Raw genomic sequence first — 72,089 nt, forward strand, 5'->3', positions numbered from 1 at the left:
GGACAGAAACTTGGAATCATACAACTTGGTTGCGTGATGAATGAGAAACTTCATATTTTGGAAATTAGACTAATTCTTTGGCAAAGTGTCAAGAGAAGGACCAGGAGATCGAGTACACTAGGTTGTGCGTTGATCAAGTCCACCACAAGAGTGATAAAGATATTCGTCATGATTTACTAAAGGTTAGTAAATATGATTATACTTATAAGATTAAGTATAATTCTGAGTTGATTGAAAGAGTTTAAATCAATAGCAAAACGAATAAGAAGAATCAAGTAGGCAGAAAGATAAAAGTTTCTCTAAGAAGAAGGGAGAGTACCTTTTATTGTGTTTTATGATAAGTCTTAATGATTAAGAACCATATCTCAATTGATCCTTTAAGTGAGTCTTAGTGCAATTGCATGTCTAAGAAGAGGAATCAAGAATTGTAGAAATGGTTAAATCAAGAAGTCAATCATACTTCGTTCCAATATCAAGTCTTAGAGTCAAGATTCTGACATGAGTGACAAGTCTTAAATAGGTTTATAACACTCGACAGATGTGGAATTTAAAAAGTTTTCTTATTCTTGCACATTTGAAATTGGTAAGTTGTGATGTCTTGGATAAGACAAAGACCAACCAGGACCAATTGTGTGAAGTGTTGAACTTGACAAAAGGCTACACTAACTCTTGAATATTTGTTTGTCAAGAAATGGTTCTTGACAAGAGAATCTTATATGTCAAGGAGTCAGTGGGAGTCTTAATGGTCTTGAAAAGTTTCAAGAACAAATCAAGAGTAAACCTAGTTGATCATCACTAGCACACGACTTGAGGTTTAAAGCCTATCGTGGATGACATACTCTTTTTCTGTACCATTCCAATTGAGTTAATTATGCGTGTGAGTTCTATGAGTTCTCATTTGAATGCATAAAGACAAAGCACCTCGATCAATGGAAAGTACATTGATATGAAAGGGTGAGTTGCTTGGAAGATATGGTGGGCATTCATGTTACCATGAGGCAAGAAATCAAGATTGAACAAGTTCAGTCCATATGTTTTTGGATTTGTCGCAAACTTTCGTTTTGACAAATTCACATGGATAGGAACACATACATCATAAAATCTAAGTGTCATAAAGTTTTCCTCCTTCATGAAAATGATTGTGAGGAAATGCTTTCACTAAGAGAGATTTTAAGAAGATAGCAATTGTGAAAATTGTATTCTCAAATTCGATTATGATTACGGCATCCCTTTTCATAGTTCGAATTGTGAGATTTGGCAATTGATCTGAACATTTGGGACTTAGTAACATAAATTCTGAATTGTTTAGACACACATGTGAGCTATCTAAGGCAAAGGTGTATGAGCTTAAAAAGCTTAGAAAAAGGCTTATCAAAGCATTAGGTATGAGAAATATGAACTTAAGGAATTCAATAAGCATTGTTTTCTAGAAGTCCAATTGTTTTCTGAATACATGTCAAAGCTAGTGGGAGCATAAGTGTTATGCTGGTAAGAAAATAATCATCATGTTAGTGGGAGCATGATTATTATGGTAAGTATTGCAAGTTAGCAATATTAATTATAGAAAACAAAGATTCACTTTGCAAAGTTGCAAGGGTTGAAAAGTTGTTTTGCTATAATTAAGGGAGAGAATATTATACTTCATTTCAAAATTCTAAAGCTAGTCAAGGATAAATAGTGCATTCTCAAAATTCGATTATGATTACGGCATCCCTCTTCATAGTTCGAATTGCGGGAACATGGCACATAAAGTATTATGGCAGAAGGCTAATAAAGTATCACGTCTTTATATGAGACATTATGCATCGTGTCTAATACGCTTCGGGTATGGGACCGATTGCATATGTTATAATATTTGACCATTCTAAATTTTCCAAATGCCTAGGGCATTAAGAGGGAAAAAGGACTAGAATCGGTTTTGACTAAAATAATTAAACAACTATCAAAGGACGGTCTGAGGTTCACTGAGGATTTGTCGCTTGTGAGTAGTTGGAAGTATAGTACTGGATGGACTATATTGACATTATTATGAATAGATAAGATTCTATTAAGAATAAGTTGTCATATAGAAAATATGGAAATGTTTCCATTAATGAGAGTTGGATATTAAGACTCTATGTAGATTAGAAACTTTTATGCAAAAGGATGTTCAAAGGAATGTACTTTGAGTGAGAGACATCACATCTATAAAATTGTTTTGTAACAATTTCTAATAGAGAACTTAGTAATTTCATTAGCCGGGTCTTGGTGACTTTTGTGCTATGACATTACGAAAGAATCATTGCATAAAGTGTTAGAATCTGACATATTCTAAAAGTGGCAAGAATTTGGTATTCTTATACTAATAATAAAAAAAAATTGGGGATTGTGAAATGAGTTTCATTGGAAAGTTTTTCAATTGATCTATTTCACAGAGTATGGACCATAGGAAACCAAAGTGTGCATGCTTGGAGCATGGGACAATTGTGGTTATAATTCGAGTAATAAGTTAATTGTCTGAAACAGTAAACAATGAATAATGAGTAATCAATATGGTGTTTAAATAAAAGTGTTTTTTATTTACGCTCAAAAGTTTTGGGGCCATATAGGATTAATATTATTATTGCGTTTCACTTTGCATGTTTTGACTTCCAGAATAACTAGGTTATTCAAACATCCACAGTCGGTCATACGTTGGAAGTAGGTATGAAGGAAGACTGTCATGAATCTGTCTGTAGATTGTCTAAAGTGTTTAGACATAGCACAAGTTTGCTGCAGAGTTCATGAGTGATTTGATAAGATTAGAGTATTGGATTAAACCCACGCTCATTTGAATCACTTCATGGTTTTATCACGAGTGATTGGTGAGACGATAACATTGTATATTCTTGAAACCGAGACGTGTGAGTTGTTATTTGCTGGTCGGTTGCACATTGACAATAAGTAAACGTACCAGTAACTTGGTGTTATAAAACTTATTGTTGTGTGTGATTCGATTAGTAGGTGCAAGCGAGCATTTGAGTCGAAGTTTATCCATTCCTTTTACCCAAGGTGGGATAAAAGCGATATCTGTGGGCCCCTCGATGATTTAGTGATGACAAAGGAAAGTGCTCGGCCGGGCCAGGACTGATTTGATTTGTTCAATTAGTCAGTCGTTATAAATCGGAAATCGGGAAACGACACATAGACTGAGAGAATGATTTCAATCCATGTCTCATGTCTATACGATATCTTGTAGAATGGAGGAATATATGATCCCTTATCTAAAGGACACGCGTATCTGATAAGATCAGAGTTGACAACGCTTTTGGAAGCTACGATTGCTTATCAGGTTCTGAAGTCATACGCAGAATAGTTATTAGACTTATCCAAGTGGGAGACTGTTGGATTAGTGTCTAAGTCCATAACTATTTTGGTATTTACTTGACCCGATTGTGAGCATGGTCCTTTTGGGTTGCCTTCACACTGGTGACTAGACAGGATGACAGTTGAGGAGAGAGGTTGATTAGGGCATAAATATGATTTATTTATTATATTATATGATTAATATAATAATTTGGAATCGTATTATTAATTAGTATTTAATCAGAAATTAATTAGGAATTAATTTTGGGATTAAAGGAATTAATTAAAAGTACAGGGGCTGTTTTGTAATTATTTGATAGTTGAGACTTTGGGCTATTGGATCACCTTTATTAAGGCTTGAACGAAATTCCTAGAAGGATCTAGGAGTTTTCGTCCAAGGGCTTAAGGAAAGGAGTCCATGGACTTGCTTAGGCCCTAAGCTAAGGGATTAGGGTTTCCACCTTGAAACCCTAGCTAGCCTCAAGTATAAATAGCACCCTAAGGCACTAGAGTTCGTCCAAGCCTTGGGAAACCCTAAAAAGGACGAATTTTAGGGCAAGATACCCTTCTCTCCTCTCTCCCATATTCATCCTTTCACCTAGTGTGTTTGTGAGCCATTAGAGGTACTACACTTGTGGTACTTGCTTTCAAGAGCTAAGGAAATTCAAGGAACTAGTTGTTATTACTACATAACAACAAAAGGTATGTATTCTATGTCAATTTCGAAAATAGTAGATGCATGCTAGGGTTCTTTTGTGTTCATAAAGTTGTATAACTAATAGTGAAAACATAGATCCAACTCTAGGGTTGCATGCACACATAGGATTGTTTGTATAAAACCCATCACTGGGTACCATCAACTACGAGTTCAAGAGGAGGATATTCCCAAGACAGCTTTCAGGACGCGCTATGGTCACTACGAATTTGTAGTGATGCCTTTCAGCTTAACCAATGCACCCGCAGCGTTTATGGATCTAATGAACCGAGTGTGTCGACCTTACTTAGACAAGTTCGTGATTGTTTTCATCGATGATATACTAGTCTACTCCCGAAGTAAGGAAGAACACAGCCAGCATTTACGTCAAGTCCTGGAGACGCTGAGAGCGGAGAAACTGTACGCAAAGTTTTCAAAGTGTGAATTCTGGATTCGAGAGGTGAATTTCCTCGGGCATGTAGTCAGCCAGGAAGGAATCCATGTGGACCCTTCAAAGATCAAGGCGATTGAAAGTTGGGCAGCACCAAGAACACCCACGGAGATCCGACAATTTTTAGGGCTCGCCGGTTACTACCGGAGGTTCATTCAGAACTTCTCAAAAATCATAAAACCACTCACTACCTTGACCCAAAAAGGAGTGACTTTCATCTGGGGTGATAACCAAGAGGCTGCGTTTCAAGCACTAAAACGAACTCTGTGCAGTGCTCCGATCTTGTCCTTACCAGATGGATCTGAAGACTTTGTGGTTTATTTCGATGCGTCAAACCAAGGTTTAGGATGTGTGTTAATGCAACGAGGAAAGGTCATTGCCTACGCCTCAAGACAACTGAAGACACACGAGGTGAACTACACGACGCACGACCTTGAATTAGGAGCAGTAGTTTTCGCCCTAAAAATCTAGAGGCATTACCTTTACGGCACTAAGTGCACCATCTTCACCGATCATAAAAGCCTCCAGCACATCCTCAATCAGAAGGAACTCAACATGAGACAAAGGTGATGGGTGGAATTACTAAACGATTACGAATGCGAGATTCGTTACCACCCCGGAAAGGCCAACGTGGTTGCAGACGCTTTAAGCAGAAAGGAGTACTCGGGCCGCCGAGTAAAGGCATTAACCATGACCATCCACTCACACCTGTCCGCACAAATCAAGGAAGCTCAGGAAGAAGCCTTGAAGCCAGAGAACGTGACAGGTGAAGCATTGAGAGGAATGGACAAAAATCTTGAAGTCAGAGATGACGGAGTTCGTTGTATCATGAACCGGATCTGGACACCAAAATTTGGTGGATTCAGAGACGTTGTCATGAACGAAGCTCATAAAACTCGCTACTCCGTACATCCCGGCTCAGACAAGATGTACTTAGACCTCAAGAAGTTATATTGGTGGCCGAACATGAAAGCCGAAATAGCTACCTTTGTGGGCAAGTGCCTGACTTGCGCCAAGGTTAAGGTAGAATATCAAAAGCCCTCGGGACTACTACAACAGCCAGAGATACCCGAGTGGAAGTGGGAGCAGATTACGATGGATTTCATTACCAAGTTACCTAAGACCACGGGTGGACTTGACACCATTTGGGTAATCGTCGACAGATTGACCAAATCCGCACACTTCCTACCAATAAAGGAAACAGACAAAATGGAGAAGCTGACAAGGATCTACATTAGAGAAATAGTGCGCCTTCACGGAGTACTGATATCCATTATCTCCGACAGAGATAGTAGGTTCACGTCACGATTCTGGCAGTCACTACAGAAAGCTATGGGAACTAGGCTGGACATGAGTACAGCTTACCACCCACAGACTGACGGTCAGAGTGAAAGAACCATTCAGACATTAGAGGACATGCTAAGAGCTTGTGTGATAGACTTTGGAAAAGCTTGGGATACTCATCTGCCTCTTATTGAGTTTTCCTACAATAATAGCTATCATACTAGCATCAAAGTTGCTCCGTTCGAAGCCCTCTACGGCCGTAAGTGCAGGTCACCCCTGTATTGGGCTGAGGTGGGAGATACGCAACTAGCAAAAGGGCAAGTCCCTAACAGCGCACTCACTGGTCCGGAGATCATCAGGGAAACAACCGAAAAGATCGTCCAGATTCGAGAACGAATGAAGGCTTCGCAAGATCGACAAAAGAGCTACGCGGACAAGAGACGGAAACCATTGGAGTTTCAAGTTAGAGATCGTGTACTTCTTAAGGTATCACCTTAGAAGGGGCTCATACGTTTCGGAAAACGTGGAAAACTAAACCCAAGGTACATCGGACCATTCGAAATCCTCGCCAGGATTGGCCCGGTGGCATACAGACTACGATTACCACAGGAACTCAATCACGTTCATCCTACCTTTCATGTGTCAAACCTGAAGAAATGTTTGTCTGATGAGACCCTTGTCGTTCCCTTGGAAGAAATTGAGATCAACGAGAACCTCCACTTCGTAGAGGAACCTGTTGAAATCATGGACCGAGAAGTGAAGTCGACGAAACAAAGTCGCATACCCATTGTGAAGGTCCGCTGGAACGCCAGGCGAGGATCTGAATACACCTGGGAACGTGAAGATCAGATGAAACAGAAGTACCCGCATCTTTTTCCTAATCCATAAACTCCGTCTTAGATCAAATTTCGGGACGAAATTCCCTCTAACGGGGGGATGATGTGACAACCCGATATTTTTTTTCAGTGTAACATACAAAAAGTCAAATGTAATAGACAGTTTAGAATCAATGAAAATAGCGTCAAAAATGAAGTATTCTAAAATCTAAATTGGGATGCATAAAGTGTTAGATATCGTGTCAAGGTTTCCAAAAATATAAAGAACACTCAAATCCGAGTTATAACGAAGAAGTTATGACCTATCAAAGATTCTCGACAAACCGATAAAACGCTGATAAGCGTGAAAAATGAAACTTCGATCAAACACTTTTTAGCCTTAAGTATCTAAACGAAAGTCGTAGGTTACGTTAAACCGTGAACATACATAAAAAGAACGCCCAAATCTGACTTCGTATGAGGAAGTTATGATTTTTCTAAGTTTCGGAACAGCGGTAGACAGCTAAAAACTCGAAATAAAGATCGAGCGATTTTTAGCCGACGCAACCTAAACGAGAGTGGAAGGCCTCTACAATAGTAGTTCAATGGTAAAAAGACAAACGAAAACGGACATCGGATATAGAAGTTACGGATTTTTAACGGTTTTATCGTGTCCCGGCCTAATAAATAAAATATAGATAAAAATAAAGTCAAAACTAGCCGACAAAGTCTAAATGAAAGTTGTAGAGTATTTTCTCACCTTCACGTGGATATAAAGAACGTCGAAAACGGAGCTCGTATGCGAAAGTTACGCATTTTTGAAGTTTTTGGCACACACTTCGAGGCTTATCCGAAGGAGTACGCCCAGCGTACTTCGGAGTATGCCCAGCGTACTCGGATGCTAGGCCCCGGATCGTCCACGTCGACCAAACGCTTCGTCCGAGGATGCGGTAAGCAGTGATGCAAGCGAACGCCCAGCGTAACCTCGGAGTACGCCCAGCGTACGAGGTACGCCCCGCGTAAGTCCGAAGTACGCCCAGCGTACGAAGCCTCTCACACCCCTATAGATAGGATGCGAGGGTGCCGGCCATCCTTGCTCATTTTCTCCATTTCTCTCACATTTCCACCTCGTTTTGCGTGCCGACAATATCCCGACTTCCCGATTTCATACCTCAGCCCCGACGAAGGTCCGAAGCCCCGAGATTCCCGAAAATCTCACCACTTTCCGGTCGAGGTGCCGCCCGAGAAAATCTCGTTTTCTTCAAATCACGCACTTTCTCCGGTGAGTTTCATACCCCTACATTTTACGTTTTCTTTATTTTTCAGGGGGGGGATACAAGTTCAAAATACTAAAACTATCTAACACATGTTTAAGAGTTTTTCCTGCACCTTGTAACATGTTGAGCAAGGTGTGTATACGATTTATACTTATCATTTCAAATGTCGATTTTTGGAAATACAATGACTCGCATAAAAAGGTTTCATCCAAACACATACATTACTTTTTGATAAACTATAATAGGTATAGTTTGAGCACTTCGTTAAACAAAGAAACAGTTACTCAATCGACTTACAAACACATATATTTCATTGTACACTACGTGATCTTGTATTTTTACTCGCGAGACATTCTCCTTCGGGGTACTCCTAAGTACCACAGAAAAGTCCTGTAGTTATAATCAGAATCTCGTGGATCGAGAACGTGATAGTTGTGTATAGATCTATACTGGGTCTGACAACCCGCACCTAAGCTGCTTGCAACAGCTAGACCGGCAGGTCTGGGGTGACAAGTGTCATAACTTTCCGACGCCTGAAGAACGTCGTATTCCAGGCCATCTAGTCTCTAGTATGATTATAACATCTCGCATGGAACATTTACACAGCATACAAATCACGGAAATTCTAAGGTTGTATACAAAGAAGTTTTATTTAAATATAAAACACACGTATAAGTATGACGACTTACTTACACATACTAGGCCTTGTTTCAATTCAGTTTACAACAAATCTTTTAGAAAGTATTGGATTTTCTGGAAACAAATGTGTAACAAACAACATTCATCTTGACAAAATACTTATGAACTCACCAGCTTTATGCTGATACTCGCTTTCAAAATAACTTGTATTCTCAGGTAATCAGTAATACAGGTAACCACAAGAATTCTGAAGTCAAGACGCTAAGGCGTATATTCTTTTGCTACATTTTATCATCATATGTAATTTAATTGGAAACATGTATTTTTGAACATGTATTTTGGAAAAAATGTAATCCTTTAAATTATATCTATGATGGTTGTGTTTTACTTTCTTCACTATGGTTATGATACTGAGCATGACGTCATCCGCCCCCGAACGTTTCCGCCATTCTGGTTTGGGGGTGTGACACCGGAGCTCTGGATTCCCCACTCGTGGTAGAGATTGCAGATGACCGCACCGTTAGTGTTGCGAGGGTGTATCGGGACTGTGTCCTGAATGTGCTTGGAGAGAGGTTTTGTGTCGACCTAGTCCCAATACCGTTGCGAGGACTGAATGTGATTGATGGGATGGATTGGTTGGGGGCCAACAGGGCCATGATCGATTGTGAGCATCAGTTGGTGAGGGTTCGAAACCCAAGTGGGGGAAAACTGGTTATTCATGGTGAGAGGGCCTCGCAGGGACCAACCCTCTGTTCGGCTGCGAGGGCCTCCGGAGAGGCAAGTGGAGTTTCGCATTGACCTGGTGTCGGGTGTCGCCCCGATAGCAAAAGCAACATATCGGTTGGCACCACCGGAGATGCAGGAGTTATCTGTGCAGCTTCAGAAGCTGATGGACCGGGGATTCATTCGTTCGAGCAGTTCCCCGTGGGGTGCACCGATCCTTTTCGTGAAAAAGAAGGATGGATCGCACAGAATGTGCATCGATTATAGGGAGCTGAACAAACTAACGGTGAAGAACCGTTATCCGTTGCCGAGGATCGACGATTTATTTGATCAGCTTCAGGGTGCATCTTGGTTTTCCAAGATTGACCTTCGGTCTGGATATCATCAGATGAGGATTCGGGATGAGGATATACCGAAGACGGCTTTCAGGACTCGGTATGGGCACTATAAGTTTGTGGTGATGCCGTTTGGGCTCACCAATGCCCCAGCAACGTTCATGGACCTCATGAACAGAGTGTGTAGGCCGATGCTGGATCGGTCGGTGATTGTTTTTATCGATGATATTCTGGTCTACTCTAAGACCAGGGAGCAGCACGAGCAGCATTTGAGGGAGGTATTAGAAACCCTGAGGGCGGAGAAACTCTATGTGAAGTTCTCTAAGTGTGATTTTTGGATGCATGAAGTACAGTTTTTGGGGCATATTATTAATCAGGAGGGTATTTCAGTTGATCCAGCCAAGGTTGAGGCTGTAATGCGGTGGGAAGTATCGAGGAATGCATCAGAGATTCGTAGCTTCTTAGGCTTAGCGGGCTACTATCGGAGATTTATCCAGGATTTCTCCAAGATTGTTGTGCCATTGACCCGCTTGACCAAGAAAATGTGACTTTTCGGTGGGGTGCGGATCATCAGATGGCTTTTGAGACCCTGAGGCACAGGTTATGTGAGGCTCCAATTATAGTTCTACCTGAGGGGTTAGATGATTTGGTGGTGTACTGCGACGCGTCGATCTCAGGGTTAGGCGTGGTACTGATGCAGAGGGGGCATGTGATAGCTTATGCCTCGAGACAGTTAAAGCCTCATGAGGCAAATTACCCCACTCATGATCTGGAATTGGGGGCAGTGGTGTTTGCCCCCAAGATTTAGAGGCACTATTTATATGGAGTGTGGTTCTCTGTATGTACCGATCACAAGAGTCTGAAGTACCTGATGGATCAACAGAACCTCAACATGCGACAGAGGAGGTGGTTAGATGTGCTGAAGGATTATGATTGTGAGATTTTATACCACCCTGGGAAGGCCAACGTGGTGGCCGATGCATTGAGCCGCAAGACGGCGGGGTCCCCGATTAAGAACATTTGTATGAGGATGACCGTGATTTCGCCTTTGTTGGATATGATCAGGGAGGCCCAGGCCGAGGGGACGAAGAAGGAGAACTGGAAGATAGAGAAAATTCGGGGACAATATCCTTTGTTTGTCAAAGATAGTCGCGGCCTTTTGAATCAGTGTGGCCGAGTATGGGTACCAGTGACAGGGGGAGTGAGACAAAGGTTATTAGAGGAAGCGCACAAGTCCAGGTTCTCTATACACCCCGGAGCTACGAAAATGTATAGGGACTTGAGGCTGAGTTATTGGTGGCCCTGCATGAAGCGGGAGGTCGCCTGGTTCGTGGAGCGGTGCTTGACCTGTAGGAAGGTTAAGGTCGAGCATCAACGGCCTCATGGCAAGGTTCAGCCAATACCCATTCCCATGTGGAAGTGGGAAGAAATCACCGTGGACTTCATCACGAAGCTACCCAGGACGGCGAGGGGTGTTGACGCCATATGGGTGATCGTAGATAGATTGACGAAGAGTGCCCACTTCATTCCGATTTTCGAAAGTATATCCATGGAAAAGTTGGCAGATATATATGTACGAGAGGTGGTGGCTAGGCACGGGGTGCCGGTGTCGGTGGTCTCCGACAGGGATGTCCGGTTCACTTCCAGATTTTGGAAGAAATTCCATGAAGAGCTGGGCACTCAGTTACATTTCAGCACAGCGTACCACCCTCAGACCGATGGCCAGAGTGAGAGGACAATCCAGACGCTGGAGGACATGCTTAGAGCATGCATGCTAGATTTTGGAGGGAGTTGGGATACATACCTCCCACCAGCAGAGTTCTCGTACAACAACAGTTATCATGCCAGTATCGACCGGGTTCCATTCGAGATGCTATATGGACAGAGGTGCAGGACCTCGGTGTGTTGGGACGAGGTGGGGCATCGGGTCATGGGGAGCACTGAGGTAGTGCTCAAGACTACCGGACTGATTCAGCAGGTGCGTGACCGGTTGCGAGTCGTGCAGATCCATCAGAAAAGTTATGCTGGCCGGTGGCGTTCGGACCTCGAGTTTCAGGTAGGAGATTTTGTACTGCTAAACGTGTCGCCCTGGAAAGGGGTTATCAGGTTTCAGAAGATGGGTAAGTTGGGACCCCAGTTTATAGGCCCTTTCAGGATCATGGCCCGAGTGAGCAAGGTGGCATATCGTTTAGAGCTTCCAGAGGAGCTTAGTCAGATTCACAACACCTTCCATGTGTCCCAGCTTCGGAGGTGTGTTGCTGACGAGTCCGCAGTTGTTTCCTTGGATGACATTCAGGTGGATGGGAGCATAAATTATATCGAGAAGTTGGTCGCCATTTTAGATAGGAAGACGAAGGCTCTTCGGAACAAGGAAGTGAAGTTGGTAAAGGTGCAATGGCAGCACCGAAAAGGCTCCGGATGGACTTGGGATTCAGAGGAGGAGATGCGGGAGCATTATCCCGATCTATTCGCAGCTATGGACTTCGAGGACGAAGTCTAGTTCAAGTGGGGCAGAGTTGTAACACTCCAAATCATGTATGACCTTGTAGCCCTTGAAGTATTAATAATATGTCACAAGAGACCCTTAAGTACGCTGGGCGTACTTATAAGTATGCTTAGCGTACTTAGCAAGGAGGATCGCCGAGGGACAGCACGTACGATGGGCGTATGTTCCAGGATGTTCAAACCCTAATGTTCGGACTTGAGACCTATATAAACTCCCTTAACTCCTTTGAGCCTCACCCTTAACAGCCTCCCTCACCTTCAAACGCTTCTGAAAACCCTAATATCCATTGTGAGCACATTTTGAGCCTTGAGAGTGAAATTGTGGTCCTTTTAGTGTTCATCCAAGAAGAAGGAAGTGGTCAAGGAAGCTTGGAGTGTCTTTGGCTTAATCTGGCTGTACGTTGGGCGTAACCTGGTGTACGCCACACGTAGTCCCAAATCCCAGTACGTCGCGCGTACCAGGATGGTACGTCGAGCGTACGCAGTGCAGATGGGCCAAATCTGTTTTGGGCCTTTGAGCTATTTGGGCCTCATGGGATTATTAGGCATAGTGTATTCTGTGAAATATGGACTATTTTATTTATTATGGGCCATGAGTTTATTGGTTGGGCCTTATTGGGCCAAGAGGCCCATTAGTAATTTTAGACTTGGATTTTGGGCCCAATAGCAAGGGAAGGATGATTGGGCCTCATGGATGGGTTTGGAGTTTAGCTTTTCCTTTGACCAATCTAAGGTCCTAACATTGATTAATATTATTATTCAGTTCGGGAGGTTTTGGACTGTTAGGAGAGCAGCTTTCGTATTCGGCAGACAGAGGTGAGTCTTCTCACCATACCAATGGGTCTAAGGCACCAAGGCCGGCCCATTATGTGACCATGATATATGTGTTATTTATTCTGTGTTTGATATGCTATATGATTGTGTGTTTTGTATGAAAGACCATGGGAGAGCCGATGGCACTTGGATGTAAGACCATGAGGAGAGCCCATGGCTTTCCTATCAAAGACCATGGGAGAGCCCATGGCACTTAGGTGTAAGACCATGTGGGGAGCCCATGGCATCCTGGAGTAAGACCCTGCGGACGAGCCTGCGGCATCCTTATCTGTTGTATGCATGGTTTACGTGATATGTGTGTAGCTTTAATTAACTAACAAGATATGAGTATGTGTTTTGTGTGTGGTATGATCTGGGGAACTCACTAAGCATTTCGTTTACAGGTTGTTGATTTGTTTCAGGTACATCCGAGCCCAAGGGCAAGGGCAAGGGCAAGGCATGATGACGCGGCGTGTACTCTATCTCTCTCTTTCACCGTTAGGGTTTGGGGACACTCTGATGATTTGAATAAGTTGTAATGAATCGTTGATTTGAAAACAAGTATGTCAGGAACTCATGGTTTATGCAATTATGTTTTATTAATTAAAAGTGAAAAAATTTCTTTGAAAATTTGGGTCGTTACAGAAATAGTCTCCATTTACCGGTTGAAAGATACCGAATGGGAAATTAGCTCCCGGCTACCGGTTGAAAGATACCAAAGGGGAGGTTAGCTCCCGGTTACTGGTTAGAATATACCGAAGGGGAGGTTAGCTCCCGGTTACCGGTTGAAAGATACCGAAGGGGGGCCCAACTCCCAGTCATGCCAGCCAGATACCGGTTGAAAGATACCGAGGGACAGGCCTTATGTGGTATGTGGTATGATGGGGGAACTTACTAAGCTTCGTGCTTACAGTTTTCAGTTTTGTTTCAGGTATCTCTTTAGAGAAGGGGAAGGAGTCGGCGCGGTAGCTTCACATCACACACACACACAGGATTTCCGCACATGACATTCTTGGGATTGTACTCTGATGTTATTATTGTTTTGATGATATGACTTTGAGACATGTGACTATGGTTTTGATGAAATGACTTGACTTGATGATATTTTCTTATAAACGATTTTCTAAATTGTTATATCAAAAATGAAATTTTTGGTCTTGAAAATTTAAGATGTTACAAGTCGGTATCAAAGCCTTGGTTTGAGGGATCTGGACACACCTTCGGGGGTATCTGGACTCAAATCGAGGGTCTGAAAGATTTTTTTCACAAGAAAATGGTTTTCCTAAAAGTTAAAGTAAAAAGTTTTGAGAAAGAACAAGGTGTGTGATGTGCGCGACCGGCTGAGCTCAAGTAATTTTTCCCCAAGATACCCATACATTTATGTTATGATATGATATGATTATGAGAATTGCATGCTAGATTATAGCTAAGGATCTAGGAAGGATGCCTTTTATGTCTACTATATGTGTATGAGAACTGCATGCTAGATTAGGGCGAAGGATCTAGGAAGATACCTGATATGCCTGTTGTATGTGCTTATTGAGCTGCATGATAGTACTGATTAGTCAGTGATATGATAGCTTGGATAGGATATGTATGTTTTAGGTTACTCGATGCCCGAATGTTGCTTGCTTCGTGCTATTAGGAGTTCTAGTTATCTTTAATTAACTAGTAAACGAATACGTTAAGTTACATATTATGAGGACTAAATAATTTCAGAAGGTTAGGTTTAGCCCTATTTCGCAGCACTCGTCTGAGTCTAACCGTTGTAGGGAGAGACCTCTCATTCAAAGAATTATCTGGTCTTAGTAATATGTAATAGTATTCGCGAGCTAGTTAGGGAGAGATGGCATGGACTTCTTATGTAGCTGATTGCGGAGAGTGGGTTGGAGGGTTACCCTAGGGTAAGCCTAGGATGAGATTAGAGCAGTGAGCTGTGAGCTGTAGCAGTAGAAGGGACTTGGTGAAGTCGAAGCAATCTTTGAGGAAAGTACGGATAGATGTGGAAGGTAGTATGGGCCCATACTACTGAAAGCATAGGATTCATACTCAAAGGAGGGCCGAGATAGAACCAGGGAACTTGTAGAGTGTGTGAGACCTCTCGAGATTTTGTATGACCCTAATAATTGTATGTTTTATTTCAGAATGGTGATGATTACGCGTCATAGAGCAGGAGGGTCGGGATCAGGATCAGGTTCAGGTTTGGGATCCGAACCAGTTGATGAGAGACTGCGTAAGTTCATCGCGTCAGAGATCATGAGAGGCGTCCTTGAGGCGACCCTGGTGATTTTCGGGTTGTAACGCCCGTAGATCCGGGCTAGTCAATTTAGAGACAATAAGCGTCAAAAATGACTTTTTCATAGAAGATTGTTTAGAATAAATAATCATAACCAAGTTGTAGTATATGTCACAAGGTTTCCGTGCATATAAAGAATGCCGAAATCCGAGTTATAACGAAGAAGTTATGACCTGTCGAAGTTTCGCGACAGAACCAGCACGACACAGCGTGACATAAATAGTGAATTTACGTTAGAGCGATATTTGGCCTTAGCGATCTAAATGAAAGTCGTAGAATACGTTAAACCGAGAGCGTGCATAAAAAGAACGTCCAAATCTGACTTCGTATGAGGAAGTTATGATTTTTCTAAGTTTCAGCTTAGCAGTATGCAGCCCAAAGTTCGAATATGAGATCGAAGGATTTCTAGCCGAAACAATCTAAATGAGAATCGAAGATCTCGTCGATAGTAGTTCAACGGTAAAAAGACAGACGAAAATGGACGTCGGATGAAGAAGTTATGAGTTTATAACGGAGTTTTCCTGTCCCGGCCTACTAAAAATAATATAATAAAAATTAAAGTCAAAATTAGCCGACGAAGTCTAAACGAAAGTTGTAGATCTTGTTTTTACCTACGCGTGGAAAAAAAAGAACATCAAAAACGGAGCTCGTATGCAAAAGTTATGAATTTCTGAAGTTCGGGGCGCGAACCCCAACATTGTGTCAGAGTTCACGACGTGAACACAGTGTTCACGACGTGAACTCAATATTTATGACTTCTGGAGCCTGACAGACGCAACTTGTGATGACGCATGCAGTGACGATCAAGCCCACGGCGTGAAAATACTTTTCACGACGTGAAAATCGAGAAATCAGCCCTATAAATAGATTTGAAGGAGCAGCCGACCAAGGTTGCTAATTCACCCTTCTCTCACCCATATTACCTTGATTTACGTGCAAAGAAGTACCCCCAAAGCCCCGATATCATCCCGAGACCCGAAGTGAGTCCCGACGCTCCGAAGATCCCGAGAAGAAAAGATTTTTCTAGCCGAAACTCTGCCCGTGAGAAGTCCGGTGTGTGAAGATATCTCGGTTTCACCGAAGAGTTTCTACTTGAAGAGCCGTAGTGCTGTCCGAGCATCGTCTAACCAAGTGAGTGTGTAGTTACTTTCTTCTAACACATAGATATGAAATATTTTCTATGAAATACGTGTTATGTGTTTATATATTGTTTGTTTATTTGAGATGGATGTTTTATACAGGTTTGTATATGATTTAAACTATATATGTAATTTATATCTACAAATATGTTGGGTAGAACATGGGTAGATGAAATAGTTGGTGTGTGATGAAAGATTAGTTTGAGGATGAGACGAAAGATGATATAGATCATGAGATGAGAGTGACAGGTGAAAAATGAGTGAAACCTTAACCCAAACGATGGCCCCGTCATTCAGCAGAGTATGGATGACAACCACGGACTATTCTAGACAGTCCAGTGGAACACTAGCAAGCTCGCAACTTGTAGGTGTTGTGGACTTGATGTTCACCGGTGTACTCTAAAAACCCTGGCAGCTATAGATTTAGTGCCTCATAATAAAACGATGGTAGCTATGGATTTAGTACAGTGTAGATGAACTTTGGTAGCTATGGATTTAGTACTATGTAAATGAACGATGGTAGCTATGGATTTAGTACTATGTAGATGAACCTTGGTAGCTATGGATTTAGTACTGTGTAGATGAACCTCAGGCCGCAATGGACTTTGTGTCAATTCCTTAGGTCAATCCTTAGGAACGAATAAAGGAAGGATAGTCGATTCTTAGGGTAAAACCTTAAGAAATAAAGAAGATGATGGGGATGGGTACTTGGGTTGATTTGTTTGATGATTGAATATAATAATTATATTATTGTGGGTTGAAAACCCTATATGCTCACCAGGCTCCCAAGCCTGACCCACTCAGTTTTCTTTGCATTACAGGTAATGGCACAAGAGTAAAAGTTGGTGGACTTGACGAGAGATTTTGGATTATTGATCAGTAGTTATAAATAATTGTTGTAAGGTCTATTTTATACTGTTTATGCTTTTGGTCTGTACCAGAACATGACATCCCGATATTTTGTTATTTAATGAAAAATACATTTCTTTAAAGAAATGCTTTGATAGATTCTTATCACATTTTGTTTGGGAACAAATTCCGCAGCAGTTTTATGTAAACGATTACTCTGATTTTAAAACAAAGCATAAACAAATCGGTCTTTTATGGCCGTGAAAATGGGGATGTCACACGGGTCGATCAAAGAGGGAATTGTCGAGTTGATGGTGGATCGCCTTCGGGCGTTCAGGAGCGATATGGCATCTGGTCAGGCAGAGACACGCATACTCTCCTTCAAGGACTTCAGGGGATGTGGTGCGCCAGACTTTCATGGGGTGAAGGACCCCTTGTTGCCAGGAGATGGATTGCAGACATGGAGTCTGCCCAGTTGACGAGCTTCTGCCCCGAGGGGTCGAAGGTCCGGTATGTTGCGGGATGTTTGAGAGACAGAGCCAAATATTGGTGTTGGGAGCCTCAGTCATTGAGGCTATGACTTGGTCAGACGTTGTGGCCCAGTTTAGGGCAGAGTTCGCGCCGGCTGTGGAGCTCCAGCAGCTGGCCAGGGAGTTCCTCGACATGAGACAGACGACAGAGACAGTGGCAGAGATTACCGCCAAGTTCCGTGAGAGGGCCTTGTTGGTGCCTCAGTGTTCAGGAGACGAGGAGACACGAAAGACCCGTTATCATGACATGTTGAGAGCCGATATTCGGGAGCATGTCAGCTACTCGGCATGCCCGACTCTGGATTCTATGATTGCCAGGACGAGGGAGAAGGAGATTGACTTGGAGCACATCAGGAAGAGGAAGGCGGAAGAGGGGCAGGTGACAGGGGTTTCAGGGAAGAAAGCCAAGGGATTCGACTCTAGGTCGAAGGGTCAGCAGGGCCGGAGCCGCTATGGGAAATGTGGCAGGTCACATGAGGGAGTTTGCCGCACTGGGACGGGATCAAGCTGTTACAAGTACGGAAAGACTGGGCACTTTGGCAGGGATTGTACTGCCCCTACCCCCACCATTCAGGAATCAGACCTGATTTACTTCCATTGCAATCAGAAGGGCCATAAAAAGGACAACTGCCCTAGATTGGCAGCAGTAGCAGCTCCAGCGACCCTGCGGATTACTGATGGCCGGCAGGGCAAGACAGAGGATCCAATGGTGAGAGCTGAGCTTTCCATCTGACTACCGAGGAGGCACGCGCCACACTCACTGTGGTGACGGGTATGATTCCTTCTCCCTAGTTCTTCTTATATGTCGTTTATGATATTTATGTGCCATGTTATGTGTTTTGTTTAGGATCGTTCCATGTGAACTGTATTCCGATTCAGGTGTTATTTGATTCGGAGGCTACCCGATCATTTGTCTCTCTTGCCCTTAGCAAGAGGTTTCCTGAGTCCTCGGGCATGTTGGATTGCCCTCTAGAGTTCGAGATTGCCAACGACCGATCAGTGCGAGCATCAGAGGTTTTAGAGATTGTGTTCTGAGGCTGTATGAGGAGTGCTACCTTGTAGACTTGGTTCCCATTCCGTTGCATGGAAACAAGTTTATTATAGGCATGGATTGGTTGAGCCCCAATGGGGCAGTGATCGATTGCGCGCAGCAGTTGGTCCGGGTCAGGACCCCAATTGGGGGAGAGCTGGTGATTCAGGGTGAGAGGCCACAACGTGGACCAGCTTTATGTTCAGCAGCGAGAGCTAGGCGCTACCTCCAACAGGGTTACGCAGGGTGTGTCGCCTATGTCATGGATACCCGTAAGGTGGGTAAGGCGACGGTGAGTGATGTACCAGTGGTGCAAGAGTACGCGGATGTATTCCCAGAGGAGCTGTCTGGGATACCTTCGGAGAGACAGGTAGAGTTCTGGATCGACCTGGTCCCTGGTGCGGCTCCGATAGCCAAGGCACCATATCGGTTGGCTCCTCCTGAGATGCAGGAGTTGTCTACACAGCTGCAGGAGCTGTTAGACAAGGGGTTCATTAGACCGAGCAGTTCACCCTGGGGAGCCCCGATCCTATTTGTGAAGAAGAAGGACTGGTCGCATCGGATGTGTATAGATTACCGGGAGCTGAACAAGGTAATGGTGAAGAATCGTTACCCACTCCCGAGGATTGATGATCTCTTCGACCAGCTACATGGGGCATCTTGGTTATCCAAAATAGATTTGCGGTCAGGCTACCATCAGATGAGGGTCAGAGACGAGGATATACAGAAGACAACGTTTTGGACTCGCTATGGCCACTACGAGTTCGTGGTGATGCCCTTCAGGGTCACCAATGCTCCTGCCGTGTTCATGGACCTCATGAACCGCGTATGCAGACCGATGATGGATCGGTCTATGATAGTTTTCATTGATGATATCTTGGTTTACTCTAAGATGCAGGAGCAGCATGAGGAGCACTTGCAAGAGGTTTTGGATACTCTGAGGAGGGAGAGCTTGTACGCCAAGTTCTCCAAGTGTGAGTTCTGGTTGCGCGAGGTGCAGTTTCTTGGGCACCTTGTCAACCAGAGCGGTATTCTGGTCAACCCTGCCAAAGTAGAGGCCGTGATGAGATGGGAGGTTTCGAAGTCTCCATCTGAGATTTGGAGTTTCCTGGGATTGGCGGGCTATTACCAGAGATTCATTTAGGACTTCTCCAAGATAGTCGTACCCTTGACCCGGTTGACGAAGAAAGTCGTGGTCTTTCGTTGGGGGCCAGAGCAACAGGCAGCATTCGAGACATTAAGGAAGAGGCTATGCGAGGCGCCGATCCTCGCCCTGCCAGAGGGCATGGAGGATTGTGTGGTGTACTGCGACGCATCCATCTCAGGGTTGGGTGCGATATTGATGCAGAGAGGGTATGTTATCGCCTATGCCTCGAGGCAGCTGAAGCCTCACGAGGCGAACTACCCGACGCATGATTTGGATCTGGGGGCGGTTGTCTTCGCCCTTAAGATTTGGTGACACTACCTCTATGGGGTCCGATGTACAATTTACACGGACCACAAGAGTTTGAGGTACCTCATGGATCAACCGAATCTGACACATGAGGCAGCGTCGGTGGCTAGACGTGGTGAAGGATTACGATTGTGAGATCCTCTACCACCTGGGGAAGGCCAACGATGTGGTCGATGCGCTTAGTCGTAAGACAGCCCTGATCAGAGACATTTGCTTGAGGATGACGGTAGTGATTCCGCTGTTGGAGTAGATCCGAGAGGCACAGGTCGAGGGTTTGGAGGAGGAGTGCCGAAAGTGCAAACAGATCATAGGCCAGGTGGCTTCGTTTGACTATGACAATCGCGGGTTGTTGACCTTGCACGGGAGGGTCTGGGTGTCGTACTGGGGCGGAGTGCGGCAGATTTTGATGGATGAGGCCCATAAATCCAGGTTTTCTATCCATCCTGGGGCGACGAATATATACAGAGATCTTCGTCCTGATTACTGGTGGCCCTTCATGAAGTGGGATGTAGCCTGGTACGTTGAGAGGTGCCTGGCCTGCAGGAAGGTCAAGGCGGAGCACCAGCGGCCTCACGGCAAGACACAGCCGTTGGACATCCCCATGTGGAAATGGGAAGATATTACTATGGAGTTCATCACAAAGCTTCCCAGGACCGCGCGGGAAGTGGATTCGATTTGGGTCATCGTGGATCGATTGACCAAGAGCGCCCATTTCATTCCGATCCAGGAGAGCATTTCGGCCGAGAAGTTGGCTGACATTTACATTCGAGAGGTAGTAGCACGACATGGAGTGCCAATCTCCGTGATTTCTGAAAGAGACGTGCGGTTCACTTCCAGATTCTCGAAGAAGTTTTACGACGATTTGGGGACTCGTCTGCACTTTAGCACCGCTTTTCACCCGCAGACGGATGGTCAGATCGAGCGGACCATCCAGACATTGGAGGATATGCTACGGGCATATGTTTTAGACTTCGGTGGTAGTTGGGATACCTACCTTCCCTTGGCATAGTTTTCCTACAACAATAGTTATCACGCGAGTATTGACCGTCCTCCCTTCGAGATGTTATATAGGAGGAAGTGCAGGACCCCGATATGCTGGGGTGAGGTTGGACAGAGGGTCATGGGGAGTACCGAAGTGGTACTCAAGACGACAGAGAGGATCCAGCAGGTTCGGAGCAGGCTTCAGACTGCTCAGAGTCGGCAGAAAAGTTATGCCAACAAGCGTCGTTCGGACCTGGAGTTCTGGGTCGGGGATTTAGTCCTCCTGAAGGTGTCACCTTGGAAATGTGTCATCCAGTTCAGGAAGCGGGGCAAGTTGGGCCCCAGATACATCGGTCCTTTCAGGGTTGCAGCCCGGGTGGTCAAGGTGGCGTATAGGCTGGATCTTCCAGCCGAACTTAGCCAGATTCACAGTACCTTTCACGTCTCCCAGCTACGGAAGTGTCTGGTCAATGACTCCGCGGTGGTGCCTTTAAAGGACATTCAGGTGGATGATAGCCTGAACTACATTGAGCGACCAATAGCTATCCTCGATAGGAAGTCGAAGGACCTGAGGAACAAGAGGGTGGAGATGATGAAGGTGCAATGGCAGCACCGCAAGGGCTCAGAATGGACTTGGGAGCCGGAGGACGAAATGAGAGAGTACTACCCCGAGCTTTTTCTGGATGCAGCAGCAGACTTCGAGGACGAAGTCTGAAATAGGTGGGGGAGAGTTGTAACACCCGGTTCCCCCAAACCCCTTCTGATATCGAGTAGTGTGTTGAGTTGGAAGAAGACTCGGCCAGTTGGGTTCGTTATGGACCTGAAGATCAACATACTCGACAAGTTCAAGGATGAACTCGGCGAGCTCAAGGCATTATCCCAATTATATGAAGAAGAACTCGACAAGTTCAAGAAGAACTCGGCGAGTCAAGGACTAAACACTTTAACTCGAATGAAGATGAACTCGACGAGTTCAAGGATGAACTCAGCGAGTCAGTGTAGAAGGTCCCGACTTTGTTAAAGGAGAAATCGGCGAGCTCTTGCAATACTCGACGAGTAGGATCGAAGTTCTAGTGTTCTGTGAGTTATGGAACCCGACGAGTTTGTGGACCAACTCGGCAAGTTGAGTCAACCGGATGTTGACTTTGACCCAAAAGTTGACTTTGACCAGGGTGTTGACCTTTACTTTGACTTTGACCTGAGTTGACTCTTGAAAGGGTTAAGAGTATGTAATGGTAATAAAGGAAGGTTTTTATGTGTAGGAGTTTGAGAGGAGTTGATCCCAGTGCCGAGGACAGTTCAGATACTACACGACTTTGAGGTGAATTACCTTCCAATAGAAGTGGGACTAAGACACCAAGGTCGGCCCACTAGTAAGAGATTATAGTAGAGATGATTGTCTTTGTGATAATTATCTGGTATGTTGCTATCTGTTATGATTATGTGCTAGGATGCTATATGTGTTAGTAGTAGTAGGGGCGGAATAGTCCTCGGTTACCGGTTGAAAGATACCGAAGGGGTAAACAGCACTCATGCATGCCTAGCTATATGTTCATGATACGTCATTATGTGGTAGTGGTAGGGGTGAAATAGTCCCCAGTTACCGGTTGAAAGAGACCGAAGGGGAGGTTAGCTCCCGGCTACCGGTTGAAAGATACCGAATGGGAGGTTAGCTCCTGGTTACCGGTTGAAAGATACCGAATGGGAGGTTAGCTCCCGGCTACCGGTTGAAAGATACCGAAGGGGAGCCCAGCTCCCAGTCATGCCAGCTAGATACCGGTTGAAAGATATCGAAGGACAGGCCTTATGTGGTATGTGGTATGATGGGGGAACTCACTAAGTTTCATGTTTATAATTTTCAGTTTTGTTTCAGGTATCTCTTCAGAGAAGGGGAAGGAGTCGGTGCAGTAGCTGCACATCACACACACACACACACACAGGATTTCCGCACATGACATTTTTGGGATTGTACTCTGATGTTATTATTGTTTTCATGATATGACTTTGAGACATGTGACTATGGTTTTGATGAAATGACTTGACTTGATGGTATTTTCTTATAAACGATTTTCTAATTGTTATATCAAAAAAGAAATTTTTAGTCTTGAAAATTTGGGATGTTACAGGGTTATATGTGTTCAATGTAGAATTTAAACTTATTTTAAGTATTGTTTTTTTACTATAATTATCTTTGATAATATTGTGATTTTTTAGTTTGATATATCTGAAAATTGAAAATATTAACTTTTTGTAAGACTTTTGGTAGCTAAAAATAGGCTCTGAGGTCATTGTCGGAGCTTGAAGGACAGTTAAGTTTAGATATGATTTTGGACTATCGTGAGATATTTTAAGAGTGAATATTGTTACCATGTTTATACACAAATTGGAAAAGGTTTTAGGAAGGATTATGGAGAATTCATAAAGAGATGAATTAATGTGGATCCATTGATTAGTGTTAGTGGAAGTTGTAGTGGTTGGATTATTAAATGTCAATGTCTTCTTTTGAACTATTATCCTACCAACACTTAAGGTGGTCAGCACGTTTAAGTAAAACAAATGTCTTAATCATATGGAAATAAAAATAATATTTAAATATCCTTGTCCGAAATTCAAAACACGTATCCGAAATACACATTTTGGATATTCATAGTCATTTTCGTAAATGCAAAAGGATAATGTCATAAACTCATAATCATATATAATCTCATTTCTAATGGCCATTTTTGTGAATATATCCCCACTTTTAAACCACATTCTCATATTAAAGTCAGAGTCGAGTTGTTTAAAAACGATTTCAAGACACTATACGAACACATCCCCTTAACAATAATCACTATACAAGCCGTTTCTTATTAACGTCCCAATCTCTGAACAAGCCGATTCTCAATCTCCATTCGTTTCTTCATGAAAAGTGCATATTTTGCCACAAGTTCATTGTCTTGAGCTGTTATTGTTGCAACAGCTTTACATCCAAAGGCCGTTTTCTCTAACTTGTCTTTATACAAGTAAGAAATCGGCACAAAACTTCCCTTGTTCTCGCATACCCAACCATGAGCCGCCCTTAATGCAGCCCCTAATGATGCTGAATCTGACCAAAGTTTCAAAAAAACCAAAATCTTAATTTTCAACAAGCCAAAACCAAAGGGTATATCTGTCTTTTCAAATTAATTACCTGGTCTTTGTACTGTGTAGACATTGGAGCCAAAAATGGAAGCTATGGAGGTCAAAATGGTATGATTTGCAGAGGCCCCGCCTGTTGCGATTATGCGTTTTGGAGGGGATGGCATCCCGAATCGTTCTGCATGCCCTCTCATTGACACAAATTGTCCTTCGATTAATGCTCGGATCTGCACATGCATCCGCAAAAATATATATTATATAAACTTGAAAAATAGTAGGTGAAAGATTTTCAGTTTCAAACTGTTTGCTTGCTAAGTGTAGTATTTTTATTTTTTAGTAACAGATTTTTGGTATATGGCTAAATGAATTAATCGACTATACATACTGACCTCAGAAGGAGGATCAAACTCCTTCACTTCACGTTCACTTACGCCATCCAAGCTGTCGCCTTTGAAATTCTCAAGGATATATCGATGATAACCGACTGATAAAATAAGAAAAACAAACATTTGGTTTTATGAAAAATTTGACTTTGGCCATCAATTATATTTATATATATAAGCATTGATTTCCAAAATGATACAAGGATTCTTATAAAAAGCTCAAAAAATTAATGTAAACTTTATATTAAAAAGGTCAAATATTTGACTTTCTATGTATTGAAAAGAGAGAAGAGGGTATGTATAACTTACTTGGGAGGGGAGGAAGTATCTCATGATCCTTGTAGTAAAAACCAATCTTTCCACCTGAAAAGGGGGTAATACTCATTTATGCTTTTATAACATATATATAATTTGTGATTGATGTTATTAATTTCCCAAACCATCTTATCATCTGGGTTTTTGTTGCAAATAAAACAAAAGGTCTTTCTTACAGAAATCTTGAAAAAGGAATGTATATATGATCAAGCAAGACAAACCGTTTAAGGGGGGTGCTTGCTTCAGGGACTGATTAAAAACATCCCAAGATTTATCCGCACACCGATCACGAATATCTATCAATCAAGATCACAACCATATAAATTATTCTTCTCTTCTCTTCATAATAACATATTAACATTAGATTGGATTACATACCTTCACGAGTTAGAGACCCGTTTTTGTAGCATAACATCACCATATAACCTTTTGTATCAACAGGGTTTGGAAAAACATGCCCTTCTAGGCTTGGGTTATGATCCATGGTTATTCCAAATACCTGAATATTTTTATCAACAAAATATGATTATCATTTATCCCACAGAGGAAGGAAGGATTTCATATACCTTTCTTAAACAAATAGCAAAGTTCTCTTTCAATGTTTTTGATAAATTAAAACAGCAATGTTTCCAATTTTCAAAATTTATATATATATTAATTTCACACAACTTATTGTTGGCTGCTATTCATTTGGTCCATATTAAAGTGAAAGGCATTTTGAATGAATTAAGGATCTTACAGTATCACTGGTGCCAAGGCTGATAGCCAAATCCCCTGGTGTGTTGAGGGTCAATCCTGTCAAATTCCATATTCCTTTAGTTAGCATATTATTTATATAAATACCAAGTTTGACTTTCAAAGCTCAAATCAAGTACTATTGTATTGTCAAACGAAATACTACATTTCTTTCGCAAAGTTAGATTTAACAGATTTACTATCATTTGTTAAAAATCTAAAATGCTCATCGATTAGGACAAAACAGAGGAATTTTGGATATCAAAATCAATGCTAACAATATCTTGTGATGCCTAATTATGGGGGAAAAAACTACATTTTATTGATCCTTACACGAAAGTAAAACCATTTAATTCGGGACAACCTGAAAGAAAATTTGTTACACTTGATTTTAATTTTTAAGACAGATAGATAGATAGATAAGATTACCAGGCTTAAGTTATAAAAGCCAAATGAAGTAGCAATAAACGATATAAAATCGCATAAAGACACTCAGGTTTGACTTTTAAAGGTCAAACGCAAGTAAAACCTAGCATCAGTTACCCAAAAGATAAACTTATTGTATAAAACTATCACATCATACAATGTAGAATGTAAAAAAGGGAAGATAAGTTTCACCTGCCAAGCTATTTGGATTATCTCCAGACCATTGAACAACTAAACACTCCTTGTTGAATTGGAACCTAAATGAACAACATCATAAAAAGCTTGATAAATGACCATCAACTCTATATGAAAAGGGTATATTGGTCTTTTACAAATACTAACCTATCAACAAAGTACGGGGCAATTAAACCAGCAACAGCATGAGCAGGAGCCAACTTCCCAAGTTTTTCCTCTAAACCAGGAGCCGTGGCCTATATTAATTAAATATCAATTACAAAACTAAAACGTATGAGTTTTCTTACTAACTAAATGACCATACTACCCTTAGGCTCTGAAAGTTATAAATAATACAAACCTCCAAAGCCTTTTTTGACCAAGTTCTGTCTTTAATGTCCATCAAGTTCATCCCAGCACCATCAGTATGATCAATGCAAGCATACCCTCCAATCAGAAGTGATGCCATGAATGAGCTCACGAGTGAGACCCTTTCAGTGTTGTTATAAACTTGAGGTTGCATCTCAAATATCCTTTTAATTTGTGGGCCCGTGTACCTTTCATGGGCTATAGATCCAGTCAGCTTAGATAACTCCAATGCACCACCTAAAGCTTTCTCAATAGCCTTACATTGTTGGGTTGTGCTGCTATCCATCCAAATTGGGGATTCTTTTGTAGAAAATGCTTCCCCAAATTGATCAACCAAAGGCTTCTTAGGATCCAGAGATGATAAACTTTTGGAACTGCCCTTCTTCCAATACACACTACCATGTTGCTGCCCGCTGCCCGAAACAGCAGCAAGCTTCTTGAAATCAAATTTCTTTGAATCTTTGAGTCTTTTAAGAATTAGGTCTAATGCGTCAACCCACATTAAGGTAGGAGAAACAATTCTACCATTAATTGATGGGTCTCTGTATACACCATCTTTGGTTTTGTAATGTGGTAGCTCAGAATCAAAATGCACAATCTCTGAACTCACAATGTTGAGACTAGAATCCAGCACAGTTGCCTTTAAAGACCTGTAATATAATTACACAAATTTTTCGAGAGTCAATTCTATCATATATTTTAAAAAAAAAAAACACAGAATTCACAATCTAAAACAATCAATTCTAAAACCCCACAATCTTTGTTAGCTCAAGAATCAATTCTAGCAAGCATACACTCAATTGAGTGGGTAATTAAGTAGAAATTTTCAAAACCATCATTTACTTTTCAATCACTGAATCATAAATAGAAAAATGGACTTACTGTGTGGAGCTATCAAATCCAAGAAAAAGAGCATCCTTAGGTAGAGATAGACCATCCATGGAAAGTGAGCAGATCAGACCTAATCTCCCAAGCAAACAAAGTGTCCTTTTATACGCTTAGGTTGTTATTCAAGATTAGAATAATTATATACCTGTTCAAATAGTATAATAGATAAGGATATGGATTAAGAGAAATCAAATATCAAAATATCCTTAGCTTTTTTTAGCCCGATTAATTTTCTAATTCATTAAATCAAAGATAAATGTCAAAAATTTTAGATGAGATTTAAAAATACAATACGTTATAACTTAATGCATGTCATTATTTTATATGAATACTAAAATGTACGAAACAAATTATAGTTAAAATTTAACAACTATATATTATTGATAATGATTATGTCATTAAAATTAACTAAATAATAATAATTTTTACAGTATATGTAGAGTTGTAACAATTTAATTTAAACAATATGATACAATAAACAATGATTAAAATTTGAAAGGTAAAGTCTTTTTTGAGTTCTCATTATACCATTGGATTAAATTTCAATCAGGTTTAGAGCTTTGAGTCTTCAATGTGTCTATATGTTTCATAAGCCAACGAATGTTGAGACATAACTTTGACAACTTCAGAAAAATGAACTTGCAAAATCTTCATAACTTTGATAACTTTGACAACCATGGATCAAAACGAAGATTAAAGTCATGATCTAGAAAGCTTATAACAAAATCTAACCTTAATGGATCCTATATAAAAGAAGTATCAAGTGTTAACAAAACACCATATTTCAAGCAAAACATATCATATTTTCAGCAAATCAAACTACACTTTGATTTTCAGCAAATCAAACTAAAATTTGATTTTCAGAAAATACACTCTGATTTTCAGCAAATCAAACTGCACCATGATTTTTTTTTTCAGCAAATCAAATCAGGTAAACATATCAGGTTTGATTTCAAAAAAAGTTAACATCTAATTTCATCTCACATATTTCAGAAAAAAAAATTTCATTACATACAAAATCTGATATGTTTTCAGAAAAAAGGACTTAAATGACATAGCTAATTACATAGCTCTAATTTCAGAAAAAAAAATCAATTATATAGCAAATTACATACCTCTGATTTCATAAAAATAAAGATAAATAAATAACCTCTGATTTGAAGCACTACCAAAAGAAACATTTGAAGCACTGCCAAAAGAAACATAGCAAGAGAAATAAGGAAATCGAAGTACCTGAGGATCGAAGCAGCTTCACAGGCAAATCTGAGCAGATAAGGATGGAGGAATGGTGCAATAGCAGAGGGCTTGGCGGAGACGACTCTGGAGCCGGAGACGACGCCGGGAATGGAGAAAGGAGCGTTGATGGAAGAAAGGAATTTCGGAGGCGGCGTCGATAGAAGAAAGATGATGCGGCGGCCGTTAGTGAGAAGAAGAGCGTGTATTTTGGTTTAGGGAATATTGGTCCTTTTTCTTCCAGATGTATCCACGACCACAAGTCTGAATTTTATTTTTTTTTTTATTTTTTTTTTGGAAAATGACTTGCTAAGGTAATTAACTTTTCGGTATTGTTCAAATCTGGGTAACTATATTTTTTTGTACACATTTAGGTAACAAACTTGTTGGAAGTGTTCACATATGACCATTATGACCGGCTGTAGCAGGTCACATCCTAGATGTAAACACTTTCAACAAGTTCGTTACCTAGATGTGTAAAAAAAAATAGTTACCCGAACAAAACGAAAAGTAAGAGTAAATTACACGAATGGTCCCTGTGGTTTGGGGGAATTTGTGTTTTTGGTCCGTAACTTGTTTTTTTAATTCGGATTGTCCCTATTATTTATTTTTGTTGCGCGTTTGGTTCTTGTCTTACCTAAAAAGACTATTATGCCCTTATTAATTTATTTTTTAATTAAATTTCTTATTTATGTATTTATTTTTTATATATTTAAAAAAATTAATAGACCCCACATATCTTTATCTCCTCGACGTAAACCTGAAACCACATTTGAGAAATTTAATTTGAGTCTCACTGGTCACCGTCCCATCTCTCATCGTCCTCAACTTCTATTTCTTTTCCATCTTTAATGACATCGACGTCTTCACCATATTTCTTTTTTTTTGTTCTTCAAATCTAGCGAACCAACACCATAACCCACTGTCTCTTCATCTTTAGTGGGTTGTGGTGTTGATTCGACGGAGTTGAAGGACCGAAAAAAGAATGGATGGTGAAGACGTCGATATCACTAAAGATGGAGGATGAATGATTGGATGGTGAGGAGATACAAATATGAGATGGGAGGAGGATGAGAGATGGGATGGTGAGGAGATATACATATGTGGGGTCTATTAATTTTTTTAAATATATAAAAAATAAATACATAAATAAGAAAATTAATTAAAAAATAAGTTAATAAGGGCACAATAGTCTTTTTAGGTAAGACAAGAACCAAACGCGCAACAAAAACAAACAATAGGAACCATCCGAATTAAAAAAAATAAGTTAGGGACCAAAAATACAAATTCCCCAAACCACAGGGACCATTCGTGTAATTTACTCTTACTTTTTGTTTTGTTCATATTTGGGTAACTATTTTTTTTTGTACACATCTAGGTAACGAACTTGTTGAAAGTGTTCACATCTAGGATGTGACCTGCTACAACCGGTCATAATGGTCATATGTGAACACTTCCAACAAGTTTGTTACCTAGATGTGTACAAAAAAAAGATAGTTACCCAGATGTGAACATACCGAAAAGTTAATTACCTTAGCAAGTCATTTTCCCGATTTTTTAAGAGCCTATTAAGTAATTTTTTTTTATGGTGCTACCAAACAAGTCATATCTAAAATTTTAAAGTTATTTTTAATTTTTTAATTAAAAGGTAAACAAACATGGCCTTAGTTTTATTTTATTATAAGACCTGTGTATTATACGGGTTTATTAAAAACAAAAATTTAATATCAATATTTAAATATTAAATGTTTTTTAAAATAACACTTTTACATAATATAATGTAGTCTTTTGGAACATTTATAAAAGAAATCAAACATTCTTTAGAGCATTTATGAGACTTTATTATCAAAATAATAGAATGATTCTCTTTCCTTATAAAACTCGTTAGAATTTTATGGAATTTTATTTTAAAAAAATGAAAATTCCCAAAAAATGAAAAGTGAAAAATAATAATTTCTAAAACTTCCACAAAATTACATGTGGCAAGACTTTTGAGAATTTGACAAATGGCAAAAAAACTTTTGAGAATTTGACAAGTGGCAAAAAAAACTTTCATTTATTAGAGAGGATAAAAGTTAAAATCAAAATTACTACGCACTATTTTCTGTGTTCATTTAGTCAAAATTATATTTTAAGTCTAAAAAATCACCGAATTTTTTTTAGTCAACATACTCTTTATGACCAACAATGTTAGGTTTTTATGTTTTCTTTGCTATCTAAGTTCATTTATTTTTTTTTTCTGTATGGAAATTATTTTTTTTTTCAGTATTCATTTTTATATGGTTTTTACACAATTTATCTTTACAATTTCATTATGTGACTTTGTTTTACATGTTTCTTCACAATTTTATTGTATAAACGAACTGTGAAAAAACACGTAAAAAAAGTAATTTAAAAAGGAATTGTGAAAAAACATATAAAACGAAGTAAAAATGAAGTTGTAAAAACTGATTATGAAAAAACATATAAAAAGGAAGTAAAAACAATGAAATTGTAAAATACATATAGAAACGAAGTAAAATATAAAGTATGAAAACGGTTTGTGAAAAAAATATTTAAAGGGACCCGGTTAAAGTTAAAGGTCTCGAAACAGGTTATGGTCACAAGTCTCAATAATAGGGACGTAGTTAAAGGTCCCCAGAAAGGGGACATAATTATATGAGTATATACTAACCTAACAACGCGGGATGATATGTTTTTTTTCGGGGCCAAGTTATGCAACTAGCTTTGTCCTAGTATGTGTTAGGATCTTGTTTGAAGCTAGCTATGTGCTAGAAATGTTAAACTAGCTTTGTGCTAGTATTTTATGTGTACTTTGTGTTAGAGTCATGTTTAACTTATTATGACATGCTAGTATTTTATGCGTACTTTATGAAATATATTTCAAGTTTTGATACTAGGTCATAGCTCGTGTAGCTCACAAGTCTTTGGACTTATGTATTTTGTTTTTTGAACAAATTACTGAAATCGTCCCTATGGTTTGTCAAAATTTCGTTTTAGGTAACGTTTTTTTTTTTTTGCACTTAGACCGTCCCCTGTGGTTTCGTTTTGTTGTGTGGTTCGTCTCTGACATACCTAAAATGATTATATTACCCTTATAAGATTTTTTTATATTTTATTATATTTAAATTAATCAAATAAATGTTTAATTAATAGTAAGGGGCAACCCATAAATCGTACACCTTGTTTTCTCCTCCCCTTTTCCATTCTTTATCCCTCATTTCCTTGCATACCTATCTTCCTCCCTAGAAAATTCTTCAACCACCCCTTTTCTATCTCTGACGATTCAAGAGGATAACTACCACACCTGCTTCCGGCGACCACCCTAAATCATCAGTTACTCCGTTTCTTTCTTCTATAAGAAAATCAGGACCACCGCCTACCCCCAAAAATTAGGACCACCGCCTACCCCCAAACTAACCCTGATATCATTGAAACTCCACCGTAAACAACATCCACTGCTGATGGCTACTAGCTTGTCGGAAACAAGTGTTGTGGCGGGAAACCACATTGACCATCGAAAAACACATCCACAGTATAGATGAAACCTCTGTTTCAAACTCCTACCGGCTCCCTCTCTCTCATATACCATCAATTACTTTGAAAACATAAACCCATCGGAAAAATTATCATCTTCTTCGTTTGAATTACCATCTGCAATCACCAATTAAACCCACCATGATTAAACCCAAAACCTTTGTCTTTTCTCTTTCGCCCTACATCCACCCTTACACACACTTTGGCTACTCAATCACCATTTGACAAACCCACCCATTAAAAAAGCTTGGAGATTATAGTTTTGGCAAAAAGAATTCAATGACGTACATAAGTTGGATAAATTAAACGATAGCAACCAAACAAAAGTTGTCTTTACATAGAGATTGAATTTCACAAGTATATAAAGATAGAATCGATTATAAGGGTGTGTATACAATTATTTGGAGTGTTTGAATTGAAGTGGGAAGATCAGAAATGTTGGAAGAATTGTGGTTATGGTTTTGGGGATTTTAGGAAGAAACTCAACCTCGATGAGGACTCTGCAGAAAATTTCGATGAACAAGTGAAAGGATTTGTGTGAACCAGAATGTACCAAAAGTAAGTAACATTAAATTAAATAAATAAAACTAAAGACATCTCGCTTGAAATTGAATAATCCCTTTTCCCTCTAAAACTAAATGATAATCAAAACTATAATCAAAACCAGTCTTGCCGGAGAAGACAAAGGGGAGGTTTTGGTGGTTTATCGAAGGTGAAGACACGACGTGTAACACCTCGTTTTGGAAAGTACTTTGGTTGTGGATTTCAGAGGCCAAGCTAGGGGCGTTTTGGTCTTTTATGGGTCTTGAAGTTTTATTCGGAAGATTTTTGGGTCGGGGTGTGTCGTTAGAAGCGTAGGGCTTCTCGCCACCTTTTTGTAGATATAAAGTTCGTTGGAAATGGACCTCGAATAAGGAAGAAATGACACTTGGAAGTTATTGGCATTAATGGTCCCTAATGGAAAAAAAAGTTGACAAGGAAGGACCATGCATGCAAAGTGGAAGGCGCGTGGGTACGCCCAGCGTATAAAGGGAAATGGTCGCGGGTGCCTTAGGTGTACACCCAACGTACGTCCAGTGTCCAGAAACCCTAACTTTAGGGCCAACCACTATATAAAGAACATAATGACTCAAACCCTAGCCTCCTTATCTGCCCTCCAACCTCAGAGAAACCCTAGAACGCCTCATCTCTTCATCCTTGGGTGATTTTAACTTCAAGAAGCTCATTTTGGTGGTGTAAAACATTTTTGGTCCTAATTCTTACTTAAGTGAGTCAACTCTTGATCAAAGTTTATTTTGTCCAATTTAAGCATTATTTACTAGATGTGTTAAATTTAACTTTTATCTTCTCAATTTACACATTTACTAACAATATATATATATATATATATATATATATATATATATATTAAAAAAAATATTTTGTCACTAAAAATGGAAAAAACTTTTAGGTCCATTTTGAGAATGTTACAAATCAACACATGAGGACAATTTATTTGTGATAATATATGAAGATATTCGCTTCTTGAGACTACCACAAACTCTAGGGCGAGGCTTCCATGTATCAAGCGAGCATTTCATGGAGGTTAGTTATCTTTGATTTATTGCATGGGAAGCTTAGGGTGCTTCGATTCATGGTGGATCTGAATCGTTTTAACGTTCGACACAATGATCTTGCAGTGAGGACATTCGAACTTAGTATGACCTTCCTTCTCTTGACAGGTCCATTCAGCAACTTAGACCTTGCCGCTGCTACTCTTGGTCGTGGTCATGTCCATTTGCTCATGGATTTCCTTCGTCGTGTGCTTCTTCGACTTTTTTTTTTCATGTCATTATTGCTTGTTACCGCATACACTATGGCTTCAATCACCGGAAAAAGAGATAAGAAAAGAGTTAAGGAAAAGGGGAAGCACATAAACACAAGAGATTGAAACACGAACAAGTGATGAATCCTAATTGGTGACCCTTTAAACCTAATAAAAGACTGAGGAGAAGTGTATAAAGGAAACGTATGTATCTATATATATATATATATATATATATATATATATATATATATATATATATATATCATATATACTTATAAAACTAGCATTTTTTCTTGAATCTCATGCATTTGAAACCCTATTTTTTAACTTCCTCAAACCACATTCATTTGAAACCCCCTTTTTTAACTAATGCAACTCAAAAGTTTTCTTAATTATGATTTAACACTCAAAAGTTTTATAACTTATATTATGTTTAATTAACATTTAGTGAAAAGTTTACTATAAAAAGGTCAATCTTTTGGGAAGACATGCATACAAATCATATACAAAATTCAAAAAGAAAACAAACTTAAAGGTTTTTGTGTTGGGTTGAGGTCTTATGACCACTTTTGGAGATATGCTATTATATTAGAGATTTTAATTTGTAAGTTTGTTATACTAATTCGTTTTTATATTTTCTTCATTTTTGGATTATTGTAATACAGTCGTTGTATATTGTGGTTTAATTGTTAATATATTGATCATATGTTATATAGGGTGATGTCAAAAATATTTTAAATATGTTTTTTTTTGTTTTGTAATTGTACCGTTTCAAAAAGATAATTAATTAAAAATCATACATATGGTATACTTTCCATTTCTCCCTCTCTCTCTCTCTCTATATATATATATATATATATATATATATATATATATATATATATATATATATATATATATATATATATATATAGAGAGAGAGAGAGAGAGAGAGAGAGAGATGTAAAGTATAACACACACATACACATACATATATATATATATATATATATATATTATAATAACGGTCAAAACACTTCAACCAAAATTCATTTAAAATATAATATTTCAAATGCTTTTTAATAATGATTGTAAAAATTTCAACATGTGTTACTTAATTGATTGATTAATAAAAATATTAATGTTTTGAAACTCCTAACTCCTAAACTTATATTATTTAATTTGTTAGTTAACTTATTTTTCCTACATAAAGTTAACAATTTTATGTTTGGTTACTCATATTTGTTTATATAATTAGTAAACAAGGTGTACATAGAATAACTACTTCAATTTCACATAGGAATCGATACCACTAGAGAGGTATGTTGTCTTTAACCGGTGGTAGGAGATTCACATACCCTTTTTAATTATTTATATTAATGCTTAGTAATATCTATTTTATATTCCTATTCACCTTAATTTTTTAGGTACAAATTAAGGAAGAGGATTCTCGGCGCATCAACATAAAGTCAAATGTACGCCTTGCAAAATATGTAATTAAAATTAAATATCATATTTACTAATTGACTTATTTTAAAACTCTTGATGACATTTATGTATAATGATATATTTTGTATGACTTCATTCTTAATTTCAATGTTTAATATTTGAAAGTTCATATATGAAACCTTGGATGTTTTGGTGTAATATAAATAGTGTAATACAAAGTTTATTAGTTCAATATTGTTTATTAATAACTCATTCAAAACAACTTATTTCTTAATTTATCTAAAAAATATTATCGGACATAAGAAAAGTAGATTATATTAATGTTATACAAAAGCTTATAATATATATTGGATATTATAAAAGTAAAAGTAAAGTTTATAAGGTATGAACTATATTAGATAGTATCAAAATATAAGTTGATGGATTTTTATGTTATTTGATAATTCGGTTAATGCCCAAAACATGACTAAAAACGTAAATTTCAACATATTTCTATTTTTTCCCATTATTATTTTAACCACTTAAATGCATTCTTGCGCAACGTGCAAGGTTACGCCTACTATACATATAAATGAAACATTTTTCCTTTCACCACATTCATTTGAAACTCCCATGTATTTTTCCTTTTACCACATTCATTTGAAACTCCCATGACTTTTCAATTTCTTTCTATTAATAATTATAAGTTGTTTAATAAGGTTAAATTTATATCAAACCTAGAGTATAATAATATATAAACTAAATTTCAATATTAAAATAATATATTTACTTCTACTTATAAAGTTATGTTTGTTAACTTTTAACATATTATACTTAATTTATTAGTTTTAATATATTGTTGGATGTATATACCATTGTCATTTTAAAGATACAATTTTGGAACAATTTGTATAAAATACTTAAATTATTAATTTAAGTATAACATTACATGGTCAACTTAAATATAAATTTTAGTTTAACTTAAACAACCCAAAAAATATTATGTAAATAGTTAAAAGTGATAAATTTTAGTGTCTTTCTAATAATGATTATAAGTTGGTTAATAAGGTTAAATAAATATCAAACCTAAAGTGTAATCATAAATAAACTAAATTTCAATTTTAAAATAATATCTTTTTACTTCTACTTATAAACTTATGTCTTTAACTTTTAACATATTATACTTAATTTATTAGATTTAAAATGTTATTATATGTAAACCATTATCAATTTAAAATATAACATTACAGTGTCAACTTAAATATAAATTTCAGTTTCACTTAAAAAGCCAAAAAATATTTTGTAAATACTTAAAAGTGATAAATTGTAGTGATAAATCCAAAAAATAAATTGTAATCTCAAATTAACTAAAATATTTCCTAAAGATATTTTTATAATCGTTATAAGTTTTCAAATAAGTAACTTAAAATAACTTACAATAATAATAGTTAAAAATAACTCTATATAAATGATTATATTGTTACCTTTAAAATCAGAAAACAATGTTTGATGTTTTAAATAATTATAATGATAGAAATTAAAATATTAAGCAAATAAATTTAAAAGAATTAATTAACAATAACAACAACTATAAATAACATTAAACTGTATATTATATTTAATTTTATTCATGTGTAACTCGCGGGTAGAAGTCATTCAAACGATTTACATTATGCAGTTATAATAGATGTATGTATATATATATATATATATATATATATATATATATATAATTCAAAATAATCAATATATTATATCAATTTACTATACGATATATTATATCAAATTTAACAAAAATGTTATTGTTATATTTAAAAAAAAACATATATTTGTAAAGGCATCAACTATATAGGTGTTTCTGCGCAACGCGCGGGCATTCACCTAGTATATATATATATATATATATATATATATATATATATATATATATATATATATATATATGTTTTAGTTGCAGAGAGAGAGAGACTGACTAATTCATTTTTTTAATTAAAAATGTATTAAAATAAATAGAAAAAAATAGAAAAAAGAAATTAAAACCGTAAAACAATCCTTTCAACTTTTTTAAGGACCAAAACTACAAAATAATTTCGATTTTTGACCAATGGTACAAATTGATTTTTTTTTTTGAAATTCATTAACAGTTTTTTGTAAACTATGGAGACTAAATTTAGAGTTTACTCTTCAAATTAATAGAATTGACATACACAACTGGGCAAATGTATTTCAGCCTTTTCAACCTTTTTCAAAGACCCAAGCATAAGAAAATTTTGATTTTGGATTAGTTATATAAATTGAATTTTTTTGGATAACCCGTATACCAAATTTGTAGTTTATTCACAACTGGGTAAATTTATGTATTTCATATGTAGATTTCATATCCGTCTTAATTTTTTTTTCTTTTTTTTAAACTACAAATAACCTACCTGCATATATACCACTAAGGTCTTTTAATAAAACTTAATCCTAACGTATTTATTATTTATTTAAAGAGAAAATTACAAATATAGCTTAATCCCTTAATTACTTTGTAGAAAATAACTAAAAAAACTAAAATTACAAAAATAACCACTAAAATCGCAAATGGACTTGATCTGCGATTTTACTTGTCCATTTGCGAACGTACAAGTCGCTAAAGCACATCCATGCTTTAGCGACTTATACGTTCGCAGATGGACTTGTACATCTGTAATTTTGCACCCATCTATGATTTCCCCTTTTTCAAGGGTATAAAACGGATTTTTTTTTTCTTTTATTTCTCAAACTTTTTGCTGGAGAACTTTCTCTCTAGAGGCACTATAGACGAATTCATTTTATTAGAGAGATTTTTAAACAAATTTTCTAAAGAAATAACAACTAAAGTGATAATTTTTGCAAAACTTTATATATAATAAGGTTGTTTCGTAGTCAAACCATATTAATTTCGTAGTTAAAAAAATAATAAATTTAAAAAAAAAATGCAAAATCATAGGTGGGATGAGAGGAAATCGCAGATGAACTTAGCTAATCTGCGATTTTAGTCAGGGATGGAGGTATTTATGCCGAAAAAAAAACTAAAAACAAAACCACCTGCAAACATACAAGTTGCTAAAGCACGACTATGCTTTAACGACTTATACGTTCACATATGGCTTAGAAAAATCGCAGATGAACTAAAACCTTACCGAGTCAGATCAATTTTGTGGAGTGAGACCGGGTCAACTGCCTAATCAACACAAATCAAATATTCTGACCGAACCGAGTCAGAAAAAAACGTCTGATCGGACCCGGTCAGCACCAAATCAAACAGCCCTTTAATCCATTTGTGATTTTGGTGGCTAAAAATATAATTTAGTTTTTTTTGTTTTTTTGTTTTTTTTTTATTAACTATTTTCCACAAAAATAATTAACATGTTTGGCTAAATTTACAATTTTGACTTATTTGAAAGAGTGTTTCCTTGGGTCCTTCTTAACTTGAACGATACCAATTTATAGCGCACACTTATTTATCACAGTGGTTGCATCTCCACTCATCTTCTGATTCTATCTCGACCGACTCAAAGAGAGCGACAGGAGGTTTAAGCGATGGAAGTTGAAGTTTGATCGACAGCAAGATTGGAAATTAGTTTCGTAAGGGAATCAGTGGGTTTGATGTTTATACGAATGAAACTGAGGTATGTAAACCCTAATGTTCTATGGATGATTCTACCAATCTTAATGTAATTCTTGCTGTTTACTGAAAGATGATGTAATTTGTATGAAGTATGAGAACCTTACTTATGTTAAAAATGATAAATTTGGGATTTTGGGTATTTAGTCGGATTTTGACCTAAAAGATGCTTTAATACTTGGAAATCCTTCTTTGTAATATGTGGTTGTGGCTAAGGTGGCTAGAAATTACTGTTATTCAGATGAAATGGTGTCATTTTATATGTTTAAAACTTTAACAAAATTGTGCAAATAGTATGAAACAGAAATGGTGATTTTGCTCTATATGTCTGTTTGTAATATTTAAAGCACAACCAAGCATAGAAATTAGAAATAGCTACACTTATAACGTTTTGTGTCTAGAATGATATCATCTATGATGTTGATAAATAACTATGTATTTCAGTAAAGGATGAGGAATTCGATTGATAAGTTGTAGAGGGAAAAGGTAAACAAGGTCGGAATGTTGTTACTTGTTAGTTCAGAGAGGTGAGTTTCAAGATTATTCATGAAAATTGGGTACAAGTCAAATCATTTAAGTAATGTAAATGCGATACTTGAATGGCTTCTAACTCATATATCGAGTTGAATTGAAATGTCAAATGTGAAGTAGAAGATATATTAGAAATGCACACACCATATGAAGCAGTGATTGCCTAACCAGTAACCACCCAAGTCAGGTGTGTAATGAACTAACTAATGATACATAATACGGACAAATACTACTAATGTTTTGTAATAAAGACAAGTGCCTCTCAGGAAAGGCAGAGGCTTCTTTAATTATGTTTTCACTTAGGAAGATGAGAGAACATGGAGCCATGGATATTTTGCAGTGTATCCAGAATTTTCTGTAATTCATGGACAACATTTGCGATATGCATCCGTTGTTGTGGGGACTCCATGGAGCATGATACTCCAAGTTTAACAGTTGAAGACAAACATTCCTCTATTTTCTTTGCATTTGCTGTTGTACGTTGCGTAGGAATAGTATCCTCTTGAAGAAAGTTCAGAAGATCATCATCAATAACATCAATTACATGGTCTGGCAAGGCCATATGTGCAAATTTATGAAGGCTAAGGCCTTCATTAAAGATGTCATCAGTCGGCCTTTTCCCTGTCATCACCTCCAACAATAGTATTCCAAAACTATAGACATCCCCACTACTTGTCATCTCGCTCCCAACACCATACTCTGCAACTCTTAAGCAATATTATTCGCAGAAAATGTAATACTAAAATAAATATGAACATTTAGGAATACATGAACTTTACCTGGAGGTGCATACCCAATTGTTCCTCTAATGCCACTTGTACCTTTTTTGTTTGGATTTGTTCCAAGAAATCGAGCTAAACCAAAGTCTCCAACATGGGCCACCATATCATCATCAAGTAGAATGTTGCTAGGCTTCAAGTCACAGTGAATGATGGGTGATAGGCAGTGATTGTGAAGATAATCAATTGTAGATGCGATATCCATGAGAATATTTATTCTCTGGAAAAGATTCAATCTGGATGTACTTGGACTTGAATGTAACCAATCATGTAAACTCCCGTTGGGCATGAACTCGTATACCAAAACTTTGAAGTCATTGCCATGAAAGTCAAGACTTGAACATGAAGTTATTATCTTAACCAGATTCCGGTGTCGAATACTCCGCCATGCTTGACACTCTGCTGTAAAGCTTCTGTGAGCACCTCGGTTTTGAAGACGTAGAACTTTGACTGCAACAACTGTATCATCAAGGACTCCTTTATAAACAGAGCCGAACCCACCCTCGCCAATCAAATTGGCTTGGGAGAAGCCATTGGTAGCCTTTAGAAGTTGTCCATATGATACTTTCATGAACCGTTCGTCCCTCGATGATTGAGATGGTTGACTCTTCCTTTTCTTACACCAAACATATGCAAAACATAATATGGTGAAAAGTGTGGATGCAGTTAGAATGAGTATGGCGAACAAAGGTAACTTTTTGTTATGCTTCTTTGTATTACATTTGGGCAACCTAATTTCCGCCAAGCCACCACAAAGCCTATTATTACCCAAAACAGAGAATGCACTTGCATTTGCAAATACTCCGATCACCGGTACATTGCCCTGGAAGTCATTAAAGGACAGATTTGCATATTCTAATAAGGTCAACCGTTCCAAGAATCGAGGAAATTAGCCAGATAAATTATTATGAGAAAGATCAAGTGTCGAAACTGCTCTCATGGAGCTTAATGACGTTGGTATATGGCCTTGAAATAAGTTACCTTTGAGGGATAAGAATACAAGGCTAGTGCAACCACCAATGCTACTGGGAATGTTACCTGATAAATTATTATTTGACAAATCAAGACAAGTCAACATCTTGAGGTTGCCAATTTCTGTTGGAAGCGACCCGACCAGGTTGTTTTGAGAAAGATTTAGTGTGATGGTTAGAGATGTAAGTTGAAGAAGTTGTCTAGGTATTCCCCCACTGAGTTGATTGTCATCAAGGTGCAACTCTAATAGATTACGACAATTTCCCAGGCTTGATGGAATATGTCGTTCCAATTTGTTGGAATTTAACCAAAGCTTAGTCAACAATGATAAGTTTCCAATGGCATCTGGAATCGGCCCTGAAAATTGGTTGTAATGTAGAGAAGCCATTTGTAGGTTCTGAAGCTTACCAATGGTTGAGGGGATTTTTCCTGTAAACTGGTTATTTTCTAAACCTAAATTGGTCAAGCCAATTAGATTACCTATACCTGGAGGAAGGTTTCCATGTATACGATTTTCTCCTAAACTTAGATAACTGAGTCTATCAGAAAGATTACCAATTGATGCAGGCAATGGTCCTTGAAACGTGCAACTAAAAAGATCCAATGTGTCTAATCTGCTACAGTTTTTCAAAGTATCAATAAACTTCATGTCATCAGCACCTCCGGATCCATAGATGTTGTTACCACCAAAGGATATAAAATACATATCTTTCATTTCTGCAAAGTCAATTTCCAACTTCCCACTGAAGTTGTTTAGATGGACTTCAAGAAAATCTAATTTCGAACAATTAGATATCGAGGGTGGAAGAGTTCCGGTGAGTTGGTTACCCCATAACTGAAGGTACGTAAGATGAGGGAGCGTTGTACCTAAAGCTGAGGGAAGACTACCGGTAAGCTGATTCTCAGACAAGGAAAAATTGGTTAGGAGTGAGAGGTTAAAAATGGAATGAGGGATGGTCCCAGATAAGTTACAAGCACCAAGGTAAAGTTGTGTTAAGCTATTCCAGTGGCCTAAGGTGTCAGGAATGCTCCCACCCAACGGATTTTCAGCAACAACGAACACGTCCATTGATGTTATATTCCCCAAGACACGCGGGATTCCACCGGTTAAATTATTATCATCAACCGAAAGATATTTAAGTTTGGAGAGGAAACTAATCTCTTTGGGTATGCTTCCAACTAGCTCGTTATCAGAAAGGTCAAGCGCGACAAGGTTAGAAGAAGCAGACAGGTTAGCTGGAATGACCCCGCTGAAGTTGTTATAGCCAAGAGAGAGGTAATGTAGCCTGGAGAGACGAGCGATTTCATGAGGGATGGTTCCTTGAAAGCTGTTGTGGAAGAGAGAAAAGTAACGAAGGAAGCTGAGGTTCCCTACATGAGGAGACAAGGAGCCTTCAAGGCCTTTGGAACTCAGTTGTAGAGCAATGACTCTTCTGTGCAGCTTCCCACATGAAACGCCACTCCACTCACAGAAATGAAAGGAGGCGTTCCATGAGCTTAGAGCTTCTTCATTCCTGATCATTGATTTGAACTTCAAGAGCGCTTGATAATCGGTCTCATTACCACCATCGATGGAAGCTGAGATGGAGGCAGCAATCAGAAATATAACAAAACAGGAAAAGGAAATTGGTTGCCTTGTGTTCATTTTTGCAACTAAACTTAGGATTACAAGGCTAGCTAGTTGCTCGCTTTTATATCTAGGCATTTTGAGGACCCTACTCCAGTTATTTATTACAATAAGGGGTCGTTTGTCTAACTAGGTCCAAAAAAAGCCATTTGGCATGTTTGATATGGAGGATTAGAAAGTGAGGGATTCAGTCCTAGCTTTCCAGTTAATTGATGGACCGGGAACAAAAAGAAAGACTTCCCATTTTGCGTTCCGCCTAAGAAAATAGAGAAATCAAGCAGCCTACTTCCGACGAATCAACACCTACTTATTTCGTCCTTCGTTCCTTCTTGTTCCTGATTTCGGGATTTCTCTATTTCTTACGATATTTTCTGATTTCTCTTTCTTGTTCCTTGTTTCTTTCTGAAAATTTGCTGCTATATCGTATGCGTTTTTGCTGAGAAAGTCGTTTGGCTGTTTTGCTGTTTCTGTTTCTTCTGTTCCTGTTTTGCTGTTTCTTCCTTCTTGTTCCTGTTTTTCAGATATATGTATGAGGGTTTTTTTTTTTTTTTTAATTTTATTAATGTTTTTGTAGATGCTATGTGCTTTTATGTAATTTTGCTATACAAGAAATGCAAATGATGTAGAGTCGAATTTCTGTTAATATTACCTTTTGGCTGTTGCTGTGATTTATTTTGTTGTTAAAATTACATTGCTTGTTATTTTGTTAGTAGATGTCTTGTTATGTGTATGAACAAACTCACAAGGGTAATATGGTCATTTTTTTATCATTCACCACAGTCAGAAAAATAATCAAACATCATAAATTCAGTCAGATGTAAACTCGGTCAAAACTTCTAACTGAGTTTACTCTAACTTTAACTCAATTAACAACTATCAAACGATCCTTAACTCGTGATGATGATGAGATAGTTATTTTCTTTGTTTAATCATAAAGCGTTTTTTACATGACTTACAGAAAATGGCAATAACTTTTTGACCAGCCGATAATGCTACATAGTTGTTAAATATTCCAAGTTGCAACAACTTATAATTACTTTTCCCATTAGGAGACAAAGGCAACAAAAATTCTTTTCACATTAGAAGCCCAAGTCAACAACTTCTCCAACAAAGAACTTTGTGGGCTTAAATGATTTCCTTTAATTTATTTAAATCCCTGCATTTTGCGGATTGCTTAATGCTTTGTTGGACCTATTTCTAAAATTTCACTATAAAATTTTGGCCTTTGAGGTTTCTTTTAAACAATCTTAGTTTTATTCCATTATAATATCAATAAAATAAAGGTTAAAGTCGAAATTACTACGCACTATTTTCTTTGTGTTCCTTTAGTCAAAATTTTGTTTTAAGTCTAAAAAGTCACCGAAAAATTATTCAGGTGCTGTTTGTTTTTTCTAAAAAACATCTTCTTGCCTCTTATTGCTGCGCCGCGCAGTACACACGCAACATTTGGTCCTTCGCAACTGGTTGTTTTTCAGAAAACTTCTGACTTAAAAACTGCTGCGCGTGTGCTGCGTGGCGCAACACTAAACCAGCTGCTTCAAACCTCTTCACGTCTTACTTTAACTTACTGCAGCAGTCTGCAGACATTAAAAAACAAACAAACTTTTTTTTAAATGTTGCACTTGTTTGTTCCACCTCTTTTGCTACAAAGGGTTGCAGAGGTGGTCCGCAGACTTCAGACGTTTTCGCTTCGAAAAAACAAACAACACCTTAGTCAACTTAGTTTTTATGACCAACAATGACAGGTTTTTATGTTTTTTTGCTATCCGAGTTTATTGATTTTTTTCTGTAAGGATATATATATATATATATATATATATATATATATATATATATATATATATATATATATATATAACGACCCAATTTTCAAGACTAAAAATTTCTTTTATAAAACGTTACTTAAACACATTTATCAATTCCATAACATAATCAGAGTATTAATTCCAAAACATATTTTCATTATCAGAGTAAAACATTCCCAGGCTGTCTAATCTATGGTATGTGCCATGCGATCACCCCGAACTCTTCCCTCCGCTACCGGAAGTACCTGAAACCAAAACTGAAAACCGTAAGCACGAAGCTTAGTGAGTTCCCCAACCTACCACATACCCTGCATAATCACATACTGCAAATACTGGGCCACGCCCGCTACTTCGGGCCTCGCCCACTACCTCGGGCCTCGCCCGCTACAACGGCCCTGCCGCTCCAGGCCCCGCCTGGCTTCGAGCCCCGCTCGGATACAGATCTGTTTCTCTTAGGCCCCGCCTGTCTCTGGGCCCCGCCCGCTAACATATACTAACACATAAACATATCCCAACACATAACTGAACATATATTATTGAATCCTGTTCTAAGGCCTCGCCTATCTTGGGCCTCTCCCTTGTCCTGCTACTGATGAGTCGTGGAACCCCGTCCACACTCCTACTGATAGTGAGATACGGGCCTAGCCCACACTTACTGGAATTTATGTTGCCCCTCATCCGCCTACCGGATGCACTGAGACCACCCTGGTCTAACTAACCTACCAATATCTGGGTTGACCGGACCCCCACCGGTTACTACACCCCAACGCAATCTCCTAGTCACTCCCAACGACTTCTGAATATACATCGACTATCTATAACTGTTCTATCTATTCTGCCACCCTGGCACTACAAGTTCTAGGATCCTCGATCCCCTATCTTGACACTACGGTCCCTACCAGGTCTCACCTGCGCTGCTATAAACTCACGGGCCTCGCCCACGAGTCTCACCCGTCTATAACCTCAAGTGGTCTATTCCTCTAATCTCACTTGCCTAACGAATCTCGCACGGGCCTCGCCCACGGGTCTCACCCAACCATATTACTGAGCAACCCTGCTCCTAGGTCTCACCTATACTGCTCCCAGCATACGGGCCTCGCCCACGGGTCTCACCTAGCTACATCCTGGAGCGGCCTCTCCCAAGGTCTCACCTCTCTAGGGCTATGCAGGCTAGCTCCATACTACTCTCATCAACTACCCATTCCTGATCTCTACCGTGATCACTAGGAGGTACGGGTCTCGCCCAAATTCCGCTAATTGGAAGATACGGACCTCCGCCCGATCTCTGCTACTAACTACTAACACATAAGCATCTCTTGCTAACCGTTCTCAAGATTCTCATTCCGACTCACTAGAGTCCTATAGGTGGTCCTCCAACCTGGATTCTCAACCAGCTGCCAACCATTTCGATTACCTGAACTAACTGTTGGGAAGTTCCTCAAACTCCCAATCCTGAACTCCTCAATCCATCAATCGTTGTACTACTTTCTTTTCTTCTCGGTGGTCGCGTACTCCTTCTGGATCTGCGTGCTCTTACCCTTGTATACTCAGATGGTTCTCCCCCACTTTGATCCTGCTTATACCTCACTGCTCAAAGCTTGGCAGGAATTCCCAATCCTTACCACCATTCCGTAATCAATCTGCTGTAAAGCCCAAACTTATCATAACTATGGGATCTAACCAATCTATCCCTCAACAGCACCTTCCGGAAACTAGCGGGACACCTCCGAGCCCCACATAGACATGCTACAGTTACTGCACCCTAAGTAACCTGCTCTAGGAAGGAACATCCTTTAACTATCATTCTCAAGTCCTCGGTATGCAGATGATATATTTCTTACTCACAAGCAGGCCACCCTATTCTAAAATACTCGTACCAATAACGATGCAGAACCATAACAATATAATCATGAATAAAAGTCAATAGGGAAATAAAAGATACGCACCTGCAACGTCCGGTGCTGCTCGTGTCTCCATGGTAGACATCTGAAAAGCCCTGCCCCCTACCGCAGGTACCTCTGCTCGGCCCTGACGGCCGTCCGTGACCCTCAATGTCGCAGGGGCAGGTGCTACCACCCGTTCTGCTGAAAGCAAACCGGGGCACTGGGCCTTCTTGTGGCCCCGCTGACTGCAGTGAAAACATATCAGGTCTGATCCCTGTGTGGTGGTAGCAGTACAATCCCTGCTAAGATTACCAGTCCGGCCGCACTTGAAGCAGCCCGAATCTCCACCACTACCACTCCTACACGCACCCTCGTGCGTCCTGCCGCACCTCCCGCACCTCTGGTAATCCCTCGATCCCGAATCTGACCCCTTGGGCCTTTTGCCCGAACCTGTGGCTACATGTATCTCATCCGGTTTCCTCTTCCGGATCTGCTCCAAATCAATCTCTCTCTCTAGCCTGAGAGATCATATCTTCCAGCGTCTTACAGCCGGACCTACTCACGAACTCCCTGATGTCAGCCCTCAACATCTCGTGATATCGGGCCTTCTTCATCTCCTCATCCGCGACATACTGCGGAACAAGAAGGGCCCTCTCCCTGAATTTGGCGGTGATCTCCGCCACAGTCTCAGTAGTCTGCGTCAAATCCTGAAACTCCCGTGCCAACTGCTGCACCTCAATAATCGGCGAAAACTCAGCCCTGAACCTGGCCGAGAAATCACTCCAGGTCATCGCGTCCAACGCGGCATCATCACCCATGACGTGACCAACCTCCTCCCACCAATCCCTCGCTCTGTCCTTCAGAAGACAGGAGGCGAGTCTGACCTTGTCCCCCTCGGGACACCGGCTCGTACGAAAAGCGTTGGCAACATCGGCCAACCACCTGCTGCTAGCGATGGGGTCTCTAGCCCCGTGATAATCTGGTGTGCCACAAGCTCTAAACTCTCGGAATGTCAAAGTACGAGCTCCCATCAAAGCCATCATCTCTGTACGGAAGGCTCCCAACCTCTCATCCAAAATCTCCAGTATACCATCCTTGACCGTGCCAAAGATCACAGGAGTCTGGTCTAGTATGCTGCGCGTAACCTCTGCTGATATAAACTCCCTCATACGCTCCTCGAGCTGCTCGGTCCCTGAACCCGAGCCTGATCCCTCTCCGGCGCCTGATCCGCCTACTGGTCTCTCGCGCAACGTCACCATGCTGACAAACATAACACATAACTATCAGAATAATCCTCATTGCTGAGGGATTTCACATACACACTACCAGTTTCCCGGTCTCATCTCGGCCTTTCTCAAATCGAGTACGGATCCTCTGCTTTCAGTAGTATGGGCCCATACTACCTTCTACATTTATCCGTACTTTCCTCAAGAACTGCTTCGACTCCACCAGGTCCCTTTCTCTACTACTACAGCTCCCAACACTATCTCATCCTAGGCTTACCCTAGGGAAACCTCTGACTCAACTCAAACCAGTCCTCAGCTGCTGAAGGCCTCCTTGTGATGCCAATTAGCCATCACCTGAATACCATCACATGTGACGAGGCTCAAATAATCCTTCGAGTAGAAGACTCGTCCCTACAACGGTTAGACTCAAACGAGAGCTGCGCAATAGGGCCAAATCCAGCACTCTGAGATTATTCAACCCTGATCACATGTGACGTGACGTATTCACCTAATGGCTAATTCCCATCACTCAGAATCCCATAATGCACAAAGCAAGCAACATTCAGACAAGGGAAAACCATAACATACTCAAGCAATCATAATCTCATATCAAGAATCTGTACTAGCATGCAACATAATCTCATATACTCAGGCATAACCTAAACAGGCTACCCTACTACTGTCTAACCAACACTATCCTGCCGCTCAAAGCACATATAACAGGCACATAAGGCATCCTCCCTAGATCCTTAGTCCTAATCTAGCATGCTGTTCTACTAACTGATAATCATAACATAAACTTGTATGGGTATTTTGGGGTACTTACTTGAGCTCGGCTGATTGCATGCACCACACCCTTTTCTCTTATCAAAGTTCTTTTCCTTCTGAATTCTTTTCGCTTTTCTAAAACTGTTTCGTTTCTCAAAACTCTTTTTACAAAACTGACTTTTCATTTTGAAAACTTTTATACCAATCCCTTAGTTTGAGTTCAGACACACCCGAAAGTATGTCCGAATCCCTCAAACCAAGGCTCTGATACCAACTTGTAACGACACAATTTTCAAGACTAAAAATTTCTTTTATAAAACGTTACTTAAACACATTTATCAATTCCATAACATAATCAGAGTATTAATTCCAAAACATATTTTCATTATCAGAGTAAAACATTCCCAGGCTGTCTAATCTATGGTGTGTGCCATGCGATCACCCCGAGCTCTTCCCTCCGCTACCGGAAATACCTGAAACCAAAACTGAAAACCGTAAGCACGAAGCTTAGTGAGTTCCCCAACCTACCACATACCCTGCATAATCACATACTACAAATACTGGGCCACGCCCGCTACTTCGGGCCTCGCCCGCTACCTCGGGCCTCGCCCGCTACAACGGCCCCGCCGCTCCAGGCCCCGCCTGGCTTCGAGCCCCGCTCGGATACAGATCTGTTTCTCTTAGGCCCCGCCTGTCTCTGGGCCCCGCCCGCTAACATATACTAACACATAAACATATCCCAACACATAACTGAACATATACTATTGAATCCTGTTCTAAGGCCTCGCCTATCTTGGGCCTCGCCCTTGTCCTGCTACTGATGAGTCGTGGAACCCCGTCCACACTCCTACTGATAGTGAGATACGGGCCTAGCCCACACTCACTCTTTTCCTAACTTGGGCCTCGCCCCTGCTCTGCTGCTAATGAGATATGGAACACCGTCCACACTCTGCTATTGGTGAGATACGGGACCTCGCCCACACTCACCACCCTACCAGGCACATACATGTATCACACAGACAACAAGTATACTCTATCATGCAAACCATTCCTTGGGCACCCGCCCGACATCGGACCTTGGTCCTGAATATCATACTAGCAAACAGTGCCTAGGGCTAACCCCCGGGTCTTCCTACTCATAACTACATGGGCCGACATTGTGGCCGTAGACCCATCCACACAAAGGGAAACTCACCTCAACTGCTGAAGCTGCTGATAACCCTCTGGCTGCTATCTGTCAACTCTCTCTGAACTGCTGCTCCACTAGCTCCTCAAGCTACCAATATCAATATCACACTTAGTCTAACTGTCCTCCGAAAGTCAACTAAGTCCACTCTGGTCAAAGTCAAAGTCCTGGTCAAAGTCAACCTTCCAGGTCAACCCTACTTGCCGAGTCTGCCTACTGACTCGCCGAGTTCATACGCTCAGAATCCTTTCATTCGCGACTCGACTCGCCGAGTCAGCCCCTGACTCGCCGAGTCTACCGATTTCCGAGTTCTGTCCTGCCCAACTCACTGAGTCCCCACTCAACTCACTGATCCGAGTTTTAACTCGAAGGGTTTGGGGTTTCGCGACTTGACTCGCCGAGTCCAAGAACAGACTCGCTGAGTCCAAGGCCATCTTCAACAGACTCGCCGAGTTGTTCTTCCAACTCGTCGAGTTCCTGCCTATCTTCATCCAACTCGCCGAGTCCACCCATGTGACTCGCCGAGTAGCTTCAGTTCTTAATCCATACAGTGGCTTTTCGAGCCATGCAGGGGCTCCAACTCATAGATCCATCCTTCCCAAGTCTATTCCTCACGTAAAATTGCAAACTTTACGTGTAACTAAGGAGATCTAGGCCCAAAACACTCCAAACTCGGGTTTAAGACAACCATGCTTCACCTACACCCCCAAGACTGATACTTTATGACTCTCTAGGCCAGAATACATTTGGATCTGAAGTAGCAACTTCAGATTTGGGCTCTAACTCGAAATGGTTCAAGGACATGGTATAAAAGCCCCAAATCTCATAACAAAGGGAAAACTAGATGAAGAAGGGTGAAAATAACGACTTAATACCTTCAATAACTCTGAAAGGTGACCCAAACTCTGGATCTAAATCCAATCCTTGAAGCCCCAAAGATTCCTTCCTTCCTTCTTCCTTCAAATCACCCAAAAATGGCAAAAGACTTGAATATGCAACAATGGAGGCTGAGGGTTTTAGTTTCTGGATGAGAGAGGCTCCAAGGAACCCTAATGGAGAGAATAAGACGCTTAAATAGTGCCCAAAGTCCCAGATTTAGGGTTTCTCTCTTCAGACCGGACTCGCCGAGTGCTCTTTGCCGACTCGCCGAGTCGGTCACTTAATCGATCCCTGCGGATCCCACTCCGACTCGTTGAGTTCCTCCCTGGACTCGACGAGTTGACCCTTTGACTTAGGGTTTCCTTTACTTTCTTGGCCTTTCTGATTTTGGGTGTTACAACTCTCCCCCACTTAAACTAAACTTCGTCCTCGAAGTTCGCTATGGCCAACTGATCTATGATCTGCCTCCAACACTCTGTCTGGAAAACCTGACACCCGCTGGCTACCTCTGCTGGCCTTTCGCCTGACCATTCTGACTACCATTAACCTTGCGGATAATATTCTTGGGTTCACCCTCACCCTGACCATCCTGTGAACACAACTTACTCAACTGACAATCCTTCTGGTACTCCCCGAGTACCTATGCTGAACCTCTCAGGGTTTACTTCTCCTTATCGCTACTACCACTTACTGGAATTTATGTTGCCCCTCATCCGCCTACCGGATGCACTGAGACCACCCTGGTCCAACTAACCTACCAATATCTGGGTTGACCGGACCCCCACCGGTTACTACAAAAAATACATTATTTCTTATAGAATACAGGTAAAAATTGTTAATAATTACATTTATTGTTAAAGAATAAAACTAAAAAACAATCAAAACCGGAAAGAATACATCAAAATCTAACAACGACTAATACATTCTAAAAGAATAATGTGGTCAGTTTCAATTTTGTGGTCCGTTCTTCAAGCATCAACTTCTATGATTCCAACAGAATTGGAATTTGTCATTCCATTCCAACAGAATTGGAATTCGTGATTTCATCATCATTTTCCCGGCTCTGTAAGTAATCAATATCTCCAACATATTCAGTGATTATTGTCCAGTCTTTGATACATTTATCAGCTTCTACAGTGAATCTGCAACAATAACATATATATATTAATATCAAGAACACCAAAGGTTTAGGCACAAAAACCCACTTACCCTTCTACAGGATCAAAAACAACCATAAGTGGAGGGCATTCCCCTCTCCTCATCATGCTCTTGCACAGATTCAAGGCCTCAGTGTCTTCTCTTGATAAAACCTGCATCCCCTCTTTCTCATAAGTAGGACGATTAGCTGACCTAGGAGCCATGCCATGAATATATGTGAGCTCATTACTGAACTCAACTTCTGTAGCTGTCAATGTTGTGGCTAGTGATGCCATTTGTTCTAGTCTTCTTGCAGGATCCTCACTTGGACTATATGGTAACAACCTCCTTCTCTTCTTTGATGCCGCTATGCAACTTTTTCGCCTCCTTTTCTTGCCTATATCTACAATCATATAACAAAACAACTCTTACCAATCTTTTTCTATAAAGCAATAAAGCATAAACTACATGAATAAATGATATCTTATCTACCTTGACAATATTCTTCAGCTGCGTTAGAGGACCTCTGGATGCGAAAAAAATCAATGATTTTTGTTTGAACCAACGGGAATCCTGGGTACAGAACAAGAAATGACATTGTTAAAGGTAAACCAATCACTTCTGAAATCTGAACGGAACATCATGTACACATACAGCAATGCATATATACGTAACCTTAAGCATATAATTCTAAGGCTTGTATCCTAGAAATTGGGGGTTGTTCCTACTCAAGAATTTACCAAGAGATTTTACCCTATCGGTTACCTGGATTATCATTCACATAATCAAGCGAATCAATTGCAATTGACGAGGAACCTGAATCGGGAATGAGGGTCGTCTCTTGTGGTCGGAGGTAAGCAGCGTGGAGGAAACGCCAATGTTGAGCAGCGTCTCTGCTTCTTTCCCCTTCCTCTTCTTTTGCCTAAGTCGAACCCTGGAGGCCATCACCGATTGCGAATCGATAAGATCAGCAGCCATCGGACCTCCTTCCTTCGCATCTCACAGCCAGAGAAGAACAATTGAAGAAAGCATGAGTGAGAACGAAGACGACGTGTGCATCGATTCAGTTGCTAAGGTTTATGTCCTTGCCGCTTGTTCTAGCACTTCAAGTAAGAGCATTACAGAGAGTGTCCATGGGGTCGTTGTCAAAAAGGGTTGATTAGGGTTACGGTTTTAAAAGACGATGGGTGGAGAAAACTAAGTCAATTGTTACCTTAATTATAGGATTTTATCTGTGGAAAGTAATTATCAAATTACCTATTTACCCTTATTTATTTATTTAATTATTTATTTTTATTTTAAATTTTGATTGGCTCACATTTATGCATACAATAACACAACACTTACTTTAAACACCTGAACCGATCTCCCTCTCTCTCTCTCTCTCTCTCTCTCTCTCTCTATATATATATATATATATATATATATATATATATATATATATATATATATATATATATATATATATATATATATATATATATATATATATATATCACTATTCGTTTTTATATGTTTTTTACACAATTTATCTTTACAACTTCATTATTTGACTTTGTTTATATATATATATATATCTCCCTATTCTAATAAAAGAGTAGTTTTTAATCTCCTTTTGACATGTGTCACCATATTAAGCCTCATAATTAATGCAAATTTTATTTTTCTTTTGCCATTTTTCACCTTATTATGTCTTATAATTATAATTAATGCATACCATTTGTCAACATATTGATTCTCCATTTCAAATTTCAAATTTTAAATTTCTAATTCTAATTACGTTAAATTAACAACATTAGAATAAAAATTAAAATAAAATTAATACAAATTATAAAGTTATATAATTTTACATATTTATTTAAATCAATGATTATAATTTTATATAACTAAAAAAAACCTCTTAATTAATAATTTATTTAAAATAAATTATTAATAATTTTAAATTTTAACTAGTAAAGTTTAATTAATTTTATAACCGTGGTTCCCACGGGTTATAAACTAGTATGTATATATATATATATATATATATATATATATATATATATATATATATATATATATATATATATATATATATATATATATATATATATCGCTATTCGTTTTTATATGTTTTTTACACAATTTATCTTTACAACTTCATTATTTGACTTTGTTTTACATGTTTTTTCACAATTGGTTTGTATAAACGAACTGTGAAAAACATGTAAAAAAAAGCAAAAAATGAAGTTTAAAAAGGAATTGTGAAAAAAAAAACATATAAAAACGAAGTCAAAAATGAAGTTGTAAAAACTGATTATAAAAAAACATATAGAAATGAAGTAAAAAAAATGAAATTGTAAAATGGATATAAAAACGAAGTAAAATATAAAGTATGAAAACGGTTTGTGAAAAAAAAACATGTAAAGGGACTCGGTTAAAGTTAAAGGTCTCAAGTCTTTAATAATGGGGACATAGTTAAAGGTCCCGAGAAAGGGGACATAATTATATGAGTATATACTAACCTAATGACACGGGGCGATATGTTTCTTTCGGGGCCAAGTTTAAAGTTAAAGGTCTCGACTCCCCATATGTGTTAGGATCTTGTTTGAAACTAGCTATGTGCTAGAAATGTTAAACTAGCTTTGTGCTAGTATTTTATGCGTATTTTATTTTAGAGTCATTATGATTTACAAGATTCCTGTTTAAGTTATTATGACATGCTAGAAGTTTATGAAATATATTTCAAGTTTTGATACTAGGTCAGAGCTCGTGTAGCTCACAAGACTTTGGATTTACGTATTTTGTTTTTGTTAATGGTGTCTATGTACTCTACAGACATATGTTTAGTATCAAAGATATCAAGTGATAGAGGTGCACTTGACAGGATTTTTTGAAGACCTAGTGTAGTCTTCACTATGTATAATACTTTCTTTAATCTATGGTTGTGTGTCTTTTACAACACCATCAAATGTACTTTGATAATATTTGGAAATTTTTGTAAACTATATTTTGACATAACCGTAAGCCATGAGAAATGTAATATTATATAACTTCAAATGGTTTTAAAAATCATGGGTGTTACAATCACCATAGGTACACAACTCTAGAGAGGAATTCAAGTGGAGCAAAGGACTCTAAAACTAACCGCCATGAAGATGTCCTAAATATGGGAACATATCTCTCTATTGTACAACAGTAAGAGTTGAAACAAATTGGCTAACCACATGAAATGGATGAGCTATGTTCGAATGAGTGACTATAAAGTAAACCAAACTACCCACAATAGTACGATACAATCTCAGATCTAATAAAAGAACACCATTATTTGGAAAATATCATGCATTGGTTTCAAGGGGTATGCTAATAATTTTATCTTAGATGAAATACATATTTGATCTATATGAAATACAAACGACTCAACCTAAAGTTTTCTTTTTATATTTGGTTTTGGTTTTGATCTTGGCCATGCCATGTTTACTTAAAATATTAAACAAATTGCATATAAATAAAATGGTCATTTCCGTGTTGATTGTTTGGACCCTAACCTTATCTATTTAATTTGGGTTAATGACCTAGGAAGGTAACAAGGTTTTAACTTTGTCCATATTAAGTCCTTAAGTTTTTTTTTTGTTTTTTGTTTTTTGTTTTTTTTACACCAATATGGTTGTATATAACCGTTTAAAAAATGTAATAAGGTTTTAATTTTGTCTACATTAGGTCCCTAAGGTCTTTTTTTGTACATATTACACCAACATGGTTTTTATAACCATTTAAAGATGGACAATAAGGTTTTAATTTTATCCACATTAGGTCCCTATTTTTAATATTTTTATCATTTCATCTAACTCTTTTACAATTTATATTAGTATGTAGTTAGATGGCTTCATTATTTCATCTTTTCATTTTAGTCGCACATTCAACACAACCACAGTTTCAATTGAAATGTTAAATAACAATTTTTTGTCATTTTTACAAAAATAATAATAATAATAATAATAATAAAACTAATAATAATCAAAGTCTTAGTGATTAAGGTTATGCTTGGTGCGCCACAACTATCTGATAAACTAGTTAATTTTTCGATCATTTTTAAGTTGTCATGTTTAATAAGGTAAAAAGTAGCTTATAACCTAGCGCTATAAAAAGCAACTTAGACTAGTTTTTTTAAAGTTTTTTTTTTCAATTTCCAAATATACCTCGTAATTAATTAAGAAAACATATTTTTTAAATGCCCTTTTATGTCACTATATAAATTTCAGATAACTTATAAGCCAGTGGCAAAGCTAGTGTCAAAGTAAAAGAGTATCCCCGAAAAGTAATGAGATATCTCCGATAAGTAATGGCTCCGCCAATAGGGTATCGCCGATACGTCATTACTTATCATGTAACATCCATAAAAATCATGCCAAATTTAAACTTTTTCAAAACATATTAAACAATTTAACATTACAAATATTGTTTTCAAAATAATAATTATCAGAGTATCCTAGTATCAAATCATAGAATCATAATAGCAGGAGGAGCGATACGATCATGCCTTAGCCTTCCCACGATCACTAGAAGTACCTGAAACAATAATCGATAGATGTAAGCTCGATGGCTTAGTGAGTTACCCCCAAAATACCAATCATCAAACCAATATAACCATATCATATAACATATAAGCAAACAGATACATCATGCATAATGAGCCATCAATCTGACTGGACCGAATCCCGATCCTCAGTCTATCTAGACCGCTCTCCGAGCCCTCGGCACGTCTGAACCGCCCTCCTCGGGGCCTTCAGCCTATCCGGACCGCTCGTTGGGCCTTCGGCCTGACTAGATTTGCCTGGCCTGGGCCTGCAGTCTACTCGGTCCGCCCAGGGTGTCTTGGCCTACTGCACATAGCAGGACCTGCCTCAACCATTTCCCCCAAACCAACAAACATGTGCATATACATATAAACAATTAAGCATGCAGATCTAACATATCACTAATCATGGCAACCATCCTATACCCAGGATACCGATCTAACTGATCACTAACATAACAACCATCCTATAACCAGGATACTTATCTAACCGATCTCTAACATAGCAACCATCCTAACGACCATGATGTAAATCAATAAACATATCATGAAATAAACCCGGATGCAAATCCGATAAGGGCCGGCATTGGTGCCTTAGACCCTGTTGATATAGTGAGGAGAACTCACCTCGTAGATAGCGCTTAAATACTGAAAATCTCTGACTGCTGTCTCACCGAGAATCCCGAACTATTACAAAATAAATACTAGGTTAATACTCAAAATAACCTTCTTGACTAAGCGTCCACATAACTCATCAAGCTCGTTCCCTTTGTTCGGCCAAAGCCCAACATCAAGTCCTTGACTTGAAAGTCCATACATATAAGTCCACTATTGGCCCAATTTACTCAATTGGGCCCAACCTACTTATTGGGACTAGCCCATGATCCACTATCACAACCTGGCCCAAATATTTCATTTATAGAGTCCAGTAAAGGCCTAATTCCGTTTTGTCCATAAACAACCCAAAACCCGAAGCCCATTTGTCAAAAGCCCAACAGAGGACGTACGCGGGGCGTACTCATCCTAATCGATGACCACCATCGGGGTGGTTGACCCAGTACGCTGGGGGTACTGGATTTACGCTGGGTGTACTGGACAGCTTGCCAAATCCTCATTAAGTGCTTAATGGCTTTAGCACTTAAGCCCAAACTTCAAATCCAGAGGCCTAACATGCCTACGATCCATAAAGTTGTGAACTTTATCACTTTGGACGTCCATAAAGTTCTAAATGCTTGGTCTTAATCCATTAAGACCTTATCCTTCCATGCATGGGACACAATCAGCTAATGGGACCTCTTTTTTATCACTCAAGGTCGCTTCAAGAGTCCAAAAGGACAGTCTTTTACGTCCAAAACACAACATGCACTACCTTGTGGTTTTTGGGACAAGAAAGGGGTCTTTTAAAGCAAAATGGAGAGATCTAAACATATAAGCATAAATTTTGAAAATTTATACCTTCTGGAGCTTCTTGTGCACAAAATAACTTCAGATCTACAAGCTTGGTCACTTCCTTCAACTCTTTGATGCAATGGTTTCCTCTTAAACACTCAAGAACACACCAGATGAGCTAAAACATACAAAGGGGAGGCTAGGATTTTAGAGAGACGAGTTTGATCTGTGGAGGCTGAGGCAAATGGGGTGTGGGTGCACATTATGTTGCGTTTATAGGCCCCAAACCCTAAATATTAGGGTTTTCATTCCTGACTCTAGTACGCCCAGCGTACACAAGTGTACGCCAAGCGTACTAAGGCAGAACCTTATACGCTTAGCGTACTCCTATGTACTCGCAACGTACCCCCCCTTTTTGGCCCAAATTGCAAACTTGGCCCTTAAACTTGTCTTGGCTCTACATTTTAAATCCCAAGGGCTATAATCGAAAAAGTAATGATAGAAGAGGGTTCGGAAATACCTGTAATATCTCGGGATGTTACAATTCTCCCCCACTTGACCTAGACTGCACCCTCGAAGTCTGCTGCGGCGAATAGATCCGGGTAATGCTCCCGCATCTCGGATTCGGGCTCCCATGTCCACTCGGATCCCCTTCGATGCTCCCACTGTACCTTCACCAAAGGTATCGCCTTGTTCCTTAGAACCTTTATCTTCCTTTCCAATAGGGCCACAAGCCTCTCCACGTAATTCAGGCGCTCATCGACCTGAATGTCATCAAATGGTGCCACCGCCTCCTGATCAATAATGCAATTTCACAATTGCGAAACGTGGAAAGTGTCGTGGATCCGACTAAGCTCCTCCGGTAGCTCCAGCATGTATGCTACCTTGCCGACCCTGGCAATGATCCTGAACGGCTCAATGTAACGGGGACCCAATTTCCCCCTTTTTCTGAAGCGGATCATACCCTTCCAGGGTAAGACCTTCAGGAGTACCATATCACCCACCTGGAATTCTAACTCAGATCGACGTCTGTCGGCGTAACTCTTCTGCCGACTCTGAGCAGTCTGCAGTCGCTGCCTAATCTGCTGAATCTCCTCGATGGTCTGCAAAACTACCCCCGTCCGTCCCGTCACCTTGTGTCCGAGCTCACCCCAACAAACCGGGGTGCGATATCTCCGCCCATACAACAGCTCGAAAGGCGGGGCGCCAATGCTGGAATGATAGCTGTTGTTGTAGGCGAACTCTGCGAGGGGTAGGTGGGAATCCCAGCTCCCACCGAAATCAATGACACACGCCCTCAACATATCCTCGAGGGTCTGAATGGTCCGCTCACTCTAACCATCGGCCTACGGATGAAAAGATGTGCTAAAGTGCAGTCGCGTGCCCAGTTCCTTGTGGAACTTCTGCCAGAAGCGGGAGGTAAACCTAACATCCCGGTTGGAAACAATGGAGATTGGAACCCCGTGGCGAGCAACGATCTCGTGAACATACACGTCGGCCAACTTCTCGGCCAATGAACTCTCCAGTATTGCCAAGAAATGGGCACTCTTGGTCAATCGATCTACGATGACCTATATAGCATCAAACCCCTTTGCCGTCCTCGGCAATTTGGTAATGAAATCCATCGTGATCTGTTCCCATTTCCACATGGGAATCTCTAGGGGCTGCAGCATACCATGCGGCCTCTGATGCTCGGCCTTGACCATCCTATAGGTCAAGCACCTCTCGACGTACCAAACGATTTCTCGCTTCATACATGGCCACCAGTAATTCAAACTCAGGTCTCTGTACATCTTGGGGGCCCCCAGGTGAATAGAGAAATGAGACTTATGAGCCTCCTCCATGATTGTCTGTATGACCCCACCAGACATCGGAACCCACACACGACCACATCGGGTCAATAATCCTCGACTATCCTGCACAAACCAGGTGTTCTCACCCTTGATCCTCTCCAGCTTCCAGTTCTCAGGTCGCATGCCCTCAACCTGAGCATCTCTGATCAAACTCACAAGCGAAGAATCCACTGCTACCCTGATACATATCGCTAGAGTGGATGACCCAGCTGTCTTGCGGCTCAAGGCGTCCGCCACCACATTCGCTTTACCGGAATGGTAAAGGATCTCGCAATCGTAGTCCTTGACTACATCCAGCCACCTGCGCTACCTCATGATTCAGGTTCGGCTGATCCATAATATGTCTCAAGCTCTTGTGATCCGTGTATATGGTACAACGGACCCCATATAGGTAATGTCTCCATATCTTGAGAGCGAACACCATCGCTCCCAGCTCTAAATCATGTGTGGGGTATCTCGTCTCATGCGGCTTCAACTGCCACGATGCGTAGGCTATCACCCGTCCTCTCTGCATGAGGACCGCCCCCAATCCTGTGATGGAAGCATCACATAACACCACAAAATCCTCAACTCCTTCCGGGAGAGTCAAAACTGGAGCCTTGCACAACCGCTGCCGGAGGGTCTCAAACGCCCTCTGCTGCTCAAGGCCCCATCGGAAATCCACCCCCTTCCCCGTCAGACGAGTGAGGGGTACTGCAATCTTAGACAAATCCCGAATAAATCTTCGGTAGTACCCTGCTAATCCCAGAAAACTTCTGATATCCGAGGGAGATCTCGGCACCTCCCACTGCATGACTGCCTCGATTTTGGCCGGATCGACCATGAACTCGTAATGACCATAACGAGCCCGAAACGCAGTCTTCTCCACGTCCTCTTCTCTGACCCGTACTTGATGATATCCTGACCTCAAGTCTATCTTGGAAAACCAAGATCCACCCTGCAACTAATTAAAGAGATCATCTATCCTCGGGAGTGGATAACGGTTCTTCACCGTTAACTTGTTCAATTCCCTATAATCGATGCACATCCGGTGCGAACCGTCCTTCTTCCTGACGAAGAGGATTGGTGCTCCCCATGGAGAACTGTTAGGTCCAATTAACTGCTTGCCCAGCAGTTCCTGAAACTGTGATGACAGCTCTTGCATCTCGGGTGGCGTCAACCGGTACGACGCCTTGGCGATAGGAACCGCACCCAGCACTAGGTCGATCCGAAACTCGACCTGGCTCTCTGGAGGTATCCCTGGCAACTCCGCCGGGAACACGTCAGCAAACTCCCTAACCACTGGAACCTCTGACACTGAAGTCTGATCCCTGACTCGCTTATCCACCACATATACTAGATAACCCACACACCTATGCTGAATATACTGCCGAGCCCCGGCGGCTGAACAAAACCCTGATCCCACTCTGGTGCCCTCGCCATATACAATCAGTTCTCCCCCACTTGGGGTTCGAACTACTACCACCTGACCCTTGCAATCAATCAAGACACCGAATCAACTGAGCTAGTCTATCCCCACAATCACGCATACATCCCTCATGGGAATCAGAACCAGGTCTATCGGGAAGGACACCCCGAAGATCTCCAACTCACATCCTTGGTAGACCGAAGAAGCAGAAACCCCGTGTTCGTTGGCGATAGAGACTTGCAACGGAGACTCTAGCTCGCCTACTGGCACACTGAACTCCCTACTAAATGTCTGGGATACAAATGACCGACTCACCCCCGAGTCAAATAAAACCAATGCAGGCAAGGAGTTCACTAAAAACGTACCTAATCACAGGTACAACATATAAGCATAACACAAATAAATGAGTTAGAGAAGAGAAATATACCAGCAACCACATCCGGTGCTGCCTTGGCCTCCTCGGCCGTAAGCTGAAAGGCGCGCCCCTGAGCCTTCGGGGGCTCTGCTCTACCCTGCCTCCCATCAGTAATCCTCAAGTTAGCCGGCGCGGGAGCCTGCGCCGGCTTGGCTGCGAGCTGCGGATAGTTGGTCTTCATGTGACCAACCTGATGACAGTGGTATCAGATCCTCATATCCTGAATCGGGGCCGTCTGGCGGAAATCCCTCGTAAAGTGCCCCTCCTGGCCACATTTGCGGCATCCGCTACCTGACCTACAAACCCCTGAATGACCCTTCCTGCACTTGCCATAAGTGCGGCCCTTCTGCCCCCCTGCTCTAGAATCAGCGGTCTTAGACCGCTTCGGTGCCGGCTGCGACTGCGTCGGGGCCCCCCGCTGCTCCCTCAACTGCAACTCAATCTCCAACTCACGTCGCCTGGCGGCCTCCTGTAGCTTTAGCAGGGTATCACACCGCTGAGTAGCAACGAACTGACGAATGTCGGTCTTGAGCATGTTCAGATGTCGTGTCATCTGAGCCTGCTTAAAGTCAAACTCCGGGCAAAACATCGCCCTCTCGGTGAACAAACGGGTGATCTCCGTCACCGACTCACCATCCTGACTCAGGTCCAAGAACTCCTATGCCAATCGTTCGCGCTCGACACGAGGAATGTAGCGAGCACGGAACATATCCCTGAACTGATCCCAAGTCACAACAGCTCTCTGGCCATCCGTGTATGACCCGGTCACCAGTCTCCACCAGTCATTTGCCCCAGTCCGTAGCAAGTTCAGGGCACATTTGACCTTCTGGTCAACAGGACATGAACATGTGAAGAAACACCCCACCACATCAGATAACTATCTCATAGCCTTGATGGGATCCTAAATCCCATCAAAAGTAGGGGCTTTATGTTATCGAAGTCCCGGTATTGAAAAACCCGTCCGGCTCCCAACCCTGCCGTTGATACAGTTGCGGTGGCTGTTGCGGCAGCCGCCTCAGTGAGAGCTGCATATCGCTCATCAAAGTACTCCACCATAACGATCTTAATAGACCCAAACGTCTCCGGCATCTGAGCCCGGAACATAGCAGCAACCTCGTCTTGCAGGATCTCTCGGATCCTGTCGTACATCTCATCTGGCCTCATTTGGCCGATAGTCTCGGGCGCTGACGGCGCCTCCTGCCCGCCCTCCCCTGATCCTGACCCGGATCCAGTCACGAATCGTCATGTAACCACCATGCTGCAATCAAACCAAACGGAAATCAGATATTCCATTTAACAACCCGGGAATCAATTCCCTAACCAAAACCCCAGGGGTTGTGACTTCCTTGCTACGCGTATGAGTCCTGTGCTTTCAGTAGTACAAGCCCATACTACTTTCCACACCTACCCATATTTGTCTCAAGTATCATCATAACGCCCTAAAGTATACGCAAGCATGGCATGCGCTCAGTCCTCACTCCTAGAGGAAGGCTAAATATCTCACTGTCGGCGGACTCATGCCAACAACTCATACCTCCATGAAACTTCCACCGACCCTGTAGCACTAGTGTATGCTAGCCATACATAACACTGGACCCCATAGACTTTCGAATATCCAATCCTACCATAAGCTCCCAATCAAACAAGCACAAAACATAAGGCTAAATCAACATTCTCAGGCTATAAGATCTTAATTATGTATAACCATGATGCATACACTAAGCAACTACAGTAATGATGTCAATCTCATATAAAGGAATCCCTAGGCTAGCAGGCATCATGTAATCAGGCAATTCTATCATACAATTCCTAAAGATCCCTAGCCTAGTACTAGCATGTTGTTCTAACATATCACATAATCACATAACTGTATGGTATTTTGGGGTCTACTTACTGGCTTCGACTGATCATACACCCTGCATCCTCCTTCACTTATTTTGAAAACCATTTAGAATTTATTTTGAAAATCTTTCCTTGATTTGAGGCTGGATTCACACGAATGTTCCTCCAATTCACTCAAACCAAGGCTCTAATACCAACTTGTAACATCCATAAAAATCATGCCAAATTTAAACTTTTTCAAAACATATTAAACAATTTAACATTACAAATATTGTTTTCAAAATAATAATTATCAGAGTATCCTAGTATCAAATCATAGAATCATAATAGCAGGAGGAGCGGTACGATCATGCCTTGGCCTTCCCACGATCACTAGAAGTACCTGAAACAATAATCGATAGATGTAAGCTCGATGGCTTAGTGAGTTACCCCCAAAATACCAATCATCAAACCAATATAACCATATCATATAACATATAAGCAAACAGATACATCATGCATAATGAGCCATCAATCTGACTGGACCGAATCCCGATCCTCAGTCTATCTGGACCGCTCTCCGAGCCCTCGGCACGTCTGAACCGCCCTCCTCGGGGCCTTCAGCCTATCCGGACCGCTCGCTGGGCCTTCGGCCTGACTAGATTTTCCCGGCCCGGGCCTGCAGTCTACTCGGTCCGCCCAGGGTGTCTTGGCCTACTGCACATAGCATGACCTGCCTCAACCATTTCCCCCAAACCAACAAACATGTGCATATACATATAAACAATTAAGCATGCAGATCTAACAGATCACTAATCATGGCAACCATCCTATATCCAGGATACCGATCTAACTGATCACTAACATAACAACCATCCTATAACCAGGATACTTATCTAACCGATCTCTAACATAGCAACCATCCTAACGACCATGATGTAAATCAATAAACATATCATGAAATAAACCCGGATGCAAATCCGATAAGGGTCGGCATTGGTGCCTTAGACCCTGTTGATATAGTGAGGAGAACTCACCTCGTAGATAACGCTTAAATACTGAAAATCTCTGACTGCTGTCTCACCGAGAATCCCGAACTATTACAAAATAAATACTAGGTTAATACTCAAAATAACCTTCTTGACTAAGCATCCACATAACTCATGAAGCTTGTTCCCTTTGTTCGGCCAAAGCCCAACATCAAGTCCTTGACTTGAAAGTCCATACATATAAGTCCACTATTGGCCCAATTTACTCAATTGGGCCCAACCTACTTATTGGGAATAACCCATGATCCACTATCACAACCTGGCCCAAATATTTCATTTATAGAGTCCAGTAAAGGCCCAATTCCGTTTTGTCCATAAACAACCCAAAACCCGAAGCCCATTTGTCAAAAGCCCAACAGAGGACGTACGCGGGGCGTACTCATCCTAATCGCTGACCACCATCGGGGTGGTTGACCCAGTACGCTGGGGGTACTGGATTTACGCTGGGCGTACTGGACAGTTTGCCAAATCCTCATTAAGTGCTTAATGGCTTTAGCACTTAAGCCCAAACTTCAGATCTAGAGGCCTAACATGCCTACGATCCATAAAGTTTTGAACTTTATCACTTTGGATGTCCATAAAGTTCTAAATGCTTGGTCTTAATCCATTAAGACCTTATCCTTCCATGCATGGGACACAATCAGCTAATGGGACCTCTTTTTTATCACTCAAGGTCGCTTCAAGAGTCCAAAAGGACAGTCTTTTACGTCCAAAACACAACATGCACTACCTTGTGGTTTTTGGGACAAGAAAGGGGTCTTTTAAAGCAAAATGGACTAATGGAGAGATCTAAACATATAAGCATAAAGTTTGAAACTTTATACCTTCTGGAGCTTCTTGTGCACAAAATAACTTCAGATCTACAAGCTTGGTCACTTCCTTCAACTCTTTGATGAAATGGTTTCCTCTTAAACACTCAAGAACACACCAGATGAGCTAAAACATACAAAGGGGAGGCTAGGGTTTTAGAGAGATGAGTTTGATCTGTGGTGGCTGAGGCAAAAGGGGTGTGGGTGCACAGTATGTTGCTTTTATAGGCCCCAAGCCCTAAATATTAGGTTTTTCATTCCTGACGCTAGTACGCCCAACGTACACAAGTGAACGCTAAGCGTACTAAGGCGGACGCTTATACGCTTAGTGTACTCCTATGTACGTGTAACGTACCCTCCCTTTTTGACCCATATTGCAAACTTGACCCTTAAACTTGTCTTGGCTCTACATTCTAAATCCCAAGGGCTATAATCGACAAAGTAATGATAGAAGAGGGTTTGGAAATACCTGCAATATCTCGGGATGTTACAATTCTCCCCCACTTGACCTAGACTCCGCCCTCGAAGTCTGTAGCGGCGAATTGATCCGGGTAATGCTCCCGCATCTCGGATTCGGGCTCCCACGTCCACTCAGATCCCGTTCGATGCTCCCACTGTACCTTCACCAAAGGTATCGCCTGGTTCCTTAGAACCTTTATCTTCCTTTCCAATAGGGCTACAAGCCTCTCCATATAATTCAGGTACTGATCGACCTGAATGTCATCCAATGGTACCACCGCCTCCTGATCAATAATGCACTTTCGTAATTGTGAAACGTGGAAAGTGCTGTGGATCCGACTAAGCTCCTCCGGTAGCTCTAGCCTGTATGCCACCTTGCCGACCCTGGCAATGATCCTGAACGACCCAATGTAACGGGGACCCAAATTCCCCCTTTTTATGAAGCGGGTCACACCCTTCTAGGGTGAGACCTTCAGGAGTACCATATCACCCACCTGGAATTCTAACTCAGATCGACGTCTGTCGGCATAACTCTTCTGCCGACTCTGAGCAGTCTGCAGTCGCTGCCTAATCTGCTAAATCTTCTCGATGGTCTGCAAAACTACCTCCGTCCGTCCCATCACCCTGTGTCCGACCTCACCCCAACAAACTGGGGTGCGATATCTCCGCCCATACAACAACTCGAAAGGCTGGGTGCCAATGCTGGAATGATAGTTGTTGTTGTAGGCGAACGCTGCGAGGGGTAGGTAGGAATCCCAACTCCCACCGAAATCAATGACACATACCCTCAACATATCCTCTAGGTTCTGAATGATCCGCTCACTTTGACCATCGGTTTGCGGATGAAAACCTATGCTAAAGTGCAGTCGCGTGCCCAGTTCCTCGTGGAACTTCTGCTAGAAGCGGAAGGTAAACCTAACATCCCGGTCGGAAACAATGGAGACCGGAACCCCGTGGCGAGCAACGATCTCGCGAACATGCACGTCGGCCAACTTCTCGGCCGATGAACTCTCCTGTATTGCCAATAAATGGGCACTCTTGGTCAATCGATCTGAGATGACCCATATAACATCAAACCCCTTTGCCGTCCTCGGCAGTTTGGTAATGAAATCCATCGTGATCTGTTCCCATTTCCACATGGGAATCTCTAGGGGCTGCAGCATACCATGCGGCCTCTGATGCTCGGCCTTGACCATCCTAGGTCAAGCACCTCTCGACATACCAAGCAATTTCTCGCTTCATACATGGCCACCAGTAACTCAAACTCAGGTCTCTGTACATCTTGGTGGCCCCCGGGTGAATAGAGAAATGAGACTTATGAGCCTCCTCCATGACTGTCTGTCTGACCCCACCAGACATCGGAACCCACACACGACCACATCGGGTCAATAATCCTCGACTATCCTGCACAAACCGGGTGTTCTCACCCTTGATCCTCTCCAACTTCCAGTTCTCAGGTCGCATGCCCTCAACCTGAGCATCTCTGATCAAACTCACAAGCGAAGAATCCAGTGCTATCCTCATACATATCGCTAGAGTGGATGACCCAGCTGTCTTGCGGCTCAAGGCGTCCGCCACCACATTCGCTTTACCAGAATGGTAAAGGATCTCGCAATCGTAGTCTTTGACTACATCCAGCCACCTGCGCTACCTCATGATTCAGGTTCGGCTGATCCATAATATGTCTCAAGCTCTTGTGATCCGTGTATATGGTACAACGGACCCCATATAGGTAATGTCTCCATATCTTCAGAGCGAACACCATCGCTCGCAGCTCTAAATCATGCGTGGGGTATCTCGTCTCATGCAGCTTTAGCTGCCGCGATGCGTAGGCTATCACCTATCTTCTCTGAATGAGGACCGCCCCCAAGCCTGTGATGGAAGCATCACAGAACACCACAAAATCCTCAACTCCCTCCGGGAGAGTCAAAACTGGAGCCTCGCACAACCGCTGACGGAGGGTCTCAAACGCCCTCTGCTGCTCAGGGCTCCACCGGAAATCCACCCCTTCCTCGTCAGACGAGTGAGGTGTAACACCCGTAAAATTCAATCCAATTTAAAACTTTTTAAAACATTTAAAACCATTAAGTTATTACAATTTGTTTTCAAAATTGTTTAAGCATCAAAGTATCCCCAGAATCAATCATGAAAATATGAGGAGGTGCATGATCATGCCTTCGCCTTCCCGCGATCATCAGAAATACCTGAAATAAAATCAACAACTGTACGCCCGAAGCTTAGTGAGTTTCCCCCCAAAATACCAACGCCATACAAACAAATACAGACAGCATGCATAATGATCCTTCAACCTGATTGGACCGCCTCGCAGGCCTTCAGTCTATCTGGACCGCTCTCCGAGCCTTCGATACGTCTGGACCGCCTCGCTGGGCCTACAGCCTATCCGGACCACTCGCCGGGCCTTCGGCCTGACTGAATCCCTTTGCAGGGCCTTTAGTTTATCCGGACCGCCCTGGGTATATTGGCCTACAGCACAAAGCAGGACCGCCTCAACCCAACCCCCAGCCAAACAAACATGTGCACATAAATATCATACGCTAGCTCATTTCATATAACAGTCAAACCAATCTAATAGATCACCAATCATAGCAACATCCCACTAACCGGGATACAGACCTAACCGGTCACTAACATAACATCATCCTATAACTAGGACAATCATGTGCACATAGATATCATATAACACTAGCATGTATATATATATATATATATATATATATATATATATATATATATATATATATATATATATATATAACAGTCAAACCGATCTAACAGATCACAAAGCATAGCAACAATCCTATAACCAGGATATCGACCTAACAGATCACTAAAATAGCCTCTCACCATCCTAACTACCAGGATGTAAATCAGTAAGCATAACATGCAATAATCCGAATACAATCCATATAGGGCCGGCCTTGATGCCTTAAACCCTGCTGATATAGTGAGGATAACTCACCTGGCACTGCTGAAGTCCCGCGATAAAACTCCAGCTGCTGGTTGACAGATTACCGAACTGTCAACATCAAACAACACCCAATTAATAATTGGGTTCCAAGCCCAAAGTCCAACTCACACACTAAAGGCTCAATAGTCAAGTAATGGGCCAAAGCCCAACATATGGCCCAATTTTCCAAATTGGGCCCAAACCTTTACATGGTTACAATTAAAGGCCCAACTACTTAGTCCAGCCCAAACATTTGGCATTTCCTATGGCCTAATATCATATAATCATCAAGGCCCAAACTATGGCCCATCCACGGCCTAATTTTCCAAATTGGGCCCACACCCTCATATAGGCCTTACCCTAAGCCCATCAACATATTCTAGTCCATATGATTATTCTTGGATGACCCATTAATAATCCAATTACAAAAGCCCAAAGGAAAGGCCCAACACAAAGCCCAAGTTAAATTAGGGTTTCACATAAAATAACAATTAGGGTTAAGTGTTTCTCACTTAACCCATTAAGGACTTAATCCATTAAGTCCCTCACTTTACTAAATAAGTCATATGGTGTGATTGGGCTTAATACACGATTCCATTCCAATGGCCCAAATGTGAGTCCCGATAGGTCCAAGCCCATAATCCTAAAATTAGGGTTTTCACATGAAATGATGATTGGGGTTAAGTGTTTCTTACTTAACCCATTAAGGACTTAATCCATTAAGTCCATTATTGCCTTAAGTTAGTTTCCCAATTATTATTATTTAATATTTCAAGTTTATTAAATAATTCCCATGTGTATGTCTCGATCAATATCCACAAGTTAGGGTTTTATGCGCTTAGGGTTTTCCAACAAACTACTAGTTCATTAGTCCATTGGTTGGGCTTTTAGGTCACATTGGGCCTTATTGGCCCATTAGGGTTCCATTGGGCCTACTAGGGTTTCTTTGGGCCCATTAGGGTTTCATTGGTCCCACATTGTCCAAACATCCCCAAACGAGGTCCAAACGCAATCAAAGCACACCGCCACCCGACACGGTGGCCGGTGGCGGTAGGAGGCGGCAACCACCGCTAGCAGTGGCCCGAACGGAACGAAGAGAGAGAGTGTGTCATTCACGGCAGGGAGGTTGTCGTGACCGTCACATCAGTGGCCACGATGTCCATTGTCGGTCCTCAACTTGGCTTCTATTGATCTTGTTGTCGGCAACTCCGTTAACGGCAGCAAGCTCGTCGACATCCATGGAAGGAGGTGGTGGGGAAGACCGGAGGGCAGTCCACGAGTAACCAGCGACAGTAACGTATGTAGTTCACTTTCCCGGCATTAGGACGCATGCGAGGGGGGTTGCTCCGGTGGATTGGGGTCTCAACCGAGTTGGTGGCGGCCAAGGGTTGGAGATGCAAGGTCGGCAGTGGAAATGGTCCATCGTGAGGGTGGCGGCTGGGAAAGGGGAGGTATAAGGGAGGCGGCCGATGTTGTGTCTAGGGTTAGGGTTGTTGACGGGCAATCAACAGTTAAATACCCGGTTCATGCAAACATATAGAGAAAAGACAGAACTGGTCCCTCCCATTCTCAATATCTTCAAACAAAGTCCATTATTTACGTTTTATACCCTGCCTTCTAATTTTCCTTTCAGATGAAGTCCGAAATTTACCTAATAGCCCTCCGTTTTCAAAATCCTTTCAACTTTGATCCAATATTTACCAAATAACCCCCCATCTTTCATAATTCATTACAATTCAGGTACAATATTTACCAAACACACCCTAACTTCTGAAATCCTTTTCAAATAAATCCTAAAATTACACTTTAACCCCCGAGACTCTAAATCATGACATTTGGCTTCCCAAACCAACACCCCGCTAATTATTATTTAATTTTTAGACAATAATAACATAATAATAATAATACACATTGCTTCTCGGGTTCCAGGTTTATTATTTAATTACTATTTTAAATGGGATCTTACAACTCTCCCCCACTTAAATTTGATTTCGTCCTCGAAATCATTTTCTTCTCATTCTTTACACGCCAAACAACTTGAACTACAATCCCGAGCATAACTCTAGCCTTTCCAAGGCAACCGTAATCCAACCCTCGTAGGGTTCTAAAAACTGAAAATAAACGAATCCCTTGCAATATGATCACATTTACTCGATCCGAAACCTAATGTCTCGAGATGGTCTGGTTCCCTGCCAAACCTCTCATACCAAGTTATTATTGTTGAGCCCAGTCCGGTTGTCTCCCCTCTAACTATTCAACTCCTGATATCTGGGGGTTCCAACATCTAGATACTTATCATACACCTGAAGACCCAATTCATCGATACCGCCCTAAACACGGAAACTATTTGAACACTGATCTGCCTGAAGCGGTATGCTGCCACATGGCCGTTCTCCAAAATCTACCGAGACCTCCCTTGTCTCAATTCGTTCACCAATCATCTGGCATACCGGGTCCCGGCCCGGTCGCGGAGCTAAAGGACTCCCACATAGTTGCCTCACACGACTTCCGAACGAAATCCTTTCTTGGAACTAGTTGCCACTAGTTATCATGCCACTGCGACTCTAACAACCCCATGATCCAACTGATTGGATCCATGCGTCGAAACCCGTCGTTACCAAATCCACGTCTAAAAGCGATTGCTACAGGACCAATGGTAGCCTTAAATCACAAGCAACATTAAGCAATCCATTGCTACCTTGGTCTCATACTATAGTGACATTCCTACAGTCTTATCATTGACTTAACCAGATCTAATCCCTCTGGGGAAACCCATAAACCGATTCATGGGTTTTCATGTCCTCAGTGCTACACCCGAGCTGGTGGTTACTACTGTCCCTTCCGCGTCTTAGCAACACGCTCATACTATATACTAACCTAGCGAATGTTGCGGCCACACCTACAGACTTACATCACTCTAGCACTATTTGCTAACCTTGTGAATTCTATGGCTACCTCCGCAGTCTTACGACACTTTCCATACTACCTGATCGCTAGTGAATGCTACGGCTACCCCCACAGTCTTACAACACTTCCCATACTAACTAATCGCTAGTGAATGCTACGACTACCCCCGCAGTCTTACAACACTTTCCATACCGGTTGAACTCGCGCTCGACCTAACACACCACCGAACTTAAATCATGGCTATAATCCCAACCCGATTACCCCAAGTCCTGCTATCAAGCACCGAGAAGACGTGATTCATATGCTAGGGAGTTTTACCGAACTCCCAACTCAAACACTCAAACCAAGCAGCCCCTAGGGTCGTCTTCCTTCCTGAAAACAATGCGAAACTTATCCCAGTGTCAAAACCTATCCTGCTTCTGCGTTCCGGGAGGAATCTCCCCCACTTAGATTCAATTAAGTCTTCATAATACATGAAAATT

At 40.6% G+C, this 72,089-nt stretch overlaps 1 protein-coding gene and 2 pseudogenes across 3 annotated transcripts; all 3 read right to left on the reverse strand.

Moving 5' to 3' along the window:
* Positions 1 to 23,814: 23,814 nt before the first annotated feature.
* On the reverse strand, positions 23,815 to 28,999 carry LOC145161337 (xylulose kinase 2-like). Of its 2 annotated transcripts, XM_079080844.1 has the most exons (13): positions 28,782 to 28,999; positions 28,077 to 28,213; positions 27,543 to 27,693; positions 26,653 to 27,310; positions 26,460 to 26,548; positions 26,310 to 26,374; positions 25,696 to 25,751; positions 25,335 to 25,455; positions 25,178 to 25,252; positions 24,951 to 25,004; positions 24,648 to 24,742; positions 24,311 to 24,485; positions 23,815 to 24,226 (listed from the first exon to the last, which is right to left on the reverse strand). In XM_079080844.1, exons 3-13 carry the CDS (start codon positions 27,599 to 27,601, stop codon positions 23,991 to 23,993), a joined length of 1,683 nt encoding a protein of 560 aa, XP_078936970.1. In that variant the 5' UTR covers positions 27,602 to 27,693; positions 28,077 to 28,213; positions 28,782 to 28,999; the 3' UTR covers positions 23,815 to 23,990. The 2 variants fall into 2 exon arrangements, with proteins under 2 accessions (XP_078936970.1, XP_078936969.1); XM_079080843.1 differs by lacking the exon at positions 28,077 to 28,213.
* An 11,008-nt stretch (positions 29,000 to 40,007) lies between these two features.
* LOC145158619 (LRR receptor-like serine/threonine-protein kinase EFR) lies at positions 40,008 to 43,108 on the reverse strand (annotated as a pseudogene).
* Positions 43,109 to 52,042: 8,934 nt separating this feature from the next.
* Positions 52,043 to 52,679, reverse strand: LOC145157088 (histone-lysine N-methyltransferase ATXR6 pseudogene; annotated as a pseudogene). Its single transcript, XR_013737083.1, has 2 exons — positions 52,467 to 52,679; positions 52,043 to 52,377 (listed from the first exon to the last, which is right to left on the reverse strand). The product of XR_013737083.1 is annotated as a histone-lysine N-methyltransferase ATXR6 pseudogene (transcript).
* Positions 52,680 to 72,089: the final 19,410 nt, after the last annotated feature.

The sequence above is a fragment of the Lactuca virosa genome, chromosome 2, assembly GCF_052849685.1.
Source record: "Lactuca virosa cultivar CGN04683 chromosome 2, Lactuca_virosa_CGN04683_v6, whole genome shotgun sequence".
Taxonomy (NCBI): Eukaryota; Viridiplantae; Streptophyta; class Magnoliopsida; order Asterales; family Asteraceae; genus Lactuca; species Lactuca virosa.

Bases quoted from the DNA above. Each gene is read 5' to 3' on its own strand.
- LOC145161337 (XM_079080843.1), bottom strand. From the start codon at position 27,601: ATGGATGGTCTATCTCTACCTAAGGATGCTCTTTTTCTTGGATTTGAT. The intron at 26,549-26,652 runs GTTTGTATTATT...TAATTAATATAG, and splicing joins GGTCAAAAAAGGCTTTGGAG to GCCACGGCTCCTGGTTTAGA. The intron at 25,005-25,177 runs GTTTGTCTTGCT...CCCCCTTTTCAG, and splicing joins GCAAGCACCCCCCTTAAACG to GTGGAAAGATTGGTTTTTAC.